This window comes from Hyaena hyaena, unplaced genomic scaffold, assembly GCF_003009895.1.
Source record: "Hyaena hyaena isolate Hyena2069 unplaced genomic scaffold, ASM300989v1 scaffold_51, whole genome shotgun sequence".
Classification (NCBI taxonomy): Eukaryota; Metazoa; Chordata; class Mammalia; order Carnivora; family Hyaenidae; genus Hyaena; species Hyaena hyaena.
The window spans coordinates 4152579-4222089 of record NW_024080683.1 but is presented as its reverse complement, the minus strand read 5'-3'; the positions used below and the strand labels follow the sequence as shown (position 1 = coordinate 4222089).

Genomic DNA, 69511 nt, shown 5'->3' with positions numbered 1-69511 from the left:
CCATCACAATTTTATTATAAATAAAAATGAATGACTCATAAGAAGAATTCTATTTACCTAAAAGTATTCTAGTTTTTAACTGAGAAGTTAGCCTCTCAAGGTACAATGTGGAATGCAAAGGGTTCTTTCCTTTACACTGAATTATCTTCTATTATGACATGTTTCTTTCCTCAATAGTAACATGGGGCTCCTGGGTGGCTTAGTCGGTTAAGCGTCCGACTTTCACTTAGGTCATGATCTCGCGGTTCGTGGGTTTGAGCCCCGTGTCGGGCTCTGTGCTGACTGCCAGCTCAGAGCCTGGAGCCTGTTTCAGAGTCTGTATCTCCCTCTCTCTCTGACCCTCCCCTGCTCACGCTGTCTCTCTCTCTCCTAGAAATAAATAAAAAATTAAAAAAATATATTTAAAAAAAATAAAATAGAGGTACTTAAAGGAAACGTGTGTTCACTCCAAGTAAAGTTTACAGATGTCAACAATGTAGATTATAATTTTTAAAATTTTGCTAATTAGTCTTCAACTGGGCCCAAGAAAGTACTAGCTGTTATTTGAAAGAGGAATTGCTTATAAAATGTATATTCTTGTGTATATGTATGTATACAGACTAAAGAAACTTTAATATTATTTTGGGTATTTATAAGTAGTCTCAGGTAAAAGATTAGCTTTTCTGAAAAGGCAGAATTTTAATAAGCTTTATTTTCTCTTACGCATGTCACTTACATATTAAGGGGCAATATAGTAAGACTGTATTTCATTTCTCTATCCCTAACCCCTCCAAACACAACTAAGGCTTACGATCCTGACTTTCTTTCAAGGGAAAAAATACTACATGGTATTCTTTTTCTTTTACATTTTAAAATGTAATTATCTATCAAATAAAATCTATGGCATCTGATTTATCTCTGAGTCTTCAGAATTCCTTTCCTCCCAAGGGAAAGAATGACCTTCCTTTGGGAGTTTCCTTCCCCCAAGGACAATGGGTGAAACATTTGAATGTGAGATTTAGGGGCATACCTCCAACACTGTTACAGTTTGTCATTGAGATATAGCAATTTGGCCTTCTTACAAAACACTAATTGCCATTTTGTCACCCTGCATATTTCTGTACTTTATTTAAGGTGAAGCTGAGAACATACTGGAAACAGAAAAGAGTAAGTTGCAACTGCCAAGAGGAATGATCACTTTTGAAAGCCTTGAAAAAGCCAGAAGGGAACAGAGTAAATTCTTCATAGACAAATGAAATAATGTTTACCCACCGAACCTCAAAACACTTCATCGTTGACTTGAATCATGGTTTTTACAATTTTTTTAGATGCTTGAGATTTTGATATAATGGATGTTATTTTAAAATGTTAAAATGCAAGATGGGTTTTGTTAAATGATTTTAAAAATAAAATTTATAACATCGACACAAACTCATGAAGGTACTCTAAATAGCTTTCTATTTCCTATATATGTGTGTATCACAAATATCTAAATGTATAATTAATAAATTATGTTGTTTTGAATTTCTGGAAGCAAATGTCCTTGCTGCTCTCATTTCTCTGCCACACACATGTTCCCTATCACATTTTTCTCCCACCGATAACTTCTTTTATTTGAATTTGTCAACTTTGTCCTGTTTCCACATGATAGAAAACAACTAATATTAATGACTAACATGAATATTGTACTTATTATGGCCACTTAATTTTTGCATATATTATTGTAATCATCCCAACAATCCCATGAGGCAGGCACCATTTTATGGATGTGGAAACTTAGGCACAGAGAGCTTGAATTACTTGCCTAGAGCATATATAGACAGAACTGGGACTTGAATGTAAATGGTTTCTCTCCAGTGAATATGCTCAAACAAGCAAAGACAGCTGTGAAACACAAAAAGGAAAAATATTCAAAAATGACTCAGGAAAGAGTTCCTAAAGAGGTGGCAATGAGGTGAGGCTGATTAGGATGCCTATCTTTTTACTTCCACTCACCAGGAAACCTATACTCATAAGATAACCCTATTTATCCCCATTCCTACAGTTGCTAACCCTACAAATAATAGTTTCAAAGATATTTCCTGATATATACTCTGTATCAAGCACTACTGTAGGAACTAGGGTTATATGAGTGAATGAGCAGACAAGGTTAGTACATCTCAGTTCTAAGGGGTAGAAGAACTGAAGAAAGGAACAAATAAACATGGGGATAAACAAGACCATTTCTGATGGCGATGAATGCTCCAGTAGAAATAAAACAGGATTATAAGAGAGTGATTGGGGTTGGGGGGGGAGAGACTATAGATCTGTGACAGTAAGGACTCTATTTGAGCTGATACTTGAGTGGTGAATTAGCCAGTCCTGTGAAGAGCAGCTTTGGGGACAGGGAATGGATCTCAACAAAGGAAAGAGCCAAAGGAAAGACTTTGAGACCTGGCGTGGCCAAAGAATAGAAAGGCCAAGCAGAATAGGAGGAGATGAAATCTGAAGGAGGAAAACAAGCCACTGTTGTATACGATAACCATTATACTCAAGCAGCTGACCACATATCAACATGGTTCTGATACAATCATAGTTGTAGAGAACCTTGGGTGAGATCTTGAAGGATGTACTGAAGTTCTCCATGAAGATAAGAAGGTGCGGAACAATGACATGCTGGGCAGAAGAAGAGGCTTGATTAAAGGCAAGACGGGATGTCACGTCCGGAGATTTACTACTGGTTGGATTTGCCCAGGCCAGGGGTCCTCCTGTGAGGGGCGTGTTCAGAAATGCACTTGGGAGACACAGATTATCTCCAGAATGGCTTTGGGTTTAAGGAACTTGCATCCTGAGACTAATGGGCACAAAACACTGCACTGGGTGTGACTGGAATTAGTCTACTATAGGGGGAAGATCCCAGAGCCCATGCAGTGAAGAACTGCAATAGTCCACCTGAGTACTGACTCGTCAGTTCAGTACTGACTGAACTAAGGCTGTGGCTTTGATACGTTCAGGACAGTGCCAGAAAAGAATAGCAAAAGTGGGAAACTAGTTGGAGTTTGTGGAGGGATAAAAAGGTTAACCCCTCTTCATTGAATCATTAGCATGGATTTTCTGGAGGACACAGGAAAGAAATGATTGAGAGGCACACTAGTGGTCTAAAGGATGCTTAACATCTAGCACTGGTTCACAGACCATGCCAGAATCTGGAATTGCATTTCTTTCCCCTTAAATTCAATCATGCCATCCAAACATTCCTGACACAGTCTAGCCAGGGCCTACTGAGAATGGGCTTGAGTGTCCTGCAAAGACTGACTGGCTAAAGACCTTACTTACACAAGATTTGTGTCGCTATGCAACATAGCAGGCTGGGGTCCCTCTGGACCACCAGGCCATTCATTTGTATTGGGTTCTCACCCTGACGTTAACTCTGAGTCCAATAATAATTGTTACTCAATAGAGGCTCTGCTAAACACACACACTCACATTTTTTTTTCTTTTTCTTTTAGCCATTTCTTTTTTTTTTTAATTTTTTTTTTAAATAGTTTATTGTCAAATTAGTTTCTACATAACACTCAGTGCTCATCCCCAAAGTGCCCTCCTCCATGCCCATCCCCCCCTCCCCCCCACATCCATCAGTCCTCAGTTTTTGTCAGCATTCAAGAGTCTCTCATGGTTTGCCTCTCTCCCTTTCCCCCACCATTTCCGCCCTTCTTCTCCCCCTTGTTCCTCCGTCAAGTTCCTCCTAATCCTCCTATACGTGCAAACATATGATATTTGTCCACACACACTCACATTTTTGTTTGTCCCTATTATGAGGCAAAAATGAAAGCAGAGCTATTAAGTAATGGCTTTGGAATTCAACTGTATTAAAATATATTCCAACTGTCTTTGGTATTACTGATTATCTAATGCTTTTCCCCTTATTTATTGTTAAATATAATAATTATATTATGAAATATAATTTATAATTGAAAGGACAAACATTTTTGCTTTGACACTCTTGAGCTGCTTTTTAGCCATTTATGTTAATACTTGCATTAATTACTATTGTTATTATTATTTTTAAATTCTGATTACCAGCCAGACATCTGACATTTTAAAAAAATTTTAATGTCTATTTTTGAGAGAGAGCATGAGCTAGGGAGGGGCAGAGAGAGAGGGAGACAAAGGATCCGAAGCAGGCTCTGTGTTGACAGAAGATAGCCTGATGCGGAGTTCAAACTCATAAATTGTGAGATCCTGACCTAAGCCAAAGTTGGATGCTCAACCAACTGAGCCACTCAGGCGACCCTAGACATTTCTAAATACTCAACATGATGTGATCATTGTTCAGCTGGCATATAATTACAGATCTTTGTGATATTACAAGAAGAATATCGAAATTATTATAAGAAAATATATTAGGACAAAAATAAGAAACTAAGGTCTGATTACAAGCAAAGATTTAGAGATTAAAATAATGGTAATCTCACCCAGTGCCTTTTCAGCGATCAGGATCAAAGTTGGGGGAAATCTCATGCCTACCCTGTGTAGGTGTTCATCTTCCCCCAAGATCTGCTGACTTCACCAAAGCAATGCAGAGACTCCCTCAGCTTCATGTGGAGGTTGAGTCATAGTGTGAAGGAAATAAATATGGGCCCAGAAATTTTCTACACCAAAATGACCTTTCTTGGAAATCACTTTATAAAAATAAAATAATATAATAGTAAAAACACAGTTTATAAGATGCAGTACTTAACCATTTTGAATGTTTTAAACTCATATTTAAGTGAGAGAACTGCGAACTAAAATTACAGGAGGCACTGAAATTATAAATAAATTAAGTTTATATGGTATTGCACCCAACTCAGTTTGTGTTTGGGGGTAAAACTGAACGGTCCTTTATGGTTCAGTAACTAACTGCACTTTGTAGAGATTATAGAAGTGCCCCAAATCTACTGAAAATAATTTTAGTGACAAATACTGAAATTATTTTCCGGATGTTAAAAAGAGAAGACCCTTGGAAATGGTCTAGTATAAGTCCCCATTTTTCCATTTTCTCAAGAAAATGGAGGCCTTTAGTGATTTACCTAAAATTCCACATCTGGTAATGATAGTTTGTACTAAAATGCTGGTGTTTTGAATTCCTGGCAGGATTCTGCCTATGAAAGGACAGTGACAATGAAAGTCAAAATCAAAAATATACTTCCAACTATCATAGATACTCAGCCCCAGAGCCTTAGAAGGGCAGAGGCTTAGGAGGGCATGGTTTACAAGAGCATGAGGAGGGATCGGACTCAAATTACAAAGAAGAATCCACAACCAATGTGATCTGAATGTGAGCAATCTGAAATTCATAATATATAGACTTTGACAATTTTAACATATGCATGTTCAAATGTTATATTCTAGAGACACTAGGCAGAACCTAGATACTGTTTCTGCTCTACTGTTCTGGGAAAGGAACAAACTCTTGCTGGGAAAATATTATTAAATAAAGCCCAAGCCAGCGACTGCACTATCTCTTGCCTTGGAGTGTGTCTGTTCTGCAAGAGGGTTGGAGATGCTCCTTAGGTTTGGCCTTGTGGATGCCTACAGGGGATTCCAGGAATATCCTGCATTCTACCAACTGTACAATTTGCACAAAGTAGACTCTAGTAGTCAGGGATGACAACTTAGCATCTCTGATGATGTTTTTCCTGGTAACTTTGGGTCACTCTTGGAATTTATAAAGACTGGAGCAGTGCTTGGCCTGCAGGTGCACCAGGAAGCCCAGACTGACTAGGGGTCAGGGAGAGGGAGTGAGAAAGGCCTAGAAAATAAGAGGGCCAAAGAAGAGTAGTCTTCACAAAGGGATAAAGCTGACTCAAATGCCCTTCATAGTAAACAGTCCAAAAATGGCTTCCAGGGGAGCCATTGGAAGTGGGAGCTGAGCCCCTCAGGAAACAAAGTCGCCTGTGCGATTGTCTTGCAGCCTAGTTTGTTCTGCTGTGCTAATTTGTTCCTCTGGCCACTCAGAAGACAGTAAGAAATGCGGCTGGGCAGGACAAATTCATCATGACTGCTGATAAACGTAACTGGAAACCCATATGCCACTGATAAAGACTCAAGAGTGCTGCTAAGTCTCAGGTTTAGATGACATTTCTGGTTCAAATTTCTCCATCCACAGGTGTTAAAGGGTTGAACGACGGATTGCTAACCTCAGTTTACTTATTTTTTTCTTGGAAGATTTCAATTGTGGCCAGCAGCATTCTGTGGATATTTTCTTCTCTGCCTGGACATGAGGGATAGGCAGACACTGACCCTGAGTTGGTTTTGGGATTTCATTTGGTGTTAAAATAACGGAGTTCAGGATGTGTCCACATGAAGTCATGTCCTAGGGGGAACCGGCAATCTGGGATTCTGATTTGGTGAAGGTTTCAAAAAACTGTAAGAAAACAGTTGTTGAATACATGTGAAAGTCAATGGATCATAGATACTAGTAGACATTGAAATGTGTTAAGGGAGGTATGTGAAAAGCCGTCAGAATGTCAGGATAATATGACTGGGTTTTGACGAATACAGGTGTTGGTTTTGCCTCCTCTTCATACCATCCCCACACCATTAATTCATTGCTGATGAAGATGTGACTTGAGTAGAAGGTAGAACCAATTCTATTCACCAAGGTGATTTTGAAAAGAGAGTGAGCTTGCTAGGAACCCAATATAGGTTAAAACACTCAACAATTTCACACCTTCTTAAAAGATACCAGAGAAAAGCTGGCGTCTGGAATGCTTTCTTTTCATTTTTAAGGAACTAAAACTTTTGAAAGGATTCCAACTAAATGCTACCTATTTCAAACTAGAAACAACAAAAAGACACTTGAGGTTTGAATACAGTTTGTGCCTATGGATTGTTATGTCTTTGAATTCAATAACCATGGACTATGGAGAGAGTACTGGGCAGATCTTCCAGCCAGTTTCCTTTTCTGATCTGGAAGCTTAGGATAAGCCTGCCATCTCTAAAATAGCCTGAAAATCTAAGAAGGCAGGCAAAAGGGTTTCTGTTCAACTTCTAACTTTTTAAAGTTCTCTTCAGCAATTCAAGCAGAGACATCAATTTCCTACTAGGATTGTTTTAGGAAAAGAAAAAATTCAAATAGCCTCATGATTGATGGAGAAGATATTCCATTGTCCCTCCCATTTCTTTTTCCTCAGAGATAATTACTTTTATCTCTTTTAGCTGTCTCAGTATAGGATCTCCCTGAAGCAAATTTTGCAACAGTGCCTTGAGCAAGTCATTTACTTGGGCACATAATCCCAGAAACTCTGGTGGGGAATTGGTAGAGTAAAATAGGACAGAGAAGAAAGCTAGTAAATGAAATCTTATCCAGGAAGTTACCTCTGTGGGCAATTTAACCCCGCTGGGGAACTCTGAGAAATAGTTCAGAATAATCCCTTCACTCCAGAGTTATCTGACCCAAGGAATGAAAGAGCTGGTAAATAAAAACCTATTCTTGAGTGCACTGGTAGAGGGCTGGTTCTGAGTCCATTATTTCTCCAGCACTTAGGGTGTTTTGGCAATGTGGGCCCTGGAGGCCAGAGAAAACCTGGAGGCAAGAGATGCAGGTACTACAAATTGGAAGTCAGATCAACTTAAACTGAAATGGTAAGGGCCAAGGAGAAGTAGTTGAAAGCAATTCAAATTTTGATACCAACAGTCTTACTTTAACTTTACATCTCTAAGTAATGTTCCAGTGTAGCTATTTCCTAATGTTTCCAATGTTTTAAAATATTCTTTTTTATTTATTTATTTATTTCTGAGAGAGAGAGAGAGAGAGAGAAAGAGAGAGAGACAGCATGAGCAGAGGAGGGTCAGAGAGAGAGGGAGATACAGAATCTGAAATAGGCTCCAGGCTCTGAGCTGTCAGCACAGAGCCCGACACGGGGATCAAACTCACGAACCGTGAGATCATGACCTGAGCCAAAGTCGGACACTTAACTGACTGAGCCACCCAGACACCCCTAAAATATTTCTTGACATAGCATACAAATCATGAGAAATCTGCTTTCACCTCTCTACCTTATACCGTCTCCGCCACTACTACCACACACTTGCAACCTTCCCATGGCTCCATCTTTCCAATACTGTTACATGATCATTTTGGTTACATCAATGTTCAGTGTTTACATTATAACGACGATGAACACTTTGCAGAATTGTGTCATGTGGTAAAGTATAATTATTTTCCCTTTCTTGTTCAGTGTCCTGCCTTTCTAAAATTAGTAAGTCTAGTTGTTTCATGTGCTTAATGTTCTATATATTTATCACTTCTTTGACCATGAACTCGTTGTTAGTTTCTCCCAAGACATCCAATCACATCAGTTAGTCTATCAGTATCTCCTTCCTGAAGAAACTTGGGAGTCTCCTGACCTCCTAACCTGCTCCCACCCGGACTGTTTTCCATCTATATCTGGTACTCACCTCTCCCTTTACCCGTGGTGGGGGCTCTCTTCTCCTTATTCCTGTGTTGGTCTTTTGTTTCCTATACCCTGTGCTGTGCTCCCTCATTTGCTGGAACTCATCCTCCTATAGCTTTCTGAGAAAGAGTAAATGGGGGAAACCTATGAAGACCCTACGTATCTAAAAATAACTTGATTCTCTTCTGATGCTTGATTGATAGCTTGACTGGGCACAGAATTCCTGGTTATTAGTAATTTTCCATCAGGATTTCTAAAACATCTCTCATTTTCTTTTTGGATTTCTCAGTCTGACTGTTGATATCCTGTGCTGGGAAGCCTTCCTTCACAGATTCCCCTCTTTACCCTGTTTGAGCTCTGACCACACGTGTTGGGCCACTCATCACATAGACAGATGTGTTCCTTATCCCACTCATCACCTAGCCTGACCCACTGGGCAGATGCTATCCTTAGCTAGTTTGGCCCACCTTCCCTTCCTTGCTGCCCCCAGTGTGAATGCCCTCCTTCACTTCTCTAAGCCACCAGTGGACACTTCCATTGCTGTGCCCTTCCTGATGGCTTTAGCATGGAATTATTCAGAAAAGAAGGGAAGAAGAATAAAAGAAAGAACTGAATTTTAACATCTGTCATTTAATTTATATATTCGGAATTTTTTAAAGAAAATTACTTTTAGATATTATGTTAATGATGTTGACTTTATAGGCTAGATCCTTTGTTTTAAATGTTTATTTTGAGAGAGAGACCATGGGTGTGAGTGGGGGAGGAATAGAGAGAGGGAGAGAGAATATCAAGCAGGAAGATATATTAGGCCTAGTGCAGAGCCCTATGTGGGGCTTGATCTCGTAACAATGAAATTATGACCTGAGCCAAAATCAAGAGTCAGATACACAACTGAATGAGCCATCCAGGTGCCCATAGGCTAGATCCTTTTATTTAGAATTTGGATATAGAGGTTTTCACTAAAGAATATTCATGTTTATTGGAGAAAAGTATCCCAGTGAGTTGTTTTGGCAATGTCAGTGAGCAGAAAGCAGAGTTTTAAGGCCGAAACAACCAAGGAACAAAACCCCTAAAACCATGGAACCCCATCCTCAATAGAATAGGATTGAGTCCTGGGCCATCAACCAGTTTCTATATGAGGTGCAGACACTCTCAAGAAGTGTGTTGGCTCCTGAAATATTTATATATCTACTACTCTGCCAATTAATTAGGAACTTGAGTCTAAACACCAGTGTAAAGCAATATATTTTAGAACTCACCAAAATATACAGTTATGCTCAATATGCCAGACCATTAGCCTCAAAAGTTTATTTATTAAATGCATCACCATTTCAGCATTTGTAATTGCTTGAATAATTCTAACAGTAGTGTTTAATAGTATATAATTTTAGTAGTGTAAATGAGACTGTTCTGTTGCCTTCATCCAGGGCTTCTTAACCTTAGCACATCTGGGGCCAGATAATTCTTTGTGGTAGTGGGCTGTCATTGTAGGGCTTTGTCACTGTAGGCTGTTTACCAGTATTCCTGGGCTCTGCCCACTAGATGTCAATAGCAACCCCCCTCTAGCTTGACTGGACCATCAAAGATGTCTCCAAATTATCCTTAGTTGAGAACCATTACCTTGAATTGACAATGCAATCTTTTAAACTCTCTCTCTTTTTTTTTTAAAGAGTATTTATTTATTTTGAGAGAGAGAGAGAAAGGGAGGGAGGGGCGGGGGGAGGGGGGAGAGAGAATCCGAAGCAGGCTCCACACTGTCAGTGAAGAGTCCAACACGGGGCTTGAACTCACAAACCATGAGATCATGACCTGAGCTGAAATCAAGAGTTGGACTGAGTCCCTAGACTCTATTCTTTGCTGTAAATGTATATTTTTTCCCTTAAAAGTGATAAATAACCATTAGTTTTTAGCTTTCCAGGTATACAAAATTAACAGATGATTATTGAAAGATAGCTAGTGATAATAGGAGCATAAAATGCCAATTTAAAAGGTACTTAGCTTATATTACAACATTTCCACTATTGGGTGTAACCTGATTGCTGGGTGGGCAAAATGAAATCATGTTTACAAACTTTCTCAGGAAACTTTAGTCAGTATCCAAGTGTTAAGAGCCCAAACTCTGCAGGCAGAGTCACAGTTTGAACCTTTCACTCCAGTACTCACCAGACCTGAACATGTAACTGTATCTCTGTTCTTCTAGCATCTCACTTCTAGTTTGGTGATACTAATATTATTCAGCTCAGAGGTTGCTAAGAGGGATAAAATGAAATAATGCAGACAAAGTATCTGGCAGATAATAAGCATTCAGTATTTCCTAATACTACCGTTCTATGTCCAAAGCATATTCCATGACTGTTGCGGTTTTCACTCTAGTCTATAACTTGATGAGTTCTAATTGACAAAGGAGAAACAGCTGACTGCAAACCTCTCTCTGTTTATCAGTTGATTGTATTATACCCTGTTGTCAGAGAAGTGACTATTCATTTTCTATGGACACAATGAACATATTTGAGAAACAAAACTAGAGAAAGTGATGTAATCAGAGGCCATATTTGATTGGTGCATTTAAATGACACTTCATAAAAAAAGGTATAAAAATTCAAATAACATTTAGTTATGCATTAAACAAATGATATTTACTGAAAATAATAAAGCTAAAATCAGGGCTGTAGAAAATCCAGAATTATCTGAGTTATATGGACCTGCAGACAAGAAAACCTGAAAGCAGGGGGCGCCTGGGTGGCTCAGTCGGTTAAGCATCCAACTTCAGCTCAGGTCATGATCACATGGTTTGTGGGTTCGAGCCCTGTGTCGGGCTCTGTGCTGACAGCCAGCTCAGAACCTGGAGCCTGCTTCAGATTCTGTGTCTCCCTCTCTCTCTGACCCCCTCCTGCTCACACTGCTTCTCTCTCTCTCAGAAATAAATAAAAATATTTTTTAAAAAAAATATATTAAAAAAAAAAGAAAACCTGAAAGCAGGAAAATAGGGTTTTCAGAGAAGACTGTGCCTTTTAGGGAAGTGGTCCTATGCATTCAAAACAGCTGGTTACTGGATCACATTCATTCATTCTCTGGAAGCAAGAAAGAAGATAAGAAGGTCTCTTCATTCATTGTAATTAAATGAGCAGATATTCTACACACACCAAAGAGCAGGAAAAGTACCCTCATCAAAAATCAGTAAGTCACTTGTTAGAAACCACTGAATCATAGATGAAGAGAGCTCATAATCATACAGAGGCATAGAACTTGCCCTAGATTTTTCATCAGTTGTCTTCTTCACTAGTCAACTTAGTTCAGAATGATTCCTTTTGTCAAATGCTTTTGGGCATCACCCTTACATTTCAAAAAAAAAAAAAATCACATCTATCAGTCAATGGGAACAAAAAAGTAGAATTAAACAACCTTCACTTTATAAGAAGGGCAATTTACAATTTTTTCAAAATTGCTTCTATAAAACAATACTCCTTATCTATCAACAGAATTATATGTACTTTTAAAGCTTTAATATGTCCTCTCTGGCATGCTAATATGTGCTTGAGAAATGTTTGAGAACAGTTAGTAAAGATTATTCTGAGCTGTTTCAAGGTTGGTATATTGAGCCAGAAACAAACAAATATAAAATATAACTTGTTGATCTCTTCTAATAAATGCAAATTATAAGTGACATGTGATGTCCTTGCAAAATAAAGGTTAACATTGAAAATCAAGTTGGAAGGTGACAATAAACTATTAAAAAAGGGGAAAAATCAAGTTGGAAGGAATAAAGTATGATTATTTGGGTTCAATAGTCATGATTGAACATCTTTGTATTAATTTTTCACATGTTCCATTGTTAAAAGATTGAAAGAGTAATTACTATGTTTCTACAAAATGCTGGCTGGAACCTCAGACAAGTTAGAAAACATTCCCCTTACCATACATACACATCTGTTTTCCACTGTATTAGCATATACTTATAATACTGACATTAGTTCTTTACAATATATTTTAGGTATTGCATAACCCATTTATGCTAAAGACTGGTATATTTAGGAATTCTAACTTTATTACTTTCTTCAGGATTGCATAAGTAATAATTTCAATGGTATTATTCCTAAAATCTTTCATCAGAGTCTTTGGGCAGTGGCTACATGTTAGTCTGTCAACTATTCAGCACACCTCGGGATCTTTAAAAATACTGATGCCTGGTTCCCACACCAGGATACACTGATTCAACTGTTTTAGCATGCAACATAATATTAGTGTTTCTTAAATGTCCCCAGGTGATTCTAATGTGTTAAAATATTGGGGAAACTTTGGGCTAGATTAAAGGCCCAGGTTGGTCCTCTGGAAAACAGTATGGAGGTTCCTTAAAAAATTAACAATAGAGCTCCCCTATGACCCAGCAATAGCACTGCCAGGAATATACCCAAGGGATACAGAAATGCTGAGGCATAGGAGCACGTGTACCCCAATGTTCACAGCAGCACTCTCAACAATAGCCAAAACGTGGAAAGACAGCACTCTCAACAATAGCCAAAACATGGAAAGAACCTAAGTGTCCATCAACTGATGAATGGATCAAGAAGATGTGGTATAGTTATACAATGGAATACTACATGGCAACGAGAAAGAATGAAATCTGGCCATTTGTAGCAACATGGATGGACCTTGAGGGTGTTAGGCTGAGCGAAATAAGTCAGGCAGAGAAGGACAGATACCGTATGTCTGCACATATAGGTGGATTAGGAGGAAGTAAATAGTTGGGGAGAGGGAGGGAGGCAAACCATGAGAGACTCTTGAATGCTGAGAACAAACTGAGGGCTGGGGTGGGGGGAGTGGGTAAGGGGGGTGATGGGCATGGAGGAGGGCACTTGTTGGGATGAGCACTGGGTGTTATATGTAAAACAACTTGACAGTAAACTATTTAAGGAAGAAAAAAAAGAAATAAAAAATAATAATAAAGGTCCAGGTTGGTAGTGGGAGCCATGGACCATTGGCTAATCTAAAGGAACAGTCATCCTAAAGAAGAGAAGGTTCGAGATTAAGGGTAATGGGGAAAAGGGGTGCCCTGGAGTAAGTCTTACACAACTGCCCAGGAGTCTGTAAAAATGTACAGATGAGTCAGTGGTGTCCCACTTTGTCAAGGCAATTTGTAAGTACCAAAGATTTTCTTTCCCTTCCTTACCTTTCCTTCCTTTACTTCTGGGTTCCTTCCTTTTCTTCTGGGTTCCTTCCTTCCTTCCTGCCTGCCTGCCTGCCTTCCTTTCTTTCAAAATCATGCTATCCCAAAGAAGGATGAGGAAGGATAACACTGAAAATGCATGTCTTTTATTATTTATTTATTTTTGAAAGAGAAAGAGAGAGCAGGGGAATGGTAGACAGAGAAGGAGACACAGCATCCAAAGCAGGCTCTAGGCTCTGAGCTGTCAGCACAGAGCCCAACTCGGGGCTCAAACTTGTGAAGTGTGAGATCATGACATGAGCTGAAGTTGGACACTTAACCAAATGAGCCACCCAGGTTCCCTAAGACTTTATTTAAATTTATCATTTATTGGGTCGGAGCATCTATAGTCACTAAGCTCTATTTTAGGGCAGTGGGTAACTTAGGCAAGGCAACAGTTCCAACAGTTAAAATGAGACATACCTATTTGTTCTCCATTTCATATGTAGTAATCTCTGAAGATTATAGGGGGTACCATATTAATACGTAGTGAGATCCCAAGGGTATCTCTAATTTGAGTCCAGTATTATGTCCATTTGGTACCAATCGGGACATTTCAGAAGATGTTAAAATTAATTCAGAACCTGTGCTGTAGAAGTTTAAGAGCCAATAAATATGCTTTTATCTCTTTACCATTTACATCATTTTAATAAATTTTAGACTTCCACTTGGGCTTAACTGTGGGCCTCTGTTTCAGTTTTTTTTTTTTCTTTTTTCTCTTTCCCTATAGCCAGGTTCATTGTTTGTTAATTGCTTTCTTCCTTTTCTTTCTTTCTTTCTCCCTCTCCCTTTTTTGGTTGGCTACTAAATATAATTTGGTGTCAGGGGGTGTCCTCTCCACCCTATGCTTATTTATAAATATCTTCCCCCAGGCTCTCAAATCAATATTATCAGGCTCAGGGGCCACCGGCATGGCAATGTTTGCTTTACAGGGTTTAAAGAAGTTTAAATTAACTCCTTTTCTGTGCCACAGGGATGCCACAAGTGTTTTTCCCTGTAATCCTGAGGATCAGAATCTTTGTTGTGACAACAGCATAGGAAGCAGCAGCAGTAAGAGTAGAGATATTTAAGGGTCCTGCTGTGCTGTCTGCTATTGGATATATGAATCATAAGCTACCCATTGGCTTTCTTTTCTGCATCTCTCTCTCTCTGTACAATTTCTTCCCAAAACTTTCATATTTCTTTTTTTTAAATATAACGTATTGTCAAGACAGCTAACATACAGCGTACACAGTGTGCTCTTGGCTTCAGGAGTAGACTCCCATGATTCATCACTTACATACAACACCCAGTGCTCATCCCAAAAAGTGCCCTCCTCAATACCCATCACCATATTCCCCTCTCCCCCACCCTCCATCAACCCTCAGTTTGTTCTCTGTATTTAAAATTTTCATATTTCTAACTGAAGAAAGTCACAGCTTTTAGTTTTTGTCTTGATCCAATCACCCATAGCACAGACTTTCTGGGTGGTTATGGGAAAAGTTAAAAGACCAGCAGCTGGTCCCCCACTTCTCCTCCAGGGAATGTCTGTCATTCTCCCTATGGTCAAGGTCCACATACAACAAGGTCTTTGGTCTATAGCTTAGGTGGAAGCCATCAAGTTCCATGACTGTCAGATTAGCCCCTTGATATGCTAGCAACGAGCAGCACTAAGCAAAACCCAGGTATATTAGCTTGGGATTTTGCATTAGAAGGGCATTGACTTACTTACTCCTCTGGTATTTTGGCAGGAGCTCGCACCAAATGCTCCTTCACCTTTTCTTTTCTCATTAGCACCTGGCCACCGGCCTGCAACTGGGTGCCATGCTTAATTCTCCCGAGGATGGTGGTCTCCTTCTTTTCCACAAAACTCACAGAAAGCCAACTCTGAGCCTGTCCCAGGAGTGCATGATCACAACAATAGCCACATGGCTGCCCCTAAGCTGATGATCACCAGGCTAGATGCAGTGACTGCACTGTTCTAGCTGGACCCTTGGTAAGTGGGACTCGAGATAATCAGTTAAAGTTAGTTTTCTCTGCCTTTACAGGTGAGATGCTCAGAGACCACCTGCCAAACACAGGCCAAACCCAAAAACACGTTAAGCTGTGGTATATAGTAAATTAACAACAATTCTTGTCTTGGGGACAAGAGCATTTTAGGGTGGGCAGAAATGGCAATACCGACAAAGGCAAAAAGTATGCCCAAAACACAAGCATGCAGCAACTGGCAGTTCTGTCTCAGGGGGCCTTTGCCACATCATGATGGAACCAGTTAGTTAGCCAAGAGGAGTTAGTTAAAGCTGACTAGGTACCCTTGGTCATAAATGGGCCACTTTGTTTATGACCCACATGTTTTAATTACCTCCTATTCACCCCATTGGTGAAGGAGGAAATTCTGCCCCAAGGTTACAGGGATGACCACATACAACATTCGACACCTATCACCAGATGGCTGAGACTGGCAGTTTATTGGTCGCACATACTCATGGCGTACGGTAGGAGGACACTGCATGCCATGCAAGGCTAAGCAGGAGCTGCACTCAGAACAGAGTAAACAGCTGGGGGCTGTATGAGGCAGGCCTGTAGCAGCAAGAGGGTGAGGTAGTGAGGTAAAGCTGGAATTGCTACAGGAGGATGTGACTGGCTTCTCTAATTCCAGGAGTTGGCAGGAAAATGAAACCGACTATGGAGGGATGTATGAGAACTGTGTCTGGTCCTCATGAAGAGAGCCGCTTGGCTAGGAGAGCCAGCCTCCACTACGGGAGCAGAGTGTGGCAGGAGACTTGTAGTTAGGCCATTTAAGTCCCTCCGTGCTTCACCAGGTATCAAGGCAGCACAGAATGTTGGGCCTTAATTTTTTGCGCCAGTATATTAACATTTACGGTGATCAATACAACTAGCATGTTTGGGGGCCTATTATTGAGTGCCTACTGTATGACAAGCATGTATCACCAGTGAACAAAACTAAGATCCCTGTTCACAAGAAGTATGAAGTATCCATCTAGTGGCATAATTCTTTCTCATCATTCCCTTAGGACATATATTGTTTGAGTAGAAACAGGAAAATACTGAAGTTATTTATCTTTTCTAATCTCTCAGAAAATTTTAGAGATTTCCCAAAGTTTTGTTGATAAGAGAACTTTCTGGAGATCCTAATTTCCCTTCATTTTTTGTTTTAGTTTTCTTGATAAAGCAGCATAACCTGAAGTGAAAGCACAAATATCTAGAGTAGCTCCAAGGATGCTTATGAGACATAAAGTCAGCACTGATTGCTGATCAATACTCTTGAAAAAATACTAGGGTTTACCTCTCCTTCTTCCACAGATCCCAGTGAAATGATGGAACAAATATACACAAACAGATCTGATGCAGCACTGATTATCATGGGAAATGAGCGGAACTGTCGTCTGCTATTGACACATTAGAGAATACAATGAGATTTTCAAGATAGAAAACTGGTAGAAAAAGATTAATGGTGAAATATAAAAGAGCAGAGTCTCATGCCTTTAGAAAAGTGAGTTCTCTTAGAACCACAGGCTGACCCTAACTGGATAGAGTGCAGGCAGGAGACCATGAGCAAGGGAACTCAAGAAGGGGCTGTAGAACCTCAGAGGCTGTCTGCCACCTGGGACAAAGTTCTGTGAAATAGAGATCCAACCCAGAAGAACAAGGGCAGCACCTGGGAAATTTACAACCTGGACAGGACAAGGATGCAGCCCCCAGACACAAAAACCAATTCCACAGAAAGTGCCCTGGTCCAAGTCCCTCACCACCACTTCCACAAAGTCTCTGGAAGCAGGTCTCCTGGTCCCAGAATCTACAGTCACTGCTTCTTATTAGATGACTGGTTTTTAAGAGGCACAAAAATAATCTGTGGTAAGCACTCAAATAATTACTTCAGTCTTTAACTATCTCAAGTGCTGCTAATATATGCCTAAAACCCTCATGAGAAACTAATGAATGCAAGCTTAATTAGTTTCTTATATAAAAAAGCACTCTGCTTATACATATATTTATCAATTAGGATTGTGTTCTCTGTAAATAACAGAAGACCCTGTAACAGTGACTTTAAACAAGCCTAGGGAATCACCCCTGTTTAGAGCTGAACCATGTCGGCAGGCTCTTTCCTTTCTGGAGCTGTGCTTAGCATGCAAGCCTTCCTCCTTCTGCTGCGGAAACTCATGGTCCCAACATGGCTGCTGCACCTCTGGATCAGTGTCCACTTTGGGCAGGAAAAGAAAGGAACAGAAAAAGGCTTAGTGTCTAGATCAGAAAAGCAAAGTCTTGGCCAGAAACTTCCACTGTTTGCTTATATTGTACTGACCAGAATTGTGTCACATGGACCCTGCTACCTGCAAGAGACATCTGGAAATTGTTTCTACAATTCAACAACCTTGAGAATCAAACTATAGTTTCGCTTACCACTTTGTACCTACAATCAAAGGCATTCGTGTGTATCTATTAACCTTCACCATGCAGATTAATTCCAACTGGAGCTGGATGCAGCAGAACCGGAGAAAGGGGGCTTTGGAGTCCAGAAGACACCGGCAGGAAGGAAGCCCAGCTCCAGCACTTAGCAGATGTGTGAATGGCATACATTTAGTTTTTCTCTTTTAAAAGGTTTCTTTGGACTTTCTTGTTTTTTAACAACATGAAAGAAATGCCTTTTAGCTGTGCCTACAAAAGCCTGTGAATCCCACTTTTGTCTGTTACTCTTAACAGTAGGGTAAGCCCACATCTGCCATGTGTGCTAGACCAAGTTGTACAAGTTAGGTGTCTACTCTCAACTTGCTTCCTCTCCCTATGAAACAGGAGAATGGCCCTTTCGCTGGACAACTGCAAGGACTCTATAGGACAACATAGATAAAGTAAAAATGCCCCTGCCAACGGGAAGAAAACCAGTCTCAAAGTAAGCTAGCAAATGCTTCTATCTGTTGTTTTACTGAAGACAAGAGCCAAGGATACAGTTTTCAGATCACTTTGCGGGACTGCCCCAAAGCTTATTAGACACAGGGGACTCTGCTTGCAAAAGAAGGATGTGTGTGCTTGCAAGCAGTTCTCCAAGTCACAAGGAAAAAGACAAGTCACAAGGTAGAATCTGTTATGTTTGTAACAATTAAGGTTTTTTGATTTCCACACAGACATGTGAAAGACCCTTAGGTCATCTTTATACATGTTTCTATCATATCTGATTGCTTAAAAATTTTGCTTGCATGCCTCTGCTTAACTGGTCTTCTGGTTCTTCCTGTATTTAATTGTTCCTTGAGGTCATCTGAGATGGTCACAGGAAGCTGGTATCAGTCACCTACTACGTTTTTAATGCACTCCATCCCCACCAACCCTGCCCCTCCCCAGAAATTTACATTTACACAAGCAATTACTTTTGAGGGCAGCCTTACAAATGGATTTTTTTTTGCAATGATTGTGAACCCACAAAAAAACCCTTCAAACCTCAGTTTTGAGAAGCCTCTCCCAAACTGCTTGTTTTAGCAGAAACCTATGTAAAAGCACTACCTCTGACCATCTCATAGCTTTGATCAGGGCTGGGGTGTGTGTGTTTGTTTGTTTTTTTTTTATTATACAATGCTCAGCATTTGACCAATGCCAAGTGGGTCCTGTTGAAATTAGCAGCAATCTAGAAATCAGAATTATTCTATCCCAGAGCTGTATCTGTAACTGATTGTTGAGTTAGTACTTTAACTCAAAGCTATCCTAACTTCCTCCAGGTCTCTAGTTTAACTGGTAGAACTGAGGTAATCTGAATACATTGTGAACACAAGGAAATAAATTATTGAAAAAATGAACCTATTTACACTTAAAAGTTACTATCCATTTGAAAGAATATTGAATGAGCATATTACCTCAACCTGTTAAACTTGAAGCTGTTAAAAATTACTTCGCTATATACAGTAAACATAAAATACAGTAAAAAAAAAAAAAAGACATGATTTCTGTGCTGTAACCTGTATTATCAAAGTATTCTTTCTAGAATTGTGGGATTATTTTTGTTCGTGTGTGTGTGTGTGTGTGTGTGTGTTCACCAGTCTCTAGTGATATAGAAACAATACGATCTAAAATGAAAATATTCAAGTAACTGGTTATAATAAGACTGTCAAGAAAAGTCAGTAGAGAAAGTGCACTGTAAACTTAAGATATTGTACAGGCTTAAAGTGATGCATTGAGAATTTTAATGTTTTTAACCAGGATTTAGAAAAAAGTCATTAGATCTCTCTTTTGTTAGTAATGTATTCTTCATTCATTATATCTTTATGGATTGATATACCAGACACTAGTCTAATTAACTTCTTTAGATTAGGTTATGCAACAAATAGTCATACTGGAAAACTGAATTGCCAGAATATAGGTGATTTCAATTTTATTTTTCTTGATATAATTTACTGTAAGGGCCATGCATAACTTTATAATAAAGGAAAAGTTCAAATCTTAACTAACTTTACATAAGTATACAAAATAGTTTAAGGGTAAAAAAACAAAAATATATACAGCTGCAAAAGATCCAAGAACCGAAAGATGGACAAATGGAGGAAAGTTGAGAAGAGTAAACAGAGGGAGGGTGGGGTGGGATGGGGGTGGGGGTGAAAGGGGGAATTTCAAGGAGGTGGGTGGGGAAAAGGGAGGGACTTGGACCACTGACTCAGGTCTAAGTGGTTGCCCAGGGTTATAAAAGCTTAGTTGAACCTGGCCAGGGATGCAGCCTCAAAGTCCAGCATTGGAACACAGGCAGAGACCGGCAGGCGACAGCGGCTGCAGCTCTAGCGGAAAACAAACGCCCAGCGCAGCAACGGTCTGGTCCAAGATGCTGCGTCTGTTCTTGTCCCACCTGCTAGGGCTCTGCCTGCTACTGATCCTATGTGCCAGAGAGATCCCAGCTCAGAAGACCGCATTGTTAAGGGTATGCGGCCGCGAGTATGTCCGCCTGCAAATCCAGATCTGCGGCTCGGTCCGCTGGGGAAAAAGGAATCAACAATACCACCGGGAATCTCGGGAATCTCGGCAAATACCCTCCGCACTCTTAGGTGAGTTCTTTGGCCCCCGCCGCTCCCTACTCCCCATTGGCTGTTCGGGCTGCCAATCGACCGTTCTAAGGACACCCGCCCTGGCTGTCCGGAACACAGTGGCTTCCCGCGCTTAGCCCTGACTCTGAGGCTGCTGATGCCCAAAAGTTCAGAGTTTTCTCTTGCAATGTGCTTTTCTAGTAAGGTCTCACCAGGGATCTCACCCGAGGGAGTGAAAGCAGCGGGAACAGCAGAAGCCTGTCCTGAGAGGCACTTGGTGCCCTTCACCTCCTGCCAGTCAGGATGATTGGGATGGGGTAAAGGGGGAGCCACAGAGGAGGTTCGGTTGGCCAAAGACTCGCTGGAGGAGGGGGCGCATCTGGGTTGGACACCAGTCAAGTCCGTAGGGCATATAGCAGAGAGTCAAGTGTGCGCTGGACTGGTTTGAGTGTCACAGGGCATGGGACTTAACTCGGAGACCACTGCTAGGGTCCTCCAGTGCTAAATACGAAGGGTCTTCTTAACAATCTCCTTTGCAAAAAAGCTAGACTGTGGCCCACACCATCAAAAATCTTTTAACTTCACCTAAGGGGAGAGTCTGGCCTCCCACCCTGTTTCCACTGGGCCGTTTAGTTCATTTGAGAGTAGAGCATGTGACTCTTGATCTTGGAGTTGTATGTTTGAGACCACCTTGGTGAATTTAAAATTTTTTTATGGTATTCTATGTCACAAATCTACTATATATATTTAACCATTCTTAGTGGACATTTAGGTTGTTTCCAAATTGTTACCTAAACATGATTTTCTGAGCACAGTTATATATAGCTATTTGGCCAAATTTCTGTTTCTGTAGCAGAGTATTGAGATTTAAAAGTATTTTCAAAGAACTGTCTTTATTGCTGCTCAATACATAACTTAACCAGAAATAACCTAACAAAATATTGCCTGCAAGTGAAGATCAAGAAAAATGCTTAAATTACTAGTTAAGAACCATTTTGGAAGTATGTATCAATCAAAATAATTTGTTATTCATGAGCTTAAAACCTCTATTGTTAGTTTTTGTTTTGTACTATTAAATTGTTAACTAGCCATTTTTTAGCACTGTATATGCAGAAATAACACTCATTGCACCCCTTTCAAAAAATAAGAGATATTTTTAACTAAAAGAGGTGTATGTTAGTAATTTTAGTCCAAAATACAGTAATTAAGAGGGGGCCTTGGTCGCTCAGTTGCTTAGGCATCCGACTTCAGCTCAGGTCATGATCTTGAAGTTTGTGAGTTTGAGCCTTCAGATTCTGTGTCTCCCTCTCTCTCTGCCCATCTCCTGCTTGTGTTCTGTCTCTCTTTCTCTCTCAAAAATAAATAAACATTTTTTTAAAAAGAGATATTTATATGAATTCAGGTCAATTCGAATATTATCTTTTACTTAGCTTGAGAAGGTAAAGCTGTTGATTGCAAAATGTTTCAAAATAAGTTAAAAAATAATTTTAATAAAAGAGGCAAAAATAGACAAGTGGAACTACATCAAACTAAAAAGCTGCACAGCAAAGGAAATAATCAGAGTGAAAAGGCAGCTTAAGGATTAGGAGAAAATATTTGCAAATCATATATCTGGTAAGGGTTTAATTTCCAACATATATAAGGAACTTCTACAATTCAATAGCAAAAAAGGTAATAATCCAATTAAAAAATGGGCTGAAGACTTGAATAGACATTTTTGCACAGAAGACATACAAGGGCCAACATATAAGAAAAGAAGCTTTATACCACTAATCATCAGGGAGCTGGAAATTAAAATGACAATATCACTTCACAGCTGTCAGGATAGCTGTTATCAAAAAAAAAGGACAAGAATTATTGAGGATGTGGAAATACTAATACCCTTGTATACTGTTCGTGGGAAGGCAAAGCAAAATGCTGCACACTATGGGAAACACTGTGGAGATGCCTCAAAAAAAAAAAAAAAAAAGAATTCCCATAAGATGCGGCGGCAACTCCACATCTACATATTCATCTAAAACAAATGAAATCAGAATTTTGAAGAGATACCACTCCCACATTCATTGCAGCATTACTCACAACAGTCAAGACGTGAAAAAGAACGCCAAAAAATACAGCCTATGAATAAACACAATATAAACTACAATTGTTTTGCCTAATTCATTAACTGGCATTAAGTATATGGAAAGTTAACTAAAGTTACTATTAGCTTTTCTCTGTATTCAATAAGGCCCCAACTAGAGAGGGTTTAAGTCTGAGCAAGGAGAGCAAGAGTGAATTTAACTTAGGGTATCTTACTGAAGGAAAATGAAAAAGCTTCTGACTACCAAACAAAATGGTACAAATTCTCATCTGTCAGGTTTGATATAAATTAGAACAAGCATTAGGGGGAAAGATAAAATACTAGAGTTTGTTTTCTTTCCCTTGAAAACTCCCAACTGTTTAAGTTTGTATTGGCTGAAAGGAGAGTATGGAGACCCTTGCTAGAGAACTCACAGGAAAGGGGCCAGCCCCAGAAGCATTCATGCCTGGGTGAGAGAGTGGTTACCCAGAAATCAACAGTCCATGCTTAGATTTATATATCTTGGCTTCACTGTTTCCACAGTTTCAACAGTAACGCTTTATTAATAAGCTGAAAAGTACAGAAGGACAGCAAGAAGCGCTACAGGTTTACACAATAAACTTCATCTGTGTTTCTACGTCACATGTTAAAAACTCTCAAAGTTGTGTAAATGGAATAGGTAAGGTTAGGAGAGAGTCTACATGACTGAGAGTTTTTTGAGAGCAGGAAATATGTTTTCTTTTTATTGCTATCTCTTACCTGGCAGTCCAAGAGACATGGAAACAGTCAATGCATGTTCAACTGATCTAAATGGGCATCAAGAAGGAAAACACCAAGGGCGCCTGGGTGGCTGTTGGGTTATGTGTCTGACCTCGGCTCAGGTCATGATCTCAGAGTTCATGAGTTGAAGCCCTGTGTCGGGCTCTCTGCTGACAGCTCAGAGCCTAGAGTCTGCTTCAGGTTCTGTGTCTCCGTCTCTGCCCCTCCCCTGCTCTCTCTCTCTTTCTCGCTCGCTCTCTCTTTCAAAAATAATAAGCATTTGGGGCGCCTGGGTGGCTTCGTCGGTTAGGCGTCCGACTTTCGCTTGGGTCATGATCTCGCGGTTCGGGGGTTCGAGCCCCGCGTCGGGCTCTGTGCTGACTGCCAGCTCAGAGCCTGGAGCCTGTTTCAGAGTCTGTGACTCTCTCTCTCTGACCCTCCCCTGCTCATGCTGTCTCTCTCTCTCTCCTAGAAATAAATAAAAAAACATTTAAAAAATAATAATAAGCATTAACAAAATAAAAATTTTTAAAAAGGAAGACATCAGCTAGTTCCTGCAGGTTCCCAGTCCAAGTTCCAACCTTCATACTCGCCCATCCTGGAATGTGTTTACGAACAGGCTCCCTGTTATGCAGAACTTGCATGACCCATAACATGTAACAAAAAGTCATACAAGTACATTAGTACACACAGCACAACAGACACCAATTGCTTCTTAAGGTCACTGATATTCTGGTTAGTGTTCTTTTAACTCATTTCTCTATTAAATGTGAAATACTACTGATTTGTAGTAAATACTCTGGAGAAAAGAAATTGTTAAATAGATGTATGAGGGATGTCAGAGACCAATATCTCCTGATTCTTACATCAGAGCAGTGAAAATTCTGCCTTTTTAACTTTATCCTGAAGCAGTAATCTGCCACTATGGAATGTTTGATAGGATTACTATAATAACTCAGAAGTTAGTAACAGAAGAAAATTACTCAGGTAAGAAAAATTCATCTGGAGTCAAACTGAGTGTTTTCAATGACCAAGATGACTTCAGAAATGTCAGGGGGAGTAAAAAAACTATGATAAAAGCATTAAGGGGGCATGAAGAAAGACAGACACAAGGTCTGTGGAGTAAAGCAGAATCTTAGTAATGCTGTCGTAATTTAAGCTGCCCAACTATAATACGCTAAATTGCTTCATCATGATACTTGCTGACTCTGTTTTGATGTTTAATTCTATTAAGACAATGCTTTCCTTTATGCCTAAGCAAAATTTTGTTGTTTTCCTGATGTTCCTTGACTATTTTTCACTCCGTCGACTTTTTTTTTTTTAATTTAGAAATCGCGTCCTCCTCCTCCTCCTCCATCAATGATGCAGAAACCTCGAAAAGGATGTTGGAATCCATTCCTAATTTGCCACAAGAGCTGAGGGCAACACTGTCTGAGAAGGAGCTGTCATTCAGAGAGCTACAACCTGCATTGGAAAGTTCTAATCTTAACTTGGCAGTATTGGGGAATAGAGTTCTTGACGGACAAAACCGCGTTGAAGACCAAAATCTTTCAGAATTAGGTAGCTTAAGCTTAGAGTCACGTTACCGCAAAAAGAGAAGGGACTATATAAGTTATAGTGACAAGTGTTGTCACCAAGGTTGTACCAGGGAAGAGCTTTTGGATTTATGCTGAGATGAAAAGTGTTGTGTATTTCATCTCCCATTCACTTGTGTTCCTAATGACACCCACTAATGATTCTGTCACCCCACTGATTATTAAAACATGAGAAATCATTATTTCGTGTTTGGGTTTTTCATTTGGTGTATAACAAAATATTCCTTGCATTATTAGAGTCTGTGCTAATAACTTTTTATTCCAAAAATATTTTTGCCTTTTAAGTTAATGGTAATTAACTGGGTTATTGCTTTTTTAATGCTATTAACTTAAAATAACATTATCATTTTTAAAAATGTTTATTTATTCTTGAGAAAGACACACAGCATGAGCAGGGGAGGGGCAGACAGAGAGAGAGGGAGACAGGCTCCGAAGCAGGATCCAGGCTCTGAGCTGGCAGCACAGAGCCTGACGTGAGGCTCAAACCCATGGGCTGTGAGATCATGACCTGAGCCTAAGTCGGCCACTCAACCGACAGAGCCACCCAGGCGCCCCACAATCTTTATCATTTTAACCATATACAATGACTCAAAAAAATGTTAATACATAGCTTAGTAAAACATTATGCTTTGCATTAGTGAATAAGGATAAGCCTATTTTTAAAATGTGCACTTGATAAATTTGTACTTGATAATCTATCACCCACTCTTTTTCCTCTAGACCTAATGCCCAAATGTTATTTCACTACCTAATATTAAACAAATTATTTTAATAGCAAAAGAGATAAAAATAAGAAATAACTCAATTTATACAGTGCCTAACAGTAGGTACACAAAATGGACCAAAACGTTTTTACTGATAATTAAACTCAGATCAGATATATAGAGTCACAAAACTTGGACTTTTCTAATAGATTTTAAAAGATGTTTGTGTCTTCTTGAACTATTCATTGCAAACAATCAGATTGGATACTAAATCCATTTAATTTAGTTGGAGCCATATAAACTCAAGTATTTTTCAAACTAGGGTTCTTCTAATTCTACCATCTAAGACATTAAAAGTAAATTATTTTTAAGGAGAAAACTGAACCGATATACACAAGAGAAGGAAAAACTGAGTGTCATATATTACAGAAGAACTTATTTAGCAAGGGAACAAGCTTTATGTTCACTCTTTGAGAATTTACAAACCATTTCTATAACAAAATAACTGTGAAATGATATGAAAATTTGTTAGAATAGTAAGTTAACAAACATCTTAGTATTTAGCCAGTTTCTCTGACTTACATATGCATACACTTCAGGCAGCATTTATAGAAAAGTGCACTTAAATAGCGAGTTACTCTCTATCAAATATCCGTAAACAGAATTTAAAAATTTCTCCCAAATTTTAAATCTCCACAATGGTTAATCATAATGAGATTATTAAGTCCTAACCAAGGCTACCTTGTAAAACTTCATAAACAGCTGCAGAACCTCAGAGGCTATAAGCCACCTTTGACAAAGCCAGGGAAGAATGCTATCTGAAATAGGAAGTCCTACAAAGGAGAGAAGGGCAGTACCCAGGAAATTTCCAGCCCCAACAGATGAAGAGGCATTCTTAGACACAGAAGGTATCTCCCCAGATCCTGTCCTGGCCCACATCCCTGATGTGTAGCTCCAAATAAGCCCTGGAGACAGGGTTCCTGATCCCAGAATCTGCATTCACTACCTCTGATGATATGACCACACTTAAAGTAGTACAATCTATGGTTAACCATCTACTATACACAAATAATCAGTTAAGATCTTTAAGATAACTAATTCTCCTGTTACCAAAGTCCTCCTAAAATTCTCATGAGAAACTAATGGTTGTATGACTAATTTACTTCTCACATAAAAATTTTACTCTTTGTATATGTGTACTCAGTAAAAACAAAAAACAAACAAAAAAACCTATAGCAGAGGCTTCAAAGAAGCCTACAGAGTAAATAATCTAACCTGTTTAGCATCTGAACAATGCCAGAAGTCTCTTTACACATTTCCAGTCAGCTAATGCTTAGTATACAGGTCTTCCTCCTTATACTGCTCACCTCATGGTCCCAAGACAGCTGATGCACCTCTGGATCTCAGTGTCCACTTTAGGCAGGAAAAGAAAGGAACAGATAAAGGCTTAGTGTCTGGATCAGAAAAGCAAAGGCTTTGCCAGAAACTTCCACAGGTGTGACTATATTGTACTGACCAGAACTGTGTCATATGAAGCCTATCACCTGCAAGAGACTTGAGAAATCATTTCTAGATTCACTTAAAGCCTAGAAAGTTGAGGTAGGCAAGGGACAAGGGTCTAGAAGAAGACTGAGGTAATCAGTCTTGCTGCTCTTACAGCTACAAAGACTATTTAAAAGACATTAATCTTTATTACCCTTCACTATTAACTCCAACTGGACTTGGATCTCAAGGGATATCATGGAAAAAAGAAAGAAACCTTCGGAATCCAGTAGATATGAATTGGAATCGCAGTTCTAGCACTTACCAGCTATATGCATAGGCACTTATATTTTTTCTCTTTAAAAGAGTATCCTTGTTTCTTTTGTTTTGACTGAAAACATATATTTGTATTTTTAAATTAATTGGAATTATTTATCTAGTTTTTCCAGTTTCTTTTCTTTTTTTAAATTCAACTTAGTTAACATACAGTGTAGTCTTGGCTTCAGGAGTAGAACCCAGTGATTCAAATCTTATATATGACACCAATGCTCATCCCAAAAAGTGTCCTCTTTAGTGTTTGTCACCCATATAACCCAACCCCATCTCCAGCAACCCTCAGTTTCTTCTCTGTATTTAAGAGTCTCTTATGGTTTGCCTCCCTCTTTCTTTTATCTTATTTTTCCTTCTCTTCCCCTATGTTCATCTGTTGAGTTTCTCAAATTCCATTTATGAGTGAAATCATATCTGTCTTTCTCTGACTTATTTCATTCAGCATAGAAAAAGATTTCATTCTTTTTCATCACCAAGTAGTATTCTAGTATGTGTGTGTATGTATACATATACATGTATGTAAATATATAGTACATGTGTGCGTGTGTATATATATATATATATATGTACACTATATTTTCTTAATCCATCAGTTAATTGACATTTGGGCTCTCTCTATAATCTGGCTATTGTTTATAGCACTGCTATAAACATTGGGGTGCATGTGCCCCTTCAAATCAGCATTTTTGTATCCTTTGGATAAATTCCTAGTAGTGCAACTGCTGGATTATAGGATAGTTATATTTTTAATTTTTTGAGGAACCTCCATAGTGTTTTCCAGAGTGGCTGCACCAGTTTGCATTCCCACCAACAGTGCAAGAGGGTTCCCCTTTCTCCACATCCTCACCAACATCTTGTTGTTTCCGGAGTTGTTAATTTTAGCCATTCTGACAGGTGTGAGCTGGTATCTCATCATGGTTTGGATTTGTATTTCCCTGATGATGAGTGATGTTGAGCATCTTTTCATGTATCTGTTAGCCATCTGGATGTCTTCTTTGGAAAAAGTGTCTATTCATGTCTTCTGCCCATTTCTTCACTGGATTGTTTGTCTCTTGGATGTTGAGTTTTGTAAGCTCACAGTTTGGTTAGAGAGAGGTATATTCCCTCTAACCCTACTTTGTTGAGGATTTTTTTCATGAATGGATGGTGCGCTTTGTTAGATGCTTTCTCTGCATCTATTGAAATATCAGATCGTTTTTATCCTTTCTCTTATGTGATGTATCATGTTGATTCTTTTGTGAAGATTGAACCACCCTTGCAACCAATGAATAAATCCCACTTGATCATGATTCATGTTTTTTTAAATGTACTGTTGAATTTCATTTGCTAGTATTTTGTTGAGAATTTTTGCATCTATGTTCATCAGAGATATTGGCTTGTTGTTCTCTTTTTTAGTGGAGTCTTTATCTGGTTTTGATACCATGGTAATATTGGCCTCATGGAATGAATTTGGAAGTTTCATTCCATTTCTATGTTTTGAGAACAATATGTATTAACTCTTCCTTAAATGTTTGGCAGAATTCATCTGTGAAGTCATCTGGTCCTGGAATTTTGTTTGTCAGGATTTTTATGATTACTGATTAAATTTTTTTGCTGGTTATTGGTCTGGTCAAATTTTCTATTTCTTCCTGTTTCAGTTTTGGCAATATATATGTTTCTAAGCATTTATCCTTTCCTTCTAGGTTGTCCAATTTCTTGGCATATAAATTTCAGTTAATATTCTATTTTTCTGAGACGTTGATTGTTATTTATCCTCTCTCACTTGTGATTTTAGTTAAGTTCTTTGTAATTTTTCTTGTAAGTCTAGCTAGAGGTTTATCAATTTTATTCTTTTTTTTTTTTTTTCAAAGAAACAGCATCTGATTTCATTGATCTGTTCTATTTTTTTCTTAGTTTCTATCATTGTAGAGTTGTTCTGCTAGGCTTCAAATTGCTCTCTGGTTTATTTACTTGGATGGGGATGATATCTAGTCATAAACATGAAATGGGATGAGCTCAGATACTCCTATGCCACCATCTTCCACAGATTTTCTGTTTAATTTTACATGAGTTCTGGCAGACTGTATCTATCAAGGAATTGGTCCATTTAATGTAGGATATCAAATTTGTGGGCAAAGAGTTGTTCATAGCATTTCTTTAGTATTTTTTAATGTCCATAATATCTGTAGTGATGAACCTTCTTTCATTTTTCATATTTGTCTTATGTCTACCCTCCTTTTCTCTTACTCTAGCCAAAGATTTGTCATTTCATTGATCTTCTTTTAAAAACGAACTTTTGATATCACTGATTTTCTCCACTGACTTCTTGTTTTCAATTTCACTTATTTCTAGACTAATTGTTATTCTTTCTTTTCTCTACTTGATTTGTATTTAAGGTGCTCTTCTTCTTCTAGTCTCCTAAGATAGAAGGTTAGATGACTAATTTTGGATATCTCTTCTTTCTAATGCATTCAATGCTATAAATTTTCTGTAAGCACTGCTTTTACTATGGTCCTACAAACTTTGGTAGGTTGTGCTTTCATTTTTGTTAAATTCAACATAATTTTTTTTAATGTTTTTTTTTTTTTTAATTTATTTCTAGGAGAGAGAGAGACAGCATGAGCAGGGGAGGGTCAGAGAGAGAGGGAGTCACAGACTGAAACAGGCTCCAGGCTCTGAGGTGGCAGTCAGCACAGAGCCCGTCGTGGGGCCCGAACCCACGAACCGCGAGATCATGACCTAAGCGAAAGTCGGATGCCTAACCGACTAAGCCACCCAGGCGCCCCAAATTCAACATATTTAAAAATTTCTCTTGACAATGTCTATTTAATTCATGTGTTATTTTAGAAATACTATTATTTGATTCAGATGTTATTTTGAAGTTGTTTAATCTATGAGTTTTGAGATTTCTATTTCTTTAAGTTTGATGTATTTTATGGTCCAGAATGGCATCTATTTTGATGAATGTTCTATCTTAGAAGGGATAGACAAAAGAAAGGTACCAGGGTGACTAAGTGAGACACTAAAGGGAACCAGAATCAAGGAAAATTTGTCTCTCAGCCAATTACAAATGAAAGTAAGTTTGATGCTGTCAGGCATTTGGAAGTTCCAATGGATTTTCTTTAAAGGCAAGACTCTGAAATTTGGTCTGGAATCAAACCAGCAATATCTCCAAAGTATGCGTGTAATCTCTTATTTAGCTTTCAATTTTCTTTGATTCATTTGTTGTTCAGAAGAATACTGTTTAATTTTCATATATTAGTGGATTTTCTAGTCTTCCTTGTATTGAGTTTTAGTTTCATACCATTGTATTCAGAAAAAAATTTTGGTATGATTTCAATCTTCTTGAATTTACTAAGATTTGTTTTATGGGCTAACATATAGTCAATCCTAGAAAATGTTCTATGTATGCTGGAGAAGAATGTATATTCCACTGCTGTCAGACAGAATGTTCTGTATAGGTCTGTTAGGTCCATTTGGCCTATACTGCTGTTCAAATCTGTTGTTTTTTTATTGATTCTGTGTCTGGATGGTCTAGCCATCATTGATAGTTGGGTATTAAAGTCCTCAACTATTATTGTATTTCTATTTATTTCTCCTTTTAGCTCTGTTAGTTTTTGTTTTATGTATTTAGGTGCTCCAATGTTAGTGCATAAATATTTACAATTGTTACATCTTCTTGAAATATTGACCCCTTTAGCATTATATAATGATTTTGTCTCTTTTTTACCAATTTTAAGGTCTATTTTTTTCTGATACAAACATAGTCACCCTTATCTTTTTCCATACCTTCACTCTCAGTGTATATGTGTCTTTAAGGGCAAAGTTAGTTGCTTATAGATAGCAGATTGTTGGATTTATTTTTTTTTAATCCATTCAGCCATTTTGTGTCCTTTGGAGAATTTAAGCCATGTTACATTTAAAGTAATTACTGATAAGGACTTACTATTGCCATTTTATTAACTGTTTTCTGGATTCATCATTCCTGTTTGTTATCCTGCTGTCTTTGAGTTTTGATGTCTTGTATCAGTATGCTCTGACTTCTTCATCATGTTCTTTTATGTAATTACAACAGGTTCTTCCCTTGTAGTTACCATGAGGCTTACATAAAATATCTTAAAGTTATTATAACACCCTAATTTTAACTAAGAACAAGCAAAACTACAATAGAATTCTTAAGCTTTACACTTTTACTTCTCACATTTTCAGTTTTTAATGTTATAATTTACATATTTTTATATTGTGTAACTAATAATGGATTATTTTAGTTGTGGTTATTTATACTACACTTATTTTTTCATACATGAACTAGAATTGTAAGTGAATTACACACCACCATTAACATATTACAGAATGTAACTTCGACAATAAGCAGCTCCAAGGCCACTAAAGTTATTTGTATTCTTGACTCAAGTTCCTTGCCCAAACAGAGGCACTGACTTTGCTCTGGGTGCAATCAGCTCTGCCCACCCATCTCTCAGTTTAAACAATGCTAGATTACTTAGAAGCTAAGTGTTTTTGTCAGCCCTTCCTGTCAGATGGGGTTGGAAGCCACACTCTACACTGGGTGGGGCTAGGATTCACTCTTCTGCCTGGGAGTGGGGAGACTAGGATCCAGGGTTCACAAAACTCCTTGTTTGAGGACCCGAATCAGGCAGACCTGCACCCCACTGAGTTCCACTGAGTATACTACTGACTTGGTTCTGCATATTAGCAAAATCATTGGTTAGGCCCACTACTTGAGTTCACAGATAAGAACCTGGTCTGCCAAGATCGAAGTACTAGCTACTAACCCTCCCCATGGTTCCATCACAGATTCACCCTAGCTGAGCACTGCAGATTCCCCAGGATACTTGTGGAGTGCAACCAGTGCAGGAGTTCCCATGAAGTGACCCACAATGCTGGTGAAGCTGGGTACTCCCTGTGGACTCTCCTGTCCCACTGGAGGAGCTGAGGCTCAGAGAGCCTTCTCAGCAAGGTGCTCTGTGAGCCTGAGGGAAGGGCAATACCATCAGGTATAGCTATTCCTCTTATGCTTCTATGCAGTCTGTCTTAGTCTCTGTGGTACAGGGGGTTGCTTCAGCCTCACTCCCCTGCTAATGGTGCTGCTCCATGTTCTTTCAGTGTGTCTTGTCCATCGTAGGTGTCAGTGGTTATTCTTGTGAGAGAGAGTGAAGTCAAGAACGACCTACATGGCCAGCTTGGTGACATAACTCCTCAGCTGCTTTTTAAACTGGGTTTTTTAATGCTTCTAAGAGATTCAAGTATAAATTTTTAAGTGATAAAATAAGTTTTCCTGAAAAATTCTTTCTTCACGTAACAGGTATGAATTAATAAGCACACTCTGTGTCATGTAAGAAATATTCAACTTCTTCATTTTTATCAAGTGAACATAAATTAAATTTCTGCCACTGGGTGGGAATATCATTCTTAAACATTATTTTAATAGGACTCTCCTATTAAGTTGTGCCTTGAAACATGGGGTCTTAGCATCAAAGCATCTAACACAGAAGATATTTCTGAAATTCTCAGTTCCCCCAGAGCTTCAGAGCTTTCAACTGAGCCCAGTTGAATTACGTAAGAGAATTGTATACAAATACTTGAAAAAGAAGACAATATGGATAATTACTGAATACTAATGAAAGCAAGGGAGGTGAACTACACATCAATATTTCAAGTCCATTTGAAGACTACTGATCAGTATAGCAAAACCAAGAATTCAACTTCATATATATTTGATATTTTCCTTCTCCACATGTGTGTGTATATGTGTGTATGTGTGTGTGTGTGTGTGTGTGTGTGTGTGTATACATATATATAATAAAAGTCAATACACTTATCTGTACCTCTTCCTTATACCTTGTGAGAAGCGTCTGCAAAATCTTTTGGATTACTGGGCATTTACAAATGATAGAAAGAGCAGTTTTAGGAAGATGCTCTTTAATCCTTCTAATATTCCACTAATTCTTGCTAATGGTTGGTGTATTTATAACTTTTGCCATTTCTTGAGGAATATATAGGCAACAAGAATAACTGGATTACTATTAAAATATTGCATCAGGGCCTTGGGCAGTCACTAGGTGGTGATTCCTCAATTCTATAGCAAACGGGAGACAAGAGGAAATCCTTTAAAAGAAAATAGATGCCTAGCTTTGACACTGGGACATACTGATTTAACTGTTTTGACATGCAACACAGGCATGGGATTTTAATTGAAAGTTCCCCCAGGTGAATCTAATATGCTGTAACCTTGGGGAATCACTGGGCAGGGTTTAGGGCCAAGGTGGGGCAAAGGACCATAGACCAGTGGCTGAATTCAAACATAAGTCATGTTACCGAGAAAGAGAACCCAGGTTAAGAAGATGAACTTCATTGGAAAGTTAGTTTCTTCTAGTAAACAGTTGTAGATTATAGATTCAGTAAGTGGTTAAACAAACTTTGGCACATTGTGTCATAGAACAATAATCAGCAATAAAAAGCAACCAAGTTATGATCCACGCAAAAACCTGGGTCAATCTCCACAGAACTAAGCTAAGTGAAAAAAAAGCCAGGCCGAAAGGTTACATATTACATTATTCCTTTATAAAGACTGTTAAAATGACAAAATTATACAAAGACATATCTACTGAAGATTAAGGCCAGAGAGAAAAGCCTGCAACAGAATCTGGTATGACTATGAAGATCTTTGTAGTATTGGAATCATTTTATATCTAGACTATATCAATGTCAATATCCTAGTTGTGGCATTATACTATAATGTCACAAGATGTTGCCATCAAGAAAAAACAGGTAAAGCATAAACATGATCTTGCTGCATGATTTCTTACATTCAAATATGTGGATTTATAAGATTTCAAAACATAAAAATTAATTTTAAAAATTCCTCAAAGCCGTAAGAATTATAGGGAGTAAGTATGGGTTGTTTCCTGTGGACAATCAGATAAAGGTTGGAATTCATGGAAGATACAAAGTAGTTGGAAAGATACTGACTGTGAAATATAAAAGGGCAGGAGATTTGCTTCAAATACTGATTTCAAGTGCTACCAAAGCATGCCTAACACTCTCATAACAAAGCGATAAATGTAAGCTTAATTTATTTCACATTAAAAAATCCCAGTTATACATTTGTGTCAGTTAGGACTGTATTCTCTAAAAATAACAGAATATGATGTAACAGTGGCTTAAAGAAGCCTATGGAGTAAACATCTAGCATGTCACTGACGCCAGCAAGCTCCTCTCACTTTTCAAGTAAACTGTAAGCTTAGGAGATAGGCCTTCTTCCTATGCTCCCACCTCATGCTTCTAATTGACTGCTGCATTTCCCAGTATCAGTGTACAATATAAATAGGGAAAAAAAGAGATCAGAAAAGCAAAGGCTTTATCAGAAGCCTCCATATATGTTCTTACATTGCATTGGTCATAACTGTATTACACAAACACAGCTTACCTGCCTGTATTAAATTTCTAGGACTGCAATAACAAAATAGCACAGACTTGGTGGTTTAAAGGAAAGAAATGACCGCCTTCCAAAGAAACAGCCCAACTGGAAAAGCAAACACGGGAACCCGAGTGACGCCTGTGGCCAATACGCACTGAACATTCCACAAGCACCGCCTTCTTATTCTACCTCTGGCTGCTTGACTTGGTTAAGAAGTAAAGAGGTTAGATCAGATTTTAAATGATGGTGCTGCTCCTTTTCACACCAAAGAATCAGAAACTACTGACAGGGAAGGCCTGTCGCTTCGACCTGGCAGGGAAGGAAATACTTGAATGTCAGTGAAGCAGCTGCTCGATGGCACTGCAGAGAATTTCAGGCAGAAACCAAGCTGGTCCAAGGTGTCCTGCAGGCTGTAAAATGCAATGTGATCAGACTGCCATTCTGTTGCTCAAATGATTTTAACTAGTGGAATGCATTTTTTAAAAATATGCAAATAAAAATGAATAAAAGTTTAAAATGTAAAGAAAAAATGTCAAAAAAAAAAAAAAAAAAGGAAAGAAATGTATTTCCTCATAGTTATGGATACTGGAAGTACAAGATCAAGGTACTGGAAGGATCAGTATCTCCTGAAGGCCTCTCTCCTTAAGAGCAGCCAGCCGCCTTCTCACTGTGTCCTTACATTTCCTTTTCTCTGTATGCTTACATCCAGCTATCTCTTCCTCTTCTTATAAGGAAGCCAGTAACATTTGATTAGGTCCTTACCTACAGGACACTTAAATCATAATTACTTCTTGAAAGACTCTATCTCTAAATACCATATATGCTGAAGTATTGGGGTTTGGGGTTTGGTCTTCTACATATGCATTTGGGGAACACAATTCAGTCTATAACATTCCACCCTCTAACTCATCAAAATTCATGACCTTCTCACATGCAAAATACATTGACTCCCATTCCAACAACTCAAATACAAATTTTTAATAAAAATGTTTAGATTTATTTTTTGAGAGAGAGCTCAAGGGGAGATTGGGGGGCAGAAAGAGAGGGAGAGCAAAATCCCAAGCTGGCTCCACAGTAACCACAGAGCCCAACGCAGGGCTCAAACTCACAAACCATGAGATCATGACCTAAGACGAAACCAAGAGTTGGATGCTTAACTGACTGAGCATCAACCCAGAGGCACCAACAGCTCAAAATTCTTAACCCATTCGAGCATCAATTCTAGTTCTCAAGTCTTATATGAAGATCTTCTAAATCACATATAGGTGACACTCAAGGTATAATTTATCCTGAGGAAATTCCTTTTTGCAGGACAATTTGTGAACTCAGGCAATTTATATTTTCTAAGAACACAATGGTGAGAAACAATGGGATAGGCTTAGGCTAGACATTCCCATTTCAAAAGGGACAAACCAAAAAAAGAGAAAAGGTGATGGGTCCTAAGCAAGTATATAACATGACAAGGCAAATTCCTTTAGATTTTAATGCTCAAGGATAATCCTTTTTGGCTTGATGCTCTGTCGTTTGGACCCACTTGGGCTCTACCTTGGGCAGCTGCACTTGCTCACAACTCTGGGCAGAAGTCTTAACCCCTGAGGCAATGGGAGACATCAGTCTTGTCTTCTAAAATAATGCCCCAGGACCTGTGGTGCAGAAGCAGCCCTACCAATCCCTGAATCATGTTTAAATGTCATACAGGTAAGGCCCCAACTTGTTTTCTTGAAGAATAATGTTCACAATGCAATAGTTCTACTGTTCCATTCTGTAGAATCCCAGAAGTTCAAGTCTTCCTTCATTTTGTTCCATGTTTGTCCCTTTTGTCCAAGCTGGAAGTATTTTCTGCTGGCATAGACCCATCTTTATTTCTGGCTTCTACTTATATCCATGAGTAATCTCTTTATGGAATTATTGCATCACCAAGCCACATTTTTGATAGCCTCTCCAGGAAAACTTCTGTGTTTTTTTGTAATACGAATAGGTTGGGAATTTTACCAATCTTCAAGTTCTGGTCCATTCTCCTTAATAGTTCCTTCAATTTATCTTTCTCCTCTAGCACTGTATTATAAGCACAGAGGCAGAAACGGGCTGCACCTTGAACACTTCACTTAGAAATCTTTTCAGCTAAATATCCATGTTCATCATTTGCAACTTCTACTTTCCACACACCACTAGGAGACAATTCAGACAAATTCTTTGATACTATATAACAAACATCATCTTTCCTATTGTTTCAATAATTAATTCTCCATTTCTGCATGAGATTTCACACAGAAACCCACCATTACCATTCATGTTCCCACCAACAATCTCTTCAAGGCAATCTAGACTTGTTTTGGCATTCTTTTTAAACCTCTATTATCCAGCTTCTAACTATTTTCCAGTTCTAAAACTGTTGTGCTCGAATCACGAGTCCCAGAGACCTCCAAGGAGCCGGCACCGATGCAAGTACAAAAGGGTCTTTATTACAAGCTCGAGCAGGGGCTAACCAGCCTGCCGGTGTCATGGCAGCAAGGTGAAGCCAAGAACAATAGCGAACAGGGTTTTTAAGGAATAAGGGATGGGGGTGTTACAGTACATGTAGCATCATCACATAAGCACCAATTACAATTACAGCTTCGACCATTCAGTGTCTGTGAGGTGTTCATTACTTTTGGTGGGAACCAATCATGACTTTTGAGAATCCTTTGAAAATGACCAATTGTGAGGTGAGTTCAAAGGGCCCACGTGGGGTTCAGACAAGCAGTGAGAAATTGGCTAGTTTGTATCTGCAGTTTCCAGCCTTGACTCAGACCATAGGAATGTTTCTATTTTTTTTCTTTTCTTTTTGATTAGCTGAACTGAGGGCGGTCTGAGGATGGCTTTAGCCTTGAACAGTCTGAGGCTTTTCCTGGGACTGGGACTGGGGCTACGTGCAGCCCGAGGTTTCTCTTAATGGAGGACTTAATTTTTGGCTCTTCAAAACCACTTGCACAGTCTTAGATTTTCGTCACAGCAGTAATTAACTTCTGCATGCCAAAATCTGTATTCATTTGCTAGGGCTGCCATAATAAAGCAGTACAGTCTGGGTGGCCTCAACAACAGTAACTTTTTCCTCACAGTGTTGAGGCTGGAAGATATCAAGGTGCTGGCAGGGTTCATTTCTCCTGGGGTCTCTATCTTTGGCTTGCTGATAGTTGCTTCCTTGCTATATTCTCACATGGTCTTTTCTTGGTTTGTACACAATTTCATGTCTCTCTTTTTTTTCTTATAAGGACATAAGTAATATTGGATAAGGACCAACCTTTATGACCTCATTTAACCTTAATTACCTTTTGACATGCCCAATCTCTAAAAATTGTCACACCCTAAAGTACTGGGGGTTAGGGATCTAACAAATGAATTTTGGAGAGGGAAACACTATTAAGTCCACAATACTAAAAGAGACACTGGGAAATCATTCCTAGCACTGACAGACTCAAGAGCTGAGGTAAGCAGAGAGAAAAGACTAAAAGGAAGATTGGGCAAGTCAACCTAAAATTTTGATCATGCTTGCTGCTCTTATACCACAATGACCCATTCAAAGACACTGATCATTGATTCACCTCCATGAGTCAGATTCAAGGGATACAGTAGCAAAAAAGGAGGCGTTAGAATCCAGTAGACATAGGGCAGGAATTACAGATCCAGCACTTACCAGCTATATTCATTAGCACATTTATATCTTTAAATAGGTTTCTTTGTTTCTTTTTAAGGACATGTAAACATGTTAGTTGTGTCCCAAATTTGCACTAGAAGTGAACGACTGTTCTCAGATTCACATTTTGTGAATGCTGAACTTCTCAGTGACCCTCAACTGTTGGGTAAGCCCACATATTGTATGCGCAAGCCAAAGTTACACTGGACAAGTTCGTTCACCTTTCTCAACTTGATGCCTTCTTTGTAAAAAAAGGAAATGTTCACATTAATGGACAGTAGTGAGAACTCCAGAAGATGACTCATGTAAGATGCCCACAAACTAGTCAAGAACTCAATATATGTGTGTTCTTTCTCTCTTCTAGTTTTCTAACTTTACACTCTGCTTAGAGATGCTCTATGATCCATTTAATTTTCATTCATCAAGATGGCCAGGCCTCAGGGAATATGTCTAAACAGTTTATGAGCCCCTTGAATTGAAAACTTTATATTCATGTTCTTTACCTCTCCTAGGATAGGACCTATTACATACTAGGTACATTACAAATAACTGTTTAAACCAATAATTCTTTGCTTATTTATTCAATTATTTCTTACTCAAAATGAGTTAATATTGAAGTAGTTTCTTTTGCCAAAGTTTACAGAATTTCAATGTAAAAAATAAAAGAAATTGAAAAAAATTATGCTACATCAAAAAAATAATGTGCATTACCTTTCTTAGTTGCAAATGAAACAAAATGCTTGTTCAGATAAAGCCAAGACACATAAAAATTATGTATTACCATAAAATATATATTAAAAAGCAAAATTATAAAAACGTGAAATAATTTACAGGTACGTTTTCAATGCAAAGACTTCAATATATTTGTAAAGTAAATTTTTCTATTTATACATAGTATTATTCCCACTTAGGGGGATTAAAGATATTTTACAAAATGTACTTTAATAATACAAAATAGCAAAATGGGAGACTGGGAAGCTACAAGCTCTTGTTTCCCTGTGGAAACATAAGCAGAAACTGTCCAAACTAACTGCAGAAAAATTCTGGAAAGCCATGAAAACAATCTAGTTATGATAGCTTAATGAAAGTCACCTTTACAACATGAGAGATTTATGGTGTTTTAATTGCTCTTGTCCCACCCTCACATGAAGTGTTAGTCTTGGCCTGGAAAAGGGGGCAGTCTAGTAACTCCCTCTCTTGAACCAGAGTGAAGAGTTGACATTTGTAAGTTACTGTATTTGACAGCTATCCAAAAGACTGGCATTTGTTTAACCTATTTCAGGTCTCAAGTGGAAAAGCAGAGGGCACTGTTTATGAAATCGGCAAGGAGTCTACAGACTCACAAAACACCAGGGGCAAGAGATTAGGGTTGAGACATAAAAAAGACCATCTCAACCCTGGACAAGAAGTGAGGCAAAATTCTTCAAGGAATTAAGACATTTAAGCACCTGTGCATACAGAGTAATTGAGAAATTCAGAGGAAGGACAAGGTGAGACACAAGCTTAGAAAAGATCTGAGAACAGGCATTTACTTCTAGCTGTTCTCAGGCTCACAGCAAGTATAGGTCATTGGTGAAAGGTTATATCAGTTTGGAAACAACCTGCCAAAACTGGTAGAGCAGGCTGTATTTCCAAATGCCTCATTTCTAACAACAACAAAAAAATCACAGGCATATAAAGATGAAAACAAAGACCATTCACAAGAACAATATATATTGACAGAAACCTTCCTTGAGGAAGCTCAGACATTGGATGTACCAAACACTTCAGTAAAACTGTTCTAAGTATGCTGAATTAACTAAAGAAAATGACTGCAAACATCTAAAGGAAATTGATGTGTGAACAAAATGAGAATATCAACAAAGAAAATATGAAAAGGAGCCAAAAAAATTCTGAAGCCAAAAAATAAATGACTAAGTGGAGAAGTTACCTATGGGTATCAAATCAAATTTGACCACTCAGAAGAAATAATCAGGAAATGTGAAGAAAAGACAACAAAAATAATTGAGTCCGAGAAACAGAATGAAGAAAAATAAACACAGCCTAACAGATTTCTGGGTTGCTATCAAGTGGCCATTATATGCATTATGGGAATCTCATAAGATTAAAAGAGAAAAAGTAGCAAAAAATATATTTGAAGAAATAATGACTAAAACTTTCTAAATTTGATGAAAGACAAGAATGTATAATCCAGGAAGCTCAGCAAACTCCACGCTGGATAAATACAAAATAAACCAAATAGACACATCATAACAAAGCAAAAAACGAAAGACAAAGGCAAGGAAAACATCTTGAAGGCAGCAAGAGGAAAGTTATTTGTCATATACAAGGGCCCTTCAATCATATTGTCATTTGACTTCTCAATGAGAACCTCAGAATCCAGAAAGTAGTAGAATGACATATTTAAAGTGCTGAAAGATAAAAACTGACAACCAAGAATTCTACGTCTATAAAACTGTCCTTTGAAAGTAAAAGGGGGTGCCTGGGTGGCTCAGTCATTAAGCATCTGACTTTGGCTCAGGTCATGATCCCATAGTTCATGAGTTTGAGTCCCACAATGGGTGAGCTCAAGCCCCATTTGGGTGAGCCCACTTTTCTCTCTCTGTGACCTTCCTGGGATTCTCTCTCTCTGTGTGTCCCTCATTTACTTGCATCCTCTCTATCTCTCAAAAAAAAAAAAAAAAAAAAAAAGGTAAAAAAAAAAAAAAGGCATCTCAGATAAGCAAAAGTTGAGGGAATTTATTACCACATCTGCCCTAAAAGAAATGGTAAGGGGAGTTCCTCAGGTTAAAATAAAAACATACTCGATACAACTCAAAACCATATTGAGAAATAAACATCTCTCTTAAAAGTAAACAAGGAGAAAATATAAAAACCAGTATTACTGTCACTATAGTTTGAAATTCCTTTTTTTATTTTGTGTAGGATTAAAAGACACAAAAAAATTACAAAAGTATGGTAGTGTGTACACAATGTAAAAAGAGATTATCTGTGATATCAATAATATGAAATAGTGAGAGCAGATTTATAAAGAAAAAGAAATTTTGTATGTGATTGAAGTTAAACTGGTATCAATTAAAATTAAATGTAATAATTTTAGGACATTGTCTGTAGTCACCACGGTGAGCACAAGAAAATACAGAAAGAATATACACAAAAAGAAATGAGAAAGAAATAAACATATATCATTACCAGAAAAATAAAAAACCGGAATTAAGGCAGTAGCAAAGGAAATAGGGACAAATGAGCTTTACAACATACAGAAAACAAATAGAAAAATGGGAAAAGTAAGCTTTTCTTTATCAGTAATACTTTAAATATAAATAGATTAAATTTTTCATTCAAAAGGCTGAGACCAGGGGCGCCTGGGTGGCTTAGTCGGTTAAGCGTCCAACTTTTGCTTAGGTCATGATCTCACGGTTCATGGGTTCGAGCCACGCATCGGGCTCTGTGCTGACTGCCAGCCCAGAGTCTGGAGCCTGTTTCAGTCTGTGACTCTCTCTCTCTCTGACCCTCCCATGCTCACGCTGTCTCTTTCTCTCTCCTAGAAATAAAAAATAAATAAATAAATAACATTAAAAAAAATTTTTAAAAAAAGGCTGAGACTGGCAAAATGAATGAGTAAATATATTTTAAGTATATCCAATCTATAGTAGACTCACTTTAAATCTAAAGACACAAATAGGTTGAAAGTTAAAAGATGAAAAAAAAATTCACACAAATATGAACCAAAAGAGAACTAGGACTGGTATACACTATGGTCTGAATGTTTGTGTGCCCTTCAAAATTCTTATGTTGAAATCTTGATTCACTATGTGACAGTATTAGGAAGTAGGGCTTTGGGGGAGGTGCTTAGGTCGTGACGGTGCTCATGAGTGGGATTAATATTTTATAAAAGACACCCCACACAGCTCCCTAGCCCTATCCACTATTGTGAGGACACAGCAAAGAGTTGACAGGCTGAAACCCAGAACAAAGCCTTCACCAGAACTGAACTATGCTGGCACTGTGAATTTAGACTTCCAGCCTCTGGAACTGTGAGACAGAAATGTTGCTTATAAGCCACCCAGTCTGTGGTATTTTGTTATAGAAGACTGAATAGACTGAGACTCTATACTCCTATCAGATAAAATATATTTCTAGTCAAAAACTTTTATAAATAACAGTTAGGATGTTTAATATTAAGAAAAGGGTATGGGGGATAAACTTAGGAATTCCCTGGGCTTGCACTGATGCATTTACAAGGCATAAAGAATTAGAAAGCTATAGGATGCTCACACCCAAGCTTGGGTAAACAAGATTAGGTAAATAGGTATAGAGAGAGCAGGGCATAGGCCCCAGTATGGAACAAAAGAATATGAGGTAAACAAGATTAGGTATTCAGGGGGATACGACCTCCCCCCAACTTAGTACAATAGCAGAAAGCTGCTTTCATAGGAAGGAAGGACCAAATTAGGTAAAGACGTAAATAGGGCTATAGACTGCTCCAGGGCAAAGTTGCCCAGAGCAGTGCAACTTGGGATAATACAACTGATTATAGAGAAGTAAAAGGTATTATAACAATACTATTAACTAATGTATCCACCTAAAGGGGATAACAAGATTAAATAAATATATTCCTAGAAGAAACTAATCTACCAAAATCAATCATAAAGAAATATAAAATCTAAATAATTCTATACCCAGTAAGGATACTGAATCAGTAATCAAAATGTGGCAACAAACAGGGGCGCCTGGTGGCTTAGTCGGTTAAGCGTCCGACTTTCGCTTAGGTCATGATCTCGCGGTTCGTGGGTTTGAGCCCCGCGTCGGGCTCTGTGCTGACTGCCAGCTCAGAGCCTGGAGCCTATTTCAGAGTCTGTGTCTCCCTGTCTCTCTGACCCTCCCCTGCTCATGCTGTCTCTCTCTCTCGCTCTCTCCTAGAAATAAATAAAAATATTAAAAAAAAAAATGTGGCAACAAACATAAAAGCCCAAGATAAAATGGTTTCATTGGTAATTCTACCAAACCTTGAAAGAGTTCAAATCAAATCTCAATTTTTTCCAAAGAACTGAAGAGGTAGAATACTTCCTAACTCATTCTCAGGGGCCAACATTACTCTGATACCAAATCCAGACAAGGATACTACATAGAAAACTACAGACCAATATCCATTTTGAATATTGACAAAATAATTCACCACAGAATACTAAAAGGATACCTACCCCATGACTGAGATTTATTCCTGGAATGCAAGGACAGTTCAACATACAAAAATCAACTAATGTAATACACAACATTAATAGAATGATGGTGGGGAAACAGGTCATAAAAGAATTTGATAAAACCCAACACCATTTCATGATTTAAAAAACTACCAACAAACGAGGAGGAGAAAGACTCTTCCTCAAGATAATAAAGTCTACGTGTAAAAAACCTAACTTAACATCATTCTCAATAGTGAAGGATGGAAAGCTTATCCCTTAAGATCAGGAACTAGGAAAAGATGACCACTTTCACCCTTTCAATTCAATACAGTATCCAGAAGAATAATATAACAGAAAAGGGAGGGGGGAAAGGCATGCAGACTGGAAAAGGATAAATAAAATATTATCTGCTTGAAGATGATAAGATCTTATATAGAAAAATATCCAAACATTCCACAAAACTGTTAGGGCTAATAAACAACTTCAATAAAGTATCAGGATACAAAATCAACATATAAAAATTGGCTGTATTTATATACACTAACAATAAACATCCATAAATACAATGGAGAAGACAATTCCATTTACAACAGCATCAAAAACAAGACAATACTTAGGAATAGAGTTAACGAAGACATAGCTACAAAACATTTGTTAAAAGCAATTAAAGAAGGCATAAATAAATGAAAACACAGATGATGTTCATGGATGATGTTCATGTTCATGGATGAAAACACTCAATACTGTTAAGAAGTCAATACTATCCAAAGTGATCTATAGGTTCAGTGTCATCCCTATCAAAATGCCCATGACATTTTTTTTTGGCAGAAATAGAAAAAAATAAATAAGAACATAGTTTATTTTCTCTTAAATTTGATTTCAAAACTTTCTACAAAGCTTCAGCTGCAGTAATCGAAACAATTAAGTACTGACATAAGAAGGACAGTCATATAAATCAATGGAACAGAACAGAGAGGCCAAGAATAAACTCTTGGTTTGGCCAAATGGTTTTAGAAAAGGGTGCCACGACCATTTAATAGGGAACTTTTACAACAAGTGATGCTGGGAAAACTGTATATCTACCTGCAAAAGAAGGACTCGGACACTGACCTCCCATGATACATAAAATTTAACTCAAAATGTATCAGAGACCTAAAGGTAAGAGCTAAAAATAAAAATATTAGAAGAAATTGCAAGAGAAAATCTTGTTTACACTGGATGTGGCAATGATTTCATAGATATGACACCAAAAGCGCAGACAACAAAAGAAAATAGATATACTGGACTTCCTCAAAATTTAAAACATTTGTTCCCTTAGATACTGCCCTGAGCAACATATTTATGGATATTTTCCTTAGGCAAGGGAAACAAAAGCAAACATCAACTATTGGGACTACACAAAATAGAAAGCTTTTGTTTTTTTGTTTTTTTTTTAATTTTTTTTTTAATGTTTTTATTTATTTCTAGGAGAGAGAGAGAGAGAGACAGCATGAGCAGGGGAGGGTCAGAGAGAGAGGGAGTCACAGACTGAAACAGGCTCCAGGCTCTGAGCTGGCAGTCAGCACAGAGCCTGACGCGGGGCCCGAACCCACGAACCGCGAGATCATGACCTAAGCGAAAGTCGGACGCTTAACCGACTAAGCCACCCAGGCGCCCCCAAAATAGAAAGCTTTTGAACAGGGAAGGAAACCATCAATAAAACAAAAAGGCAACCTAATGTATGGGAGAAGATATTTGCAAATAATATATCTGATAAGAGATTAATATCTAAAAAAAATAAGGAACTTAACACCAAAAACAGTCAATCCAAAATGGGCATTCTAAAAATGGGCAGAAGACCTGAACAGTTTCCCAAAGACATACAGATGGCCAACAGACACATGAAAAGATGCTCAACATGGGGTGCCTGGGTGGCTAAGTCGGTTGAGCATCTTATTCTGGCTCAGGTCATGATCTCACGGTTTGTGAATTCGAGCCCCATGTCAGACTCTGTGCTGACAGCTTGGAGCCTGGAGCCTGCTTTGGATTCTGTGTCGCCCTCTCTCTCTGCCCCTCTCCTGCTCATGCTCTATCTCCTCTCTCTCAAAAATAAGCATTAAACATTTTTTTAAAAAAAGATAAGATGCTCAACATCAATAATCATCAAGGAAATGAATATCAAAACCACAAGAGATATCATCTCTCACCAGTAAGAATGGCTAGTATCAAAAAGACAAGAAATAATAACTATTGGTGAAGATGAGAAAAGGGAACCCTCATGCACTGTTGGTGGGAATGTAAACTGGTATAGCTACTATGGAAAACAGTATGGAAATTCCTCAAAAAATTAAAAATGGAAATATCATATGATCCAGTAATTCCACTATTGGGTATTTACCAAGAGGGGAAAAAAACACTAATTATAAAAGATATAATCATTCTTATGTTTACTGCAGCATTATTTACAATAGCCAAGATATGGAAGTCATTCCCACCAATAGATGAATGGATAAAGAAGTGTCCATCAATAGATGAGTGGACACACACACACACACACACAATGGAATATTACCCAATCATAAAAAAAGGATGAAATCTTGCCATTTGCAACAACAGGATGGACCTAGAACGTATTATGCTAAGTGAGCTACGTTAGAGAAAGATAAATACCATATGATTTCACTTATATGTCAAATCTAAGAAACAAAACAAGCAGAAAGAGACTCATAAATACAGAGGACAAACTGGTGGCTTAAGGGTAGGGGGTAGGGAGGAGGGGTATAGGCAAATAGATAAAGAGATAAAGTGATACAAACTTCTAGTTATAAAATAAATAAGTTATAGAGAGAAAAAGTGCTGGGAGCCCTACGGGCCTTGCTGGATGACAGTCACAGGGAGGAAATGGCAGTGTTTGCACAGCTCCTGCCATGAGAAACGAAAACTGGTATCTCCTTCTGCTACTACTGGCTCATGTTGGAAATGAGGCTGCTGGTATTGACCAGGCCTCACAATATTCCATATCAGACCCATATTCCCCACACAGATTGCTCATGAGGAAAAGCATATTCCTGCCTTTTCAAAAGAGATTTCAGATGAAAACATTGTGGATGACTGTTAAAAGGCTCCTCCTATGGGCCTTGCAGATCCAAGACTCACATAATAAAGGGGGCTAATAACACGAGTTACAATTGAGTCTGGCCCTGAGACAAAGAGACTAATTTAGAGTTAAGGCAGATATCCACCCCCACCCAATTGTTTCTGCTTGGAGCACTGCCCTCACCCCCAAGACATTTGTTATCAGTATTTGGACTGACTTATTCTGGCCTTGAATATTGCCCCCTGTGAAGGAACCTATTGAGGAACTTCTTTTGTGATTATGGGGGCAGAGGTGTTTCCTGAAAGATCTGTTGTGACCCCTGCTCACAAAGAAGTAACTTCATCCTTTTTATGCTAAAAACCTTGTCTTGTATGCTAAAGATACCTTCTTTCCCCATAGGATAAGCATCTAAATCCCCTACCTCAGTCACTATTGATAAAGGTTATGCAGGAGTCTTCTACAAATCTATGCTCTGGGAAATTCTTACATATCAAAGAAGTTTGTCACCAGAAATCATTGCTAAGGCAAATGCCACTTCTATGCCATCCCCCAGACACTTAATTATAAAATAAAGTTGAGCCCCAGTCACAGCCTGCCTGGTGACCAGAAAGACTCTCGGGCCTCTCTCATCCCTCCCTCGCAGACACCGTCCATCCTTCAGGGACCCCTGGCCCCGGCCGGAGCCGGTCTCCAACAAAAAAGTACAGTATAGGGAATATAGTCAATACTATAATAATATTGATGGTGACAGTTGACGAATACACTTATTGTGGTAAGCACTGAGTAATGTACAGTTGTCAAACCAATATATTGTACACCTGAAACTCATATGACATTGTATATTATACTACAATAAAAAAGTAGATTTCAAGAAAAAAAATTTTAAGTTTATTTTTGAGACAGAGGGTACGGGGAAGGTTTTGAAGCAGGCTCCACACTGAAGAGCAGAGAGCCCGACAAGGGGTTCAAGCCCACAGAGATCATGAAAGTGATACAATCAAGATCACACCTTGAGATCATGACCTGAGCCGAAGTCAGGGACTTAACCAACTGGGCTACCCAGGCACTCCCAAAGAAAAAACTGAAATATATTTTTTGTAAATAGCTTTTTCTGTCTTGTTGTAGTTTATTTATTTATTTTGAGAGTGAATGAGAATCGGGAGGGGGGGCAGGGAGAAAGAGAAAGAGAATGAGAGAGAATCCCAAACAGGCTCCTCACTGTCAGCACAGAGCCCAATATGGGGCTCAACCTCATGAACTGTGAGATCATGATCCGAGCAGAAGTCAAACACTCAACCAGTTGAGCCACCCAGGCACTCCCCAAAGAAAACAGTTTTAAACATTCGTGTATCAGAGGACACTATCAAGAACATGAAATAAAAACTCACAAAATGGGAGAAAATAACTGCAAATCATATACCAGGGTTTTAGTATCTAGAATATATAAAATTAAAGACAAGGTTTATAAAGAATTTTCAGCATGATATGAAGAGACATGTGGAAATTAATAGAAATTTAGGGTGGCTCGATTTCAGCTCAGGTCTCATGGTTTGTGAGTTTGACCTCCAGATCAAGGCTCTACTTGGGATTCTGGCTCCCTCTCTCTCTGCCCTTCCTTGCACTCACGCTTGCTCTCTCTTTTTCTCAAAAATAAACATTTAAAAATATACATTAAATTATCAATTACTTTGTAGAAAGAACATTATGGCACATGGTCTGTTACCCAAATTGGTCAATTCATAAAAATACCTTCAAAACTTCTCCTAAACTATTTTTTAAAAGCCTCTTCTAAAGTGCTTTTCTTAATGAAAATGTATGTAAAATGACTCGTCTGACCATCTCATAGCTCTAGACAGACGTTATGTGAAGAATTACACAATGGCCAGTCTTTGAAAATAATGTTCCTCCAATTATGAAAGACCTAAATCATGTATTTTTTATTGGGAATGGAGGATCTTTATTAGTTTATTCCAAAGTACTATAACTTCCCCAGCAAGCCTTCAGGCTTACCTGAGTGGAGCAGATCTAGTCTGACTGCATTTTGAACACAAATAAAATGGGTTTATAAACATGTGATCTAATTTGTACTTAAAAGTTTATGTATACTCTGAGAGTCATCTAATGAGTCCATTTCCTCCAACTTGGAAACTGACTTATTTTAACATTTAAAAAGTGACAAAACCTGGTCACAAAATGCAACAATCACAGACTACCATAAATCCATTATAAAGATATATATAAGGTTTTTACACAAATATGTGTTACTAACATATTCTTCCTGGGATTGTGAAACCCTATCAATTTTTCCGTGTGTGTGTGTGTGCGCGCGCGTGTGTGTGTATGTGTGTGTGTGTGTATGTGTACGCGCTCTCCAGTATCTAGAAGTGTCAATTACAATTTCAAATAAAAAAATATTCAGATAGCTGGTAACAACTCACCAGGGAAATCAAAAGAAAATGAATTTGGTAGAATGTGATACAATCTGATTACCCACCGCTATAAGATCCTCAGTCTGGTGCTAAGACTTAAGAGATGACACCAGAGTGTTTTCCTAATCCCTGTCAGGATCTCTAGAGAGCAGAAGATCCCTCTAATCTTAGGGATCCTGTCCTCTGCAACATGGAACAGAAAAGTCCATGTAAACTTTACACATCACTGTACAAACCTAAAGTGATATTTTGGGAATTTTAATACTTTTCACAGGACTTGGTTTAAACATCATCAGGTTTCTTTCTTTTGTGAACAATTTTCTGTCCATCCATCACAATTTTATAGACTGATGTGCAAGGCAATACAGAAATCAATCTAATTGCTGTACAGCTTTTAATGCTTGAAGATGAAATACATATAAATGGGGTAGTTGGAAAAATAATAGGTTATACAGCAAGTGTTAAACTAAGACAATCTCTAGCTCATGAGTTTACAGGTCAATTTTATTTTTTTAACTATGTTTTCTATAATGACCATAACATACCTTTAAATAAGAAAATGACATTAAAAACTACAAATATTTAAGCATAAAAAATAGTTGTGGAGGAGGGAAAGGGAGTTAAATTCAAAATTTAAAACAGGCAAGGAGTAAAAGAACACTGACAGCACACGGAAACGGGGTGTCTGGAGGGGAGGTGCAGAGGAAGACACGGTGCTAAGGAAGCAAATGCTGTGGAACCTGTTGGAGAAATGGGGTGGGGCTAGGACCCTTGACTCAAGAGCTGAGTGTTAACCCAAGGGCTATAAAAGCTCCCTGGAGCCAGGAAGGGGAAGTATTCTGAACCCCAGGAGAGGTGCACAGGCGAGGGCAGCAGGCAACAGCAGCTGCAGTCCCCAGAGAAAGGCTGAAATGCCAGAGTAGGAGAGACCCGGCCAGGATCCTGGGCCTGTTCTGATCTCACAGGCAGGCAAGGAGTCTGGCTGCTGCTGAACCTCAGTGATGAAAAGGTGAGGTTACCTGACATCGAATTCCTAAATAACATGATGATTACGTGTGAGAAACACCACAAGAGGATCTCCAACATCCCGGAGGAGCTGCTACCAAGCCCAACAAAAGAAGGAAGTTATCAATACAATTATGTTGTAAAAAAAGGTTGTTACAAAAATATTTTCTGAAAATCTTCACAATATAGAGTAATTGTTGATTTTCACCTATCTTCATATATATTCTCCATGCTACATCCATCAATGAAGTCATGAATGATTACTAGAACATGAGAAATCATTATTAGTGTTTACACTCTCCATTTGTTCTGTAAGAGTATACAGTCCCTCCACAATGTGCTTCCTCAATCTTTTAATGCTAAAGAAGTCTCTTTGTTTTTAATCAATGGTATCACTGCTATCAATTGCACTTCTAACTTTATTAACTTCAAAATGAGTATAAAAAGCTTAATTTTTTAACCCAACATAATAACTCATTTTGTACACACCTAACACGAAGCACATACAAAAATAATAAGATGTTTTCATTAATCTTGCCAAGATAGACTATGTGAACATTAAACTACAAAACTTGCAATTTTCTACTTGAGCCCAATTGTATTTTTTGTCTTGTTGAAGTCTTGTTTGAAAACAGATTCAGTACCAAATACATATGGATTTGGGGGCCCAAATAAACTCAATTATTTTGCAGGTTAGGGTACTTTTGTGCTTCTAAGAGAAGTGACATAAATGAATAATCCTATAGATAACTGAATAAATAATGTTTTATCTTAGAAGAGATTGGTACCTTTAGATTGGTAAAGGAACACATTCAGGCTTACCATTTCAGAAGTTATAGAACATTTATGTATGCAAAATTGCCTGTGAAATGATATGAACATTTGTTAGAACGGTAAACCAGCATGGTATCATCTTAGTGTTTAGTCAACATTACAAGAGAGGAAGACACCAATTCCCATGTTCCAAATCCCAACACGTGGCTAATCATAACCTAGCCTCTGAGGTTCACCATGTCTTCCCTGAGGAACCTTGATGAGCTTCTTCTCTACTGAGGAAACAGAGACCTATAAACTGAAACTTCTCAGAGAGAAAGTCAACATTTTTCTAGAGCTATGCTTTCATCACGGAAACTTTTTTGCTAATTTTAACACTTCCATTCCTATCTCATTTATTCCCCAGCACATTGCTCTTTGTCAATTCCAAAACTCCATTTGCTCCAATGTCCCCTCCCCACCTCACTAGTTCTCCCATTATACTGATTATACTGAGGTCTTTCACCACCATCTGGTGACTCAAGTTACTCTCACCTTCCATGCATACCATTTCTCCTACTCTATTTTTTCCTCCATTATAGATGGAAAAGTGCCCCCAAAATATAACCCTTCTACCTGCCTGTGTAAGATGTAGCCCATGCCTTTCTTATTCCTAAAAGAATGTGTCTTTGATTAACAGGTATGAATTTGCAAGCATGGTCTTTGCTGAACAAGAAATACCCAGCTTCTTTATTTTTGGTTTTGTTTTGTTTTGAAGTAGTGTGGTAGGAACCCCTCCCTAAGGTGAAAGGAAAAAAAAATGAAGAAAAGAGGAGAGAAGACTTCAAGGTCACCTAGATATGGGTCCAGTTGCCTACATCCCCCATGTTCTTATAAACTGAAACAACTTAATCAGACTGCATGTTTATGTGTGTTACCATATATGGGAGACAGAGAAATAGAAAATGTATAAAAAAAAACTATGCCATGTGATGTGGGCCACTCAGTTCTTTTGGGTACGAACCCAGCTGAGCAGTGCCGGCAGGAATAAAGTTTCTTCCTGGAAGGAAAAGCCTCGGTGTCATGACTCTCTGTGCGAGAATCCTGCAACGTTGCCTGGGGGCCTCGCCCGAGACTCGGAGACGGTGCATTGCCACCTCCCTTGCCACCAGGGTACGAGCCTCGGAGTGCCGGGAGAAGCGACCTCACCTGGCACCAGCAGACCTCTTGATCCATAGGGGACTAGCCTATCCCGGCGAGCCGGGGCGAGGGCCCTGTGTGCGCTAACAGAACCCCTGACTGGTAAGAACCCGGGTTCGTGTTGGTGGACCTGCCCCTAAGAGGCGGAAGGGGAGCCTGATCACCTCCCAGAGTTGCACTAGTAAGTCCACCAGGGAAGAGGAACGAAGCTGCAACTCTAAGGCGCTGGATGTAGGGCGGTGGGCTGGAGTCGTGTGAGTGTGCGTGACTGAGACGTACAGCGGGAAGGTTCCAACCTGACCAAGGGCCGAAGTGAGTGTTGAGTCCCGGTCTGCGGTTCCGTGGCGACCTCATACGGCTTAAGGCGGCGTCAGACTTCCTGGGGAGTCTGATCCGGGTCAGGGATTGAAACTGAACCCACCAATACTAAGAGGAGCCTGAAATATCTCCAAGAGGAGAGCGGCCGGAAATGGACAAAGCGGGTGTGCGTCCTTTCCAAACTGGTCCCCCTCCTTCCCTGATCTTCCCTTTCTTGTGCGTCAAAGTCATCTGTTAGGGGGAGGAAATGGGTGGAAAGCAGAGTAAACCCACTCCCCTAGAGTGTATGTTGAGGAATTTCAAAAAGGGATATTCAGGACTGAGCCAGCCAGGTAGACCTTTTCTTTAGTTTTAACAAACCAATATAAATCTGCTGGGGGCCGCACCAGTCTCTCTGGATGGCGGTCACAGCAGGGAAATGGCAGTGTTTGCACAGCTCCTGCCATGAGAAACGAAAACTGGTATCTCTTTCTGATACTACTGGCTCATGTTGGAAATAAGCCTGCTGGTATTGACCAGGCCTCACAATATTCCGTATCAGACCAATATACCGCACATAGATACCTCATAAGGAAAATCATATTTCTGCCTTTACAAAAGAGATTTTAGATGAAAGCTATGAGAATGACTGTCAAAAGGGTCTTCCTATGGGCCTTGCAGATCCAAGACTTAGATAATAAAGGGGGTTAAGAACACAGAGTTACAATTGAGCCTGGCCCCGAGACAAAGATACTCATTTAGAGTTAAGGAACAGGGCAGGACTTAAGTTAATACTTACACCTTTTCTAACTGGTGATGTATGGCAGTACCTTCCCCAAGGCCTACTTTCTGCAAACACCCTCCCTTACAGATGGCTGGGATGAGAATAGATAAGAGTAGCTAAAACATAACTCAAAAACAAAAGGCTGACACATTTAGGGCCTCCGTGGTGTTCACACATTCAGCATCAAATAGGTTTCCACGAACAACTTATTAACCAGCTCAAAAACATTCATCCTCTTGAGACCCAGACAGAATGACTCTTAGCCCATCTATACACTTAACCTATGACCTAACCTTAGCATTATTAACTTAGAACAAATATGTATCCTGTCTTTTACTAAGAATACCCTGTTAATTCTTTAGTTATAAGATTTACTTAACCTCACTATAATTGGAATAGTTCTGCAAGAATATTTTTGTAAAACCTGCTTCTGTACACTTTCCAAAACATCTTATCACAAAGAGGTTTCCATTGTAAAAATTCCTTTTTCTGATGTCATGTTATCATTTAACCTATAAATAAAGACACCAAAACCGACAGGACAGAGATGCCTGCCTGGTGATCAGAAAGAATCTCGGGGCTCTCTCTCTCTCTCTCCTTCGCCGACACCATCCATCCTTCAGGGACCCCTGGACCTGCTGGAGCCGGCCTCTGGCATAAATCCAATTCTGTCACTAGGATGGGAATTTAGCATCAGACAGTATTCTAATGGAACTCCCCCATTAAACTGTGTTTGGAACCCAGGGTCTTAGCACCAAAGCATAATGTCCCCATAGTTTTCAATGGCTTACCACCATGACACCTACCACCCAGCCTGCATGGTCCCCTCAATTCAGGTGCTTGCCTCCCTCACTAGGGATCAACAGAACCTTGCCAATGGTACTTGTTTCTCTGCTCAGGATCCTCTTTCTCTAGGTATATCACAAAGCTATCCTTTTTGAGGTCTTCACCTCTCCAGAGTACTGCCACTGAGCATTAACATAGCAGTAATTTGCCATTTCAGGAATCCAGGATTTCAACCTCTTTCTAATGTAACTCTTCTTCCCCCGACCCTTTCTCCCTCACTCTTATTTGTCTATTGGGCATGCTTCCGTATTTTTTGGTTGACTTGGGTATTTATAGGTCATGGTGGGGGAACAACTTTAAGCAGCTTCTGCTTTCTGCCAGGCAAAAGTCCACCAGATAGGGAAAGACTAAGGCTCTGAATACTTGGTTTAATTTTGTGGTGAAAAGATGGTATGGGAGAAAATATCCAAGAAGAAAATACAAGCAAAGATATATCTAAGAAGAAAAAGTAATAAGCCAATTAATTATCTTGCTGTGCACTTTGACCTTACACATTATCAACCTCCCCTTCTGCATGGGAATCTTCTTTTGTTCCTAAGATTTTTTTTATAAACAAAACTGTCTTTGCATCAACCCTTCCTCTGCCAAACCAACAAAACTGCTCCAAGCTCTTCACCTCTCATTCCCTTCTGCATCCACTATAAACTGATCCTGTGAGATTCTACACTAGCCTTCAATCCCAAAATTCAACCTTAACTCTCATCTTTTTTTACTTCTTTTTGATATTTCAGTCCATTAATGACCCTCTCTTTACAGTTAGTTCCTGTTTTGCTTTTATAAAATGACAACATTGTGTTCACATCCTTTCTCTTATCTCCTTTTCTCTTTTAAGTCTTTCCTTGTTTCTTCCCACACAAAATTCCCTGTTCTGTCTTGAAACTGTATACCCTGTCCATCAATTAAAGAGACGATGAATTTTTATTGCTTTACCTCACAACTCTTTGCTGCTGACTTTCAAATCTGGATCTCCAGGCTGGAAATCTCAGCATACCTCCAGCCCCATATTCTCATTTGCTGTATTAGGTAATTCCTCTTGAATGTTTTATAGTCACCTGTAATGTGTCATGTCTAAATTTTACCGCACAATTAAATTTCCCTCATTATTTTCCCTCAATGTCCTCAGCATTTTCATTCTCCATAACTCAAAGCCCCAGTCTTTTTAAATTTGTCTCTCTCTCCTACCTCCAGCTTACATTCAACCAGTCACCAAGTCCTATGATGCTTCCTTTAAAAATCACTCTTATCAGTCCTTCTGGTTTATTTCCACTCTTTCCATCCTATTCCTAGCTCTCACCAAAAATTCATGGATCAATAATGTGGACTTCTGGTTGGTTTCTCCACTTTCTTTTCTTCTCCACCCTCTTCTGTACGGAGTTAAATCATTTATCTTAAGCTTTAATTTCACCACGTTCAGACCTTATCCCAACTAGTTTATAACTTCCAACTTGCCACAGGATAAAAAGAATAAAATCCAAACTCCTTAGTCTGAATTTTAAAGTTTCCTTTATTCTGTAGCCATACTTCATCTTCTAGTAATCCCTAACATAAACTATTATCTAGGTTCTTTCCCTAGAATATGTCTCACTCAGTTCCATCCATGCCTTTGCACCTGCTGTGTTCCCTTCTTCCTGAAGTGAAACCCAGCCTCTCCACTGCCCACCTTTCCATCAATGCTCAGTTTCTGTCTCCTAGATGAAGCCTTCCAAGACCAGTGCAGCCCACACCAGGCCTTCCTTTCTACAAACTACTGTAGTTAAAATCTCCACAGCTCATTTTGACATTTAACCAGTAATGTTTTCACTCCATTATATTTTCAACATAATTAAAATAAGAAGTTTAAGCTTCTTATGCTTAAAGCTATTTCACTTATTTCATTTATATCTCCTAAACACCAAAGACTCCCTGCCCCCCAGATGAATGGAAAATCTCTTCTAGGACTGGACCAAGACTATACTGACTGCATACTACCCTATATGTACTAAAAATAAAAACATGAAAATTGACTTCAAATGCACTCTCTCAAACTCTTGCCAAATTATCTGATATCTGATATATAACAAAATACAAAATTTTTAGAAGAGCATTCTACATATTATCTCATTTGATTCTCATGTTCCAACAAAACAGAGTTGGCAATAATTACCACAGCTGATACTTATTGAGTACTATGTGTCAGGCACTGTAGCTCCTCACTTATTATCTCATGTATTATCTATTTTAATGCATTATCTCATTTAACCCTTTATTAGCTTTATCAGAAGGTACTATTATTATCTACCTTTAACCTCTGCCACATATTCATGAGACACATAAGTAACCTGTGGTGTATGACTTCTTTAGGTTTGTATAGCTACCTAGTCTGTTGGCTGGGATCGGGCACTAAGTGTCTTTACTCTCAGTGGAGTGAATTTTTAAACTCATTCTGAGGCTATTACCTTAGTTTTGTTTGTTTTTGTGTGACTTTTTCCTTGTCCAAATTATTATTTCCTCTCATATAAGGTTTTGGTCTCAAAAGATTTGCTTTGATATTATGATATCAAATTATCATAATTTTTTAATAAATTATGGTTATATAAAGTAGGTTAAGAGTTATGGTTATATACAGTAAGGTTAAGAGTTTGGGCTCCAGAGAGAGACTATTTCTAATCAGGCTTCTGCCCCTTACTAGCTCTGTTATCTTTGGTAGGTTTCTTAATCTCTTTATGTCTGAGCTCCCTTGTCTATATAATGGGGATAATTACAGTACTATTTGATATGATTGTTACAAGGATTAAATGGGGTAAAGCATGGACACCTACTTAGGAAAATGCCTGGCATGTGGTAATCACTCAATAATGATGTTATTACTACCATTCTTTCAAAAACACATCTTTGGATATGTTTTTCTTGTATGTATTCAAGAATACATATAAATGAATATGTATAATAGTTCCTGATGTAATTCCTCAACACGTGTTTTTTAATATTCCTTCAAAACATATCTTTGAATACATACTGTTAGTATGTATTCCGGAATACATACTTGAAGTAAACACCAAAAATAAAGTGTTAACAAGACCAACATTATAGTAGGAGACACACAATAAACTGGACAGAAAGCAAAAGGTAAAGAAGACATTACCTGTATTATAATCAAACAAGCTTATAATTATTACAATTAATTGTATCTTACAAATTTTAAACTACAAATTGAAAGAATTAAACCATGGGAATCCTAGTTCCCATATTAGGGTATCAACATAAAATGCTAAAAATACTCCAGTATAATTCCTAATAATTCCGTATTTTATCTTGCATAAATAAAATCCTCATTTATAAATACTCCAGGGATACTTGGATTGAGTGTCCAATTCTTGGTTTCGGATCTCACCCTTCCTGAGTTCAAGCCCTACATCTGTGCTGATAATGCAGAACCTGCCTGGTATTGTTTCTCTCTCATTCTCTGTCTCTCCCTCTCCCCGTCGTGTGCACTCTTTCAAAATAAATAAATAAACTTTAAAAAATAAAAATCTTTTTTAAAAAGTAACTTATAAATACTCAAATGTGGTTTATTAGGCAGCTACCACTTTATGGCAATAGCGTGGCATAAAACAGGACAGGATACTAATGAATACCTCAGGAATTCATTTAGTAATTCATAATAGTTGTAACTCATTCATTCAAAGTAAATCCCTAATAATTTGTTCAGTTCAATAAATTCATTGGATCTTGCTAATAAAAACAACCACCATTAGCAGTTAATGTATTCATTCACTCACTAAATGTTTATTAAGGGTCTATTTAGTAGGTACTCTCCTAGGCACTGGATAATAAATAGGAGAAAAAAATGATTTTACTTCTTGATGACCTTACAACTAGTAGATAGGTACATGACTTTTAAAAAAAAAATCACCACAGTGCAGTAAAGAATCATAATTACGACATAACTATGAAACAGGGTATAAAGAGGGGCCCGGATGGCTCAGTCGGTTGAGCCTCCAACTACTGACTTCGGATCAGCTGTGATTCTCTCTCCCCTCTCTCGCTCTCCCCCTCGGTCCCTCACTTCAGCTCCTATGCACTCCCTCTCTCTAAAAATAAAAAGTAAAATAGGGTATAAAGGAACAAGCAGTCAATTCTTGGGGATTCATTAACTGATCCACTACATGAGTGTTAGTGCTATTAACATTTCACTTATTATTTGCTGTATATATTATCAGTTATAATTACTAACATCAATGTATTACTGAGAACGTAGTAGTGCCCGGCGCTGTTCAAGGCAGAGGATATCAAAGAAAACGAAATAACCGAAATGCAGGCCTGAGCGGAGCTGACGCTCGGGTAGGTGAATGCGGGTATAAACCAAACTGGCCAGGTTCCGACATACATTGCTTTTGAGAGGCTTTTTTGCGTGCCTCCTCTCCGTCTAAGGAATGTCTTCATTCACCGGGCTCCCCCGATGGCAGCCCTGGCTAGAGCCCATGGCCCACTGCAGTTTGGACACTCGCTGCTTTCAGGAAGGTGATGGCCTCGCGCTAATCAGATCACTTCCATCTTTTTTAACAAACAGTCCGAGTCCAGCTGACTGCACAGCGCCCCCTGACGCCCAGGGGAAGCAGGGCAACGCTGGGAAAAAGGAAAAGGCCGAGGAAGACGCGGAGGCGGGGAGTCTACACCGACGCGCGCGGGGCCGCGCGCCCCTCCTCCCGCACGGTCCCCCACTGCCCCCCGCTGGCCGGCACTGCATCCTCCCGCGCCGACGCACGAATCCGCTCCAATCTTCTCCGAGAGGACCGAGGACGGGGAGCCGCCGCGCTGCGCTTCCCCGCGCTCCCCTCCGAGTTTAGCAAAACACTGTTCCTCTTGGAAGGCAAACCCCGTAGGGGCCCCTGTCGCAGGCTAGCTACAAATTGGCAACAATCCTCTGCCATCTCCCCCGACGGCAGCCCATTAGCCTCAGCTGCTCTCCCCGAGGAGCGGGCGGGGGTCTCCTCAGGCCGCCCGGGATCGGGGTCGGGGTCGGGATCGGGCTGGGGAAGCGCACCCCCGGGGCACAAGGGGAAGCAAACAAGCCTGCGTGCGGCTTGGGGGCGGACGTTATTAAACAAGCGCACGAATCAACGTGAACTTACTACCGAGGTCCACACCCGCGGGGTGACGAGAGAACGTGTTTCTGAGGGAGCGACGCCCCGTGACCAACCGGGCAAAAGGGCGGCAAAGGCACTCCGCTAGAAGCAGCACCCCCTTTTCTGATTTTACTGGGTAACCGGGGCCCCACGGGTCACGGATGCGTCCCTCTGGAGGGGAGGGCAAAAACACCAACACACGACGAACTTTCGGAACCAGAGCCCGCCACCTACCTGGCTCCGAGAGCCCACGCAGGGCGGCCGCCTCGCCGCTCCCGCTTCGCACCTGGGCGTTCTCGCGAGGTCCGCACGCGCTCGCGGGCCGGCCAGCTGTGCGTGCGCGGCCGCGGTGGGCGGGGCGCGGCCGCGGTGGGCGGGGCGCGGCCGCGGTGGGCGGGGCGCGGCCGCGGTGGGCGGGGCGCGGCCGCGGTGGGCGGGGCGCGGCCGCGGTGGGCGGGGCGCGGCCGCGGTGGGCGGGGCGCGGCCGCGGTGGGCGGGGCCCGGCGGGCGGCAGTTGCACCGCGCCGCGGACCTGGCTGCCGCGGGGGCTCGGGGATGCCGCGGCTCCTCTGCCTGTGTGTGCTGTGGCTCGGGCTCCCGTTAGTTCCGGTCTCCCGTGAGCTGAGCGACATCAGCAAAGCTAGGAAGCTGTGCGGCAGGCACCTCATGAAGGAAATCGTAAAACTCTGTGGCAATGTCAGCTGGCACTTCTTGAAGGAGGAAACCCCCCAAATCCCACTGTTTCCCCAGGCCGATGAGAAGATCGAGACCTTCATCCCCGACCGGCTGGAGAGCTCCCAAACCACTTTCCCAGCCTGGGCGGGAGGCACAAACCCAGGTAAAAATATAAACCAAAGGCGTGTTTGTTCATCCTTGTACATTTCTTTCCCCCAGATTCGCTCTGCCAGGCAGGGAGCTTCCTCGGGAAATGGAACTTGTGCCTAGCACCCAGAAAAATAAAAAAATTTTATAAGCCGGTATATTGGCAACAGACAATGAAGCTTTTTTTTTTTAACTTAGAGGAAATAAGTATGCACATATAAATGAATACATTTATGTAAGAATGCTACTTCTTCCCTAGCTTTCCCTTAGCTGAGTATACTTGTCATCTGACAAACTCTTTCAAAAACTCTTAAATTTCATTTTCCCTGTGAGATCATCACTGACTCTTTCATAGCTTCTCACTCCATTCTCCATCCACCACGATGTCTACCACGTAGATCTGTCTGACCATCATCAGGACCGGCCCAACGATCGGCCCAGCCCAGTGCAGAATAGAAATACAGGGCGCCTTGTTCAGAAGCAAGATAGGGCCATCGAAGGTACTAAAATAAAGAGCTTTTCCCCCTTTTTTGTATCTCCTCTGCTCACATACATGGTCCATTGTCCCACCAGACTTCACTTAAAAATTAAAGTACTTAACACTTCAATTATAAGATAAAAATTTTTGAGACTTTCAAGACCGCAACAATAGAGCATTATGAAAAACACAAAGTTCTCCTAAGCGCTGACTGCAGGAGTCTCATCCCGTAAGGCCAGTCCTGTATACCATACCATATTATAGGGATTATTTCATGCATGTTTTTATCTGAAATGCCGAGCAGAGGGCCTGGCACACACTATGTGCTTAATACATGCTGAATGTATACTTAATGCTTTTAAGCAGTCTTTAGGAAGAATATTCTTGTTTCAGATCCACTGTTCTCTTCCAAATGTAGTTGTACATTTTAGTACCAACGTGGTTTGCCATTTTAAAAGAAAATACATTTTATGTATAGGCTGTCCATAGCACAGGGTCACTGAAATTATTGCCTTTAAAGTAATTCAATTAATTTAATTTGATTTGGACAAATTTTGCAAAAAGTCAAGATTACTGAAATTAAGGAAAGGGGTGGACTATTGTGCCCAAAAAACACCCTCCTGTGGATGACTGAAACAAATAGCCTCCCACATCATAGGTGCTTGTTAACTTATTATTTAATTAGTGAATGAACAGAACTTATTCCATTCTTCCTATTGCTGCTAAGGGGACAAAAACTTTGAAATACAGAAATAACAGAAACGACCAGACTGAATCTTGGATCATTTTCTACCACCAAACCTACCTACATGTAAACTCATTTTATTTTGCTCTTATAATGAAAGAAGTATCTCTCCCCAGCCTTCCAGTACTTTAATTGAGTGGTTCCCATACTTTAACACGCATATGATTCACTTGGAGAACAAAAGCTGTCAATAGATAGGTTCTCAATCAGTAGGGGTTGGGATGAGGCCCTAGCAGTCCACATTTTTACAAGCTCCCAGAAATGCCTGATGCTCTCACTACCTATACTGTAGTCAAAATTTTACATTCAGACATCCAAACTTGAGTTTGTTATTTATTTATTTTTTTTAATGTTTTTAATGTTTATTAGAGAGAGAGAGAGAGAGAGAGAGAGATGATTCTTCAAGCGGGGGAGGGGCAGAGAGAGCAGGAGACCCAGAATCCGAAGCAGGCTCCAGGCTCTGAGCTGTCAGCACAAAACCCGACTCAGGGGCTGGAATCCACGAACCGTGAAATCATGACCTGAGTCAAAGTCAGAAGCTTAACCGACTGAGCAAGGCAGCGCCCCAATAAGCTTGGGTTTGTTATTTAAAAAGAACTTGGAATCCCTTTTCTCATCAAAGCCTGCTCTGAAGACTATTAAATTTTTCAAGAGTAACTTTAAAACTCAGAGCTGATTAATGACCCCTTTGTTTCAGGTATTATTCACACTACCCTGGAGGAATAAATGCTATTAATTCAATGAAGAGGGAGTTTCCATGAAACAAGATTTGTTGGAAATAAAAATGTATCTTACCACATTTTAGAATTGTCTTACTCATGGAAACATGTTATTGTGGGAACTATGTAAAGGACAGTTTTCTGAAGTGGAAATGTCACGTGGCAGTAAAGCCACAGTTGTCTTAAAATGTGTGGAAGAATGAAAAATGGATTTAAGTTATCAATATGAATTTGCATAAAGTTCATTTTTTTTATTCGCAAATTAGTTAACATTCAGTGTAGTCCCGACTTCGGGAGGAGGACCCAGTGATTCATCTCTTACATATGACATCCAGTGCTCATTCCAAAAAGTGCCCTCCTTAATGCCTGTCACCTACTTAACCCACTCCCATCCCCATCAATCGTCAGTTCGTTCTCTGTATTTAAAAGTCTCTTATAATTTTTCATCTTATTTTTACTTCCCTTCCCCTATGTTCATCTGTTAAGTTTCTCAAATTCCACGAGTGAAAATTATATCTTTCTTGAATTTGTGCCAAATTTTTAAAAATTATTAATCTATTAGGAAAGATGACATTCAGTCTATCCGGTTAATTTCCAGTGAATAATTAGAAGTTGTAGAGAGGTATGTGTTCCCAATAGAGAATGTATAATTATACCATTTCTGTCCATTTGAATGTGGCTGAACAGTTGATTAACTTTAACTTGTACTAGCAGGACACATTTCTATGTTAGATCAAGTCAGTTACCAACAATTTTAATCTTCTGATGATCTATCTGACTCTGACATAGGGAAAGATAGTTTGGTGCACTGATATTAAAAAATGCTTCTTGGAGGGCGCCTGGGTGGCTCAGTTGGTTAAGCATCCAACTCTTGATTTCAGCTCCCGTCATTATCTCGTGCTTCATGGGACTGAGTCTCCCTTGGGGCTCTACACTGGCAGTACGGAGCCTGCTTGAGATTCTCTCTCTCTCTCTCTCTCTCTCTCTCTCTCTCTCTCTCTCCCTCTCTCTCTCTACTCCTCCCCTGCAAAAATAAAAATTTTTTAAATGCCCTTTTTCAGAGCTATTCATACATAACTTGAATCTGAAATTGTGTGCGCTTCTCAATAGTGGATCTTTGAGGGTATGTATGGGCCATGGCTCCAAGACCTACCCCAGAATGTGGCATCATGAAGCTAACATCATATTTCTAAATTCTGACCGGGTATGGTACTTCCCAGCTGTTAGTGCCAGGTGAAATTATGAATGTGTTGTCACTAGCTTTTCATAACCAGTAACACCTATTCCAGTTAGATTGGTCATATTCCCCTATTCTTGGTCTTCATTCATTTATTCTTGTTTTTTGTTTGTTTTTTAGATATCATTATCACATATGGGCTGTGCAGGACCCCCTTCTTTATATATTAATTCAATAAAATTCGAGTGCCTGTCATGTGCTAGGTATGCTTCTTGGTGCTTGGAATATAAAGGTGAAGAGTTTTCCTCAGGTAGCAGTGTAGGCTCCTCCCCTCATGAAGTTTACAGAATAGTGAACATAGATGGTACACATAAGTACATTACACAGTATGTTGGAAGATGATTAGTCTTCTGCTATCTCCTTTCTCCACTCCCATTCTCCTCCTCCCATAGGCAACCATTCCAAATTGTGTATTTATATTTGTATACTTTTTTTTCAAATTGTGCATTATTTATTGTGTGGTGTATTTTTAAAATATATTTAAATGGTATTAAAGATCTATCTCTTGAGGCACCTGGGTGGCTCAGTCAGTTGGGCATCTGACTTTGGCTCAGGTCATGATCTCACAGTTCATGAGTTCGAACCCCGCGTCAGGCTCTGTGCTGGTGGCTCAGAGCCTGGAGCCTGCTTCAGATTCTGTGTCTCCCTCTCTCTCTGACCTTCACCAGCTCATCCTCTGTGTCTCTCTGTCTCTCTATCTCAAAAATAAATAAACATTAACAAATGTTTTAAAGATCTATCTCATAGTATTTGTGAACAATGCTTCAGACTGCTCCATAATATTTATACACATTCCCGACATTTTATTTATTCTCTCAGCAGTGAGCACCTAACTTAAATAGCCTTCAACTTCCTGCCACTATAAATAACACTGCAGTGAACAAACATCACGACATATGCTCCGTTAAGGAACTGTGTGAACATTTCTCAGAGATATATACCTAGGGGTAAAATTGCTATGCAAGAAAACGTGTGTATGCTGCATTTACTTGAGGTGTGCCAGACTGCTCTGCAGAATGGATGCACCAATTTACCATTGCACTCATCAGTGCACATGGGCTCCTGTGTTCTCATGTTCATGCCAACAGTTAGCATTATACAGTTCTTTACTTTTCTCCATGTGATAGGATGAAATGGCATCTTATTTTTGTCTTAACTTGATCTGGATGTGAGCACCTCTTCATATATGCATTAGTCATTGGGGGGTTTTCCCCCTGAAGTTTTCTGTATATAATTTTCATTTGGAGTTGAATTAGTTGATTTGTAAGAGTCATTGTACTGTGTACAATAGCTGTTGGCTTTAGATACTGCAAGTATGTTCTCCTATTCTGTCATCTGTCTATTGGTGGTGCTTCACAGAAAACCTCAATTTTTATATAATTAGGCAATAAGTGTTTTGCCTTATTCTTCATACTTCTGAAATTTTACTTTAGAGGTCCTTTTCTGTCCCTCTGTTCACTTTATAGATTTACTTTTCACATTAGGTTCTTAATTCTTCTGGAGACTGCTTTGGTCTGTTCTGGCTAGCATTACTATCTTAGTTTTTTTCAAGATGTCTTATTTTTCTCTACAAAAGTAGCTAATTTTCTTGATACCACCGACTATATAATAATTTTTTCCATTGACTTCTAGACCTACCTTTTTCATTTACTGTTTGTCTGAGTTTCCTGTTCTATTTAATTGGTCTTTCTGTTTGACCATGTACAATTACTATACTGTTTTTTAATGATATGACTCTGTAGGATGTCATTTATAGGAGGGCACATCTTCAATGTTTTTTTCCCCTTAAGATTCACTAATTCTCAACTTTTATTCTTCCCTATATAATTAACAGTAAGTGCATTGAATTTTTTTAAGAAATCCATCTGCTAAGCGGTGCCTGGTGGCTCGGTCAGTTAAGCATCAGACCTCTGCTCAGGTTATGATCTCACAGTTCGTGTGTTCAAACCCCACAAGGGGCTCTGTGCTGTCAGTGCAGAGCCTGCTTCAGGCCTCTGCCCCACCCACTCAAAAATAAATAAGCATTAAGAAAATCCATCTGCCTCAACAAAATGTTAGCACCCATATTCAACAATACTTAAAAGGATCATCCATCACAATCAAATGAGATGTATTCTGGGAATTCAAAGATGATTCAGTATTTGCAAACCAATCAGTATGATTCACGAACAAAATGAAGGATAAAAGTCATGATCATCTCAACAGATGCTGAAAAATATTTTGACAAAATTCAACATCATTTATGATAAAAACTCTCAACAGTGTGGGTTTAGAGGGAACATACCTCAACATAGTAAAGACCATGTATGAAAAACCCAGAGTTAACTTCATACTCAAATGTGAAAACCTGAGAGATTTTCCTCTAACATCAAGAATAAGACATGGATGCCCACTCTCACCACTTTAATTCAAAATAGGACTGGAAGTCCTAGCCACAGTAATCAGATAAGAAAAATAAATAAGAAAAAAATTTTTTTAAATGGGGGGGCGCCTGGGTGGCTCAGTCGGTTAAGCGTTCTACTTTGGCTCAGGTCACGATCTCGTGGTCCATGAGTTCAAGCCCTGTGTTGGGCTCTGTGCTGACAGCTCAGAGCCTGGAGCCTGTTTCAGATTCTGTGCTTCCCTCTCTCTCTGTCTCTTCCCTGCTCATGCTCCATCTCTCTCTCAAAAATAAATAAACATTAGAAAATAAAGAAAAAGAAAAAGAAGTAAGAGCCATCCATATTAGTAAGGAAGAAGATACACTGTCACTATTTGCAGATGACATGGTACCATACATAGGATACTCTAAAGACGCCACCAAAAAACCATTAGAAGTAATAAATGAATTCAGTAAAGTTGCAGGGTACAAAATTAATGTACAGAATTGGTAGTGTCTCTATACACTAATAATGAAGTAGCAGAAAGAGAAATTAAGAAAACATCCCCATTACTATTGCACCAAAAGTAATAAAATATCTTGTAATAAACTGAACCAAGGAGGTGAAGGGCTTATCTTCTGAAAATTATAAAAACATTGATGAGAGAAATTGAAGATGGCACAAATAGAGATATATTCCATTCTCATGGATTGGGAGAATTAATATTTTTAAAATGTACATCTACAGATTCAGTGCAATTCCTACCAAAACAGCATTTTTTATAGAACTGGAACAAATAAGACTAAAAATTGTATGGAACCCCCCCCCACACACACACACACAAATAGCCAAAGCAGCCTTGAGAAAAAAGAACAAAGCAGGAGGAATTACAATTCTAGATTTCAAAATATACTACAAAACTACAGTAATCAAAATAGTATGGTCCTGGCAGAAGAATAGACACATAGATCAATAAAAACAGGCTAGAAAGCCCAGAAATAAACCATACTTTTATGGTCAATCTATGACAAAGGAGGAATGATATAAAATGAGGAAAAGATAGTCTCTTCAGTAAATTGTGCTGGGAAACTAGATAGCTACCTGCAAAAGAGTGAAACTGGACCATACACAAAAATAAATTCCAAATGGATTAAAGACCTAAATGTGAGACCTGAAACCTTAAATTTCCTAGAAGAGAACAGGCATTAATTTCTTTAATATCAGCCAGAGAAACATTTTTCTAGATCTGTCTCCTAAGGCATTCAAAATATTTTTGCAAAAGCAAAAATAAACTATTGGGACTTCACCAAAATAAAAAGCTTTTACACAGCAAAGGAAATCATCAATGAAACAAAAGGCAACCTGCTGAATGAGGGATGATATTTGCAAATGATATAACCTGATAAGGGGTTAATGTTTAAAAAATAGAAAGAACTTAGCTCAAGACCAAAAAAAAAAAAAATCCAATTTAAAAATGACCAGAGGACCAAAATAGATATTTTCCCAAAGAAGACATACGGCCAATAGACATGTTAGAAGATGCTCAACATTACTAATCATCAGGGAAAAGCCAATCGAAACCACAATGAGATGTCACCTCATACCTATCACGATAGCTAAAATCAGAAAGATAAGAGGGGCACCTGGGTGGCTCAGCTGGTTAGGTGTCTGACTCTTGATTTTGGCTCAGGTCATGATCTCATGACTTGTGGGATGGAGCCCCGCATCAGTATGTCTGCTGACAGCACAGAGCCTGCTTGGGATTGTCTCTCGCCCTCCCTTTCTCTGGCTCCATCCCACTCTCTCTCAAAATAAGTAAATACACCTTAAAAAAACATAAAGAGACAAGAAATAACAAGTGTTGGTGAGGATGTGAAGAAAAAAGAACCTTGTGCACTTTGGTGGGAATGTAAGTTGATGTAGCCACAGTGAAAACCTCTATGGAGGCTCCTCAAAATTAAGAATAGAAACACCGTATGATCCAGTAATTTCACTTCTGGGTATTTACCCCCCAAAACCCAAAAATAGTAGTTCACAAAGATATGTCCCCCTATGTTTATTGTAGCATTATTTATAATAACTAAGAAATGGAAGCAACCCAAGTGTCCATTGATAGATGAGTGAATAAAGAAAAGGTGGTACACACACAGACACACACAGACACACACACACACACACACACAGAGGAAAATTATATAGCCATTCAAAGAATAAGATCTTGCTATTTGTGACAGCATAGGTAGACCTGGAAGGTATTACACTAAGTGAGGTAAGTCAGACTGAGAAAGACAAATACCACAGACCTATAAATGCAGAGAATAAACTGATAGTTGCCAGAGGAAAGGGTGGTAGAGAGAATGGGCAAAATCTGTAAAGGGGAGTGGGAGATACAAGCTTCCACTTATGGAATGACTAAGTCATGGGAATAAAAGGTACAGCATAGGAAATATAGTCAATGACATTATAATAGCATTATATGGTGACATATGATAGCTATTCTTGTGGTGAGCACAGCATAATGAAAAAAATAAAAATCTATCTGTAGGTTTAATTGAGATGCATGGAATATATAGATTAATTTGAAGAAGATTTGTATCTTTTAAAAATAACAAGTGTGGAGTATTTTTATATTCTATCATTAGAATTTTAAAGTTTTCTCAGTGGAGATTTTCTCTATTGTAAAATCCTTATACTTTGTTTTCGTTGCTATTGTAAATACCTTCTAATTGTATCTGTGTTGAGTGATTTTTGGTTAGAGAAATGCAAAGGAGTTTTACAGGATGATCTTTATCTAGTAATTATGCTGAACTACCTTAATGGTTCTCAGAGTTTGTTTCTACATTCTATCATTTACAAATGATAGTTTTGTCACTTCCTTTCTAAACTTTACACTAGTATTCTTCTTTATTTTTCTTCTAGCATTGGCCAGGTCCTATAGTGCTGTTAAGCAGTAGTAATAGTGTGATGCCTTGTCATGTTCCTAATTTTAAAGGGGAATGCGTTTAAATTTCTCCATTAGGTAAAATGTTTATAATATTATATAAACTTCACCAAAATAAGAGAGTTGCAATTTTTTAAATCATTACAAGTAGGGCTGAACATTCTTAAGGCCTTTTGGGGGATATCATTTTGCATATTAATATGATTTTTCTCTTTTACTAATTAATTCACCAAATACTTATTCAGTACCTGTTAAGGGTCAGGTACTGCTGTAAGCCCTTGGGATATAAGTCAACAAAGCAGATGTCTGGTCTCATGGAGATTGCACAGTAAGAGAACATAATACATGAGTAAATATTTGAAGGTAATAAGAACTATAGAAAAGAGCAAAACAGGAGAAGGGAGATCAGGAGGAGGGCGGCTGGAGGGTGCGTGATAGGATTAAATACTGTAGTCAAGGCAGCGCTCATTGGAAAGGTGAGGTTTGAGAAAGGAGGAGGTAAAGGACTCAGGCAAGCAGACAGCGGGGGGGAAGGGTGTTTAGGCAGAGGAATGAGCAGAGCAAATGCACTTCTGTGCTGTTCACACAGGGCAGGCAAGGCTCTTGTGGCTAGAGCAGAGAGAGAGGTTATAGACAGGCCTAGGGACAGTGTTTAGACCACTGTAAGGACTTTGGCTTTACTGTGAGTGGTAAAGTCATTATAGGCTTTCAAGAAGAAGAATGACATTAATTGACATTTTAAAGGGACCGCTCTGGCTCCTGTGTTGCGGACAGGTTGTAGGGAGGCAGGCATAGAAGGAGAGAGCTGCTTTGGGCCGTGCGGTGTTCCGGTGTTCGAGATGACAGCTGCCGGATGAGATGGTAGCAGCGGAGGTACTGGAAGCTGTTTTATTCCTGATCTATTTGAGC

At 39.1% G+C, this 69511-nt stretch overlaps 3 protein-coding genes across 3 annotated transcripts in view; all 3 read left to right on the top strand.

The window, feature by feature from the left end:
* PLGRKT (plasminogen receptor with a C-terminal lysine) overlaps window positions 1-1486 on the top strand; it is a 44341-nt gene extending 42855 nt beyond the window's left edge. Inside the window, exon 6 of the mRNA XM_039230846.1 lies at window positions 1114-1486. Within this exon, the coding sequence (XP_039086777.1) occupies window positions 1114-1235 (122 nt within the window). The 3' untranslated portion in view covers window positions 1236-1486. The remainder of the gene's footprint in view (window positions 1-1113) is intronic.
* An 18798-nt stretch (window positions 1487-20284) lies between these two features.
* LOC120230963 (prorelaxin-like) lies at window positions 20285-25195 on the top strand. The gene is made up of 2 exons (XM_039230794.1): window positions 20285-20618; window positions 24748-25195. Exons 1-2 carry the CDS (start codon window positions 20291-20293, stop codon window positions 25089-25091), a joined length of 672 nt encoding a protein of 223 aa, XP_039086725.1. The 5' UTR covers window positions 20285-20290; the 3' UTR covers window positions 25092-25195.
* Window positions 25196-59798: 34603 nt separating this feature from the next.
* INSL6 (insulin like 6) overlaps window positions 59799-69511 on the top strand; it is a 14828-nt gene continuing 5115 nt past the window's right edge. The window contains exon 1 of the mRNA XM_039230868.1: window positions 59799-60138. Within this exon, the coding sequence (XP_039086799.1) occupies window positions 59856-60138 (283 nt within the window). The 5' untranslated portion in view covers window positions 59799-59855. The remainder of the gene's footprint in view (window positions 60139-69511) is intronic.

Coding starts and splice junctions, on each gene's coding strand:
- LOC120230963 (XM_039230794.1), top strand. CDS start 20,291: ATGCAGCCTCAAAGTCCAGCATTGGAACACAGGCAGAGACCGGCAGGC. Junction 20,619..24,747: donor AATACCCTCCGCACTCTTAG/GTGAGTTCTTTG, acceptor TTTTTAATTTAG/AAATCGCGTCCTCCTCCTCC.